The 72,089-nt window shown below is 37.5% G+C and overlaps 2 protein-coding genes across 3 annotated transcripts in view; one reads left to right on the forward strand and one right to left on the reverse strand.

Moving 5' to 3' along the window:
• The window catches only part of OPRM1 (opioid receptor mu 1), a gene marked incomplete at both ends in the record, with an annotated part of 22,216 nt that extends 15,991 nt beyond the window's left edge, over nt 1-6,225 (forward strand). The window contains one exon of one of the 2 annotated variants that reach the window (XM_079532933.1): nt 6,088-6,225. In XM_079532933.1, coding sequence (XP_079389059.1) covers nt 6,088-6,225 — 138 coding nt within the window. Of the gene's footprint in view, nt 1-5,578; nt 5,618-6,087 lie in introns of those variants that run through there. The other variant, XM_079532934.1, reaches the window with a different exon arrangement.
• Nucleotides 6,226-21,153: 14,928 nt separating this feature from the next.
• IPCEF1 (interaction protein for cytohesin exchange factors 1) lies at nt 21,154-54,819 on the reverse strand (the record flags this gene model as incomplete). Its single annotated transcript, XM_079550333.1, has 10 exons — nt 21,154-21,354; nt 24,398-24,588; nt 34,998-35,352; nt 38,069-38,091; nt 39,979-40,048; nt 40,422-40,510; nt 42,245-42,306; nt 45,129-45,200; nt 47,758-47,831; nt 54,661-54,819. The coding sequence occupies 10 exons, from the start codon at nt 54,817-54,819 to the stop codon at nt 21,154-21,156; spliced, it is 1,296 nt and encodes a 431-aa protein (XP_079406459.1).
• Nucleotides 54,820-72,089: the final 17,270 nt, after the last annotated feature.

The following is a 72,089-nucleotide window of genomic DNA, read 5'->3' on the forward strand; positions in this document are numbered from 1 at the left end:
ACTGTGTCCTTTCTAGTCTAGTTGATGCCCAGAAGCTGAGCACTTTGCTTTCAAAGGTACCTTGCGTGGTTGGGGTCCAGTGTGCATGGGTACACGCAACATCCAAAACAGAGTGTTTCATTTGCAAAATGTTTACAACAGGTGAATGTTTTGAACAGATTTCTCTATTCATACTCCTTGTTTTCTCCTATAAGATGGCTACGTCTCTCTCCTGCTGTTTTATCAGTGAATTGAAAAGAGAAAAAGCTGTGCATATACACTTTTTTATTGGATAGAAGGAAGGCCTACAAGCCCTGTTTCTGCTGGAAAGATGTAAAAAGTAGACAAAAGTCTTCTGCATGCAGTTCTTGTGCTAGATCATTATCTATGTTGACTAGTGTGGGTTTTGATATATATATATATATATATACGCATACATGTTAAGGAGTGTTGTACCATTTTGCCATTTAAGGTGTACAGAGCACTCCTTTTCTATGTAGAAAAAGCCTTTGAGGAGTAGAAATTTTGTAGCACAGCAGATACCAAGAGAAAAATATCAAAAATCTCATTTTAATTCAAACTGTATTTTCTTCATTTTTGCAAAAAAGTTCTTTTGTTACATATTTAACATCCATGGTCCTGTGATAATTCCCAAGTTGCCAAACCACATTCCTCAGTGAACATCAAGCAAAACATAAAAGCAAATTGTAGCATTCTAGCAAAGCATGTATTAAAAAGGGTTTCAATCTTCTTTGGAATTCACTGAAGAGAAGAAAGGCACAAGACTAGTTCATTCCTTGCCACATCACCTTTTTTTTTTCGGAACATCAGCAGTATACATCAGTTGCTCCTACATGAGCTTCTTGGTTGCCCTTTCAGCCACAAACTAAGCACCTTTTTGAGGTGCAGCAGTAGTAATTACACCAGAAAAGAGGAAGAAGCAGGCTGTAGGGAGAAGAATAAGGTGTATTAAGCATTTGCAGTTGTTGATGTCATTCACAAGCACGTGATTCGTACATGGTAGGCTGTGGCCTGTGAAGTCAGTTAGCACCTGCTTGGTCTTTGACAGAAAATATTAAGACTTCACCTTCATTGTCCAAAGAACTGATCCAGTTTCAGACTCTTGCTTTTTCTCACACAGAACAGGTTCTCATTTGGAAATGGGGGTGATTTCACAAGGGAAAGCTGTGATTGTGTTATCAGTCTTACTCACACTTCAGTGGTAGAGCAGTATGGCCAAATGTGTCATGGACCAATACATGTATGTATGTATGTACATAGTATTCGTTATATGAAGCAAAAGTTTATTTGATAGGTTCAGCTCTCAATAGTGCATATGTGATCCTCAGTGGAGTCAATTTTGTGCACGTCTGACAACAGAATTCAGTCTTTACCTAGTAAGTGTCCCATCATTCTACAGTGTAGCTTAGAGGCATATATCTTCAACATTTACTTATAAATCTTTTTATAAATTTTAGAAGAGCTGTAACCTTCTAAATTTCTACCCTTACCAAAAATTATTATGGTACTAGCAAAGGCTGATTAAAATAAAGCCTGTTTTGGTGTGCGCAGAGCAAACACAGAACAGAAGATGATCCTTCCCAGAAAAATATTACAATCTACATCAAGGAAGGGTGACACCTGAGGTAGGGACAGAAGTTAACTTTTTAATGGCAGTAGGAAGCAAGCTAATCACACAGTTGGAATTTTGGCTGATTGGTTTTACTTGTTAGCATCAGTGAGTAACAGTGGAATTAGTTAAGAAGAGATAAAACATACTGAAGAGAAGTGAAAAGGAAGGTGCTGAAGGGAAATGGAGCTGACCAGAAAAATGCAAAAGAGAAAGGGGAACATCAGGAATAACATCAGAGGCAGAGAGGAAGGAAACTGAAGCAAAGAGATTATGTACGTGTAACAAAAGTGTATTCGCAAGTGTAAGAAACTATGTGACTTTGTGACTTCCCAGATTTCACTGCCTCTGTAACTCTTCCTAGCAACTTACTAGCAGGTTTCCCTGAGGCCACGAAGAAGAAGACTTACTTGGAAACTCCTGTCCTCATAGATTTATTTGCATAGTCTGGTATTTGAGAGAATTTGAAGTGGCCACAAATGGGTCCAATCATTTCTCTCACTACCACCCAGCAGTCCTTGCTTTGGCAGATGCTGCCACTGATTTCTTTCTGCCACACACACTCTCTGGATCGGACCTGAATCTTCTTACTGCGGCACTTCCTGGGCGCAGCACACCAGCTAGCAGCAGCAATATTTCTCATCCTCCACAGAGGCGATGGAATACATGCACAGCAAGCCATGTTCACAGCTGAATATAAATCTTCATTTTTATATTTTCTTCCACGATGAACTTTTCCATAAGAGACAAAATTTTTGGTGTCTCTTATCATCAAAATGACAGAAAGGTTGTAGAACTTCTATTATGAGGAGCTTCTCTGAGTAGTGCTGACAAATGTAATCTGTATTTATTTATTTTAGACAGAAAAAGCCCTAGGGTGAATGCAGCTTTTTCTCTCAGAAAATGTAAAAAAGCACTTTGCTCAAACAGTTGGTGAGCTTCTGTAAATTCTATTGACAGGACATTCTTTTCACAGGTAAGTGCTTTCTGTATGGGCAAGCCTAGCCAGCATATCTGTATTGATCTAAGTATACTGACAAGCTCTCTCTTGTATATATAAGGCCTTGGAGAGCATTTGCTATGAATTCTATTTGCACAACTGTATAGTTGTGGACACAGTTCAAGTTATTTTCAAAGAAACAGATGTTCTGCAAGCTGCTTTTTTTGCCAAGTGAGAATTCTTACTCCTGCTAAAGGTAATGAGAATTGCAGACACTCAATTGCAGAACAGCTTGGGGCCTCACACTCTTAAAGCACTTAAAATAACCATTCACTTGTGGAAATAATAGTTGTGTTTTCTATCAGTGCAAAAGCAGGAACAGCAAACACAAATGTTCATATTACTCTGAGTTTAGATATTTTCCTTTGGCTTATTTCATGGGTCTTTGAGATTGCTGAAAGATTTTTCTGGATTCACAATTTCATGACTGTTTTATCAGCATTTAGGGAAAGTACAAAACAAGTTCTGACATCCCCCAGAAACAGCACTGATGGTATGAGCATTTATGAAAATTGTACATGCTCAGTGGAGCAACTTGTTCGTGAGAGAGAAAAGACTGGTGGCTAGTCAAGCATTTAGATATAGAAATACAAAGGATATTGGAGTAAAGAAAAACTATTCCTAGGTTGAAACAAGAAAAAAAATTAAAACTGGTTTAACTAACTGAAAAAAAAAAGGACTCTCTTACAGGTTAGTTTTCCTAACGTTCTGTGACAGCTTACAAACAAATATGGGGAGTACTGGTGAGTCATGTGCAGAAACCTGATACAAGCTGTACAGATTCTATAACTTCAATTTTTTTCAGGTTTTGCATCTACTTGTTTTAATGAAGAAGAACCTTTCTATGTGTTATTAGAAAGTTGGCATATGTCCATTGCATGTAATATGGTGCTCAATGATAAAACATTGATTTCTTATAAAAACTATTTCTGTCAAGAATTCTACAAGCTTGTATTAATTTAGCAGATTCATCCTTTTGTGTCTGAGTTGCACTGGCATGGGACCCTTATAAATCTTCTACGTAGCAGAGAAAACAGAATGTTTTCCACATAATTTAATTAAAGGAGTTTACAAGTATAAACAATACTATGAGGACTGAAACCAATTAAATCAATCCTAAAGCTGCATATTTTTGTGATGCATTCCTTAAAGTGAAAGTCAGAATAAATGGACAGCAGAACATTTCATTTTTTTCCATAAGAGCTGAATATTCTATTACAGTATCACAGAATTGTAGTGGTTGGAAGGCATCACTGGACATCACCTAGTTCTCCAGCCCCCTGCTAAAGCAGAGTCACAAAGGAAAGCATCCAAGAACGTTTTGAATGTCTCCAAGGAGACTCCACAACATCTCTGGACAACCTGTTCCAGTACTCTATCACCATCACAGTAAATAACTTCTTCCTCATGTTCATATGAATCTTCCTTTGTTCCGGTTTTTGCCCTTTGCCCCTTGTCCTGTCACTGGGCAATTAAAAGAGTCCAGCCCCATCCACTTGGCTCCTGCCCACTAGATATTTATAAGCATTTATCAGAGCTCATCTCAGAGCCTTTCCAGACTGAACAGTCCCAGCTTCTTAGCCTTTCCTCATAAGGGAAGCTTTCCAGGCCCCTCATCATCATCCATCTCTGTTGGACTCTCTTTAGATAATCCCTATTTTTCTTGAACTGAAGAGCCCAGAAGTGGACACAGTACTCCAGGTATGGCCTCACCAGGGAAGAGAAGAGGGGTAGGATCATTTCCCTCAACCTGCTGGCTACACTTTTGCACCCCATTGGCCCAGGGTATCTCTGGGCTTCTTGGTCATAAGGTCACACTGCTGGCTTATGGCCAACCTGTTGTCCATCAAAACACACAGGACTTTCTCTGCAGAGTTCCTCTCCAGCAGGTAATTCCCTTCCAGCAGGTGATTCAACTGAGAAGTGAAATTAAATTTAAAATTCAGTTCTGGATCTGGACTTCTCCAAAAGACAGATATTCGGATTCAAAATCAAGTCATTTTCTAATAAAAAGTTGATGAAAAGGAACTTTCTCAATGTAGAATAAAGAATGCCACTAAATATATTATGCTGAATTAAACAAGCATTTAAGTTATGTTTTGGCTTTGGATAAATATATCTCCAATTAGTATTTCTAACAGATGTCACTTCTGAAAGTGCCTGGAAAACAGAGCAGTTAGAAAATAAACTTTCTCCTCACTCCAAAATCCCTAAACAGATGCAACACGTTGCCCTCTCTTCACAGTTCATCTGTGACTCTGCTTTCCATAAATAAACACCTTACAATATCTCCCTATTTTTGACAATTTCTGATTGCTGAGCAGTAAAAAGGGCTGCAGGTTTTCAGGATGTGATGTATAGTAAGCAGATTTTCTTGGTGAAAATTTCTGTATTGATATCATGCCCGTACATGAATAGGCATGGATACTATGGGCATCCAGGGCAGAGGGACAGTTGTGATTAATTCCTGATGTAACTCCATCTCACACAGAATGTAAACTGGATTTTTAAATTCAAATCCAGGAGTTAGCCAATATACTGATGTGAACAGAGAAAGCATGCTAACGTAGCATCTAAAATACCAGCATCTGCAATTGCTACAAAAGAATACAGGGAGTGAGTTAAATCCTTTTTTATAAGTGAAACTCACAGAGGGTTCCCATCTAGAAGGAAAACAGCTATGAAACAGACTCTCGTGCAAACGTGACAGCAAAGATTCATTTCTGTGTCGTTAAAGGTCAGACACAAATTTTTTCTTTTACCCTTCTCTCTTCCTTGTTGTATTATGACAAAAATTCATCCTCACCCTGCTGCCTGGGCTACCAGCTCAGCTTTATAGGGCAGGGTAAAGCTGCAAATGAGATGTAAATACCTCTTTAAAAAACACACACTGTAAACACAAACTGGTGGGGGGTTGGAGGTATAAATCAAGTAATTGCTCATTGTATTTGCAATTTCTTTCCTTTCAGTTGGAACTCCAAGAAGCTGAAACCACCCCACTGCCGTGACAGGGTCTGCTGCAGTATAGCTCTCAAAGCAATTACAAACCAGTGTTCCTGTGCAGTCCACTATGGGAAGGCATAGGATACGCTTTCCCTCAAAAAAGAAATAAAAACAATGATAAAAGAATAAACATAGAGGAAAGTGCCTGCTTTTCCAATCTGTCAAAAATGGCTTCTGCAGCACTTCTACATTGCTCGTAACAGAAGCATGAAACTCAGTGGCAAGCAGAGCCAAGAGGTATGGGGGCTTTCCAAGCTCCACTGTTCAAAGCAGTCATTAACCAGGAATACATCTGTTAGTCTAAAAGCAAAGCTATCTGATATGCTCTGGCAAGTTACGATGGCGTTAAACAGGTTGGAAACAAAAGTTCAAGAGACAGACAACTTTTGAAAAAAAAAGTTGTCAAGCTTTTAAGGACAGGAAATAATGGGAAATGAAGTTGGGTACTTGATTTACATATAAGTTTTTTTTGTAGAGGTGTTTTCTGTGTGGGTTGTTTGTGTGCCAAAGTCTCACAGGATCATCTAGAACAACACGTTGGAAATTCAAGAGTTCTTCACTTATAAAGATTGCATGTTCAATAACTTCAAAGGGAAAATATTTCCTTCAGTGATCATTTACAGAAAAAAAACCTCCAAGCAACACCATTCTCTTCTACTTCTCACATAAGAACTAGACTTTTACAATCAAAACAATGAGGTATCAGTTCATCTAATAGAGTAAATGTAAGTATCCCATGCTGTTATTGGTAGAATTATCCCCAAAAAAGCATTGACTCTGTTATTGTAAACTCCAGTGCAAATAGATGTACAACTATAAGCTTGTCAGAGCTGGCACAGGCAACCAATGAATTCTCTTTAGATTCCCAAATTTCTACTGCCCTGTCAGCAATATGTCAAACTTGGAAGTCAACAACAGTCCCTGTGTGAAGTGTTTGGAAGAGTTAGCACATCAGAGCTGCTTTAAAAAAAAAAAAAAAAAAAAAGTTACATTTTGATAGAAATAATTTTTTTCTTAACCAAACACATATGTTTGTTTTTCTAACTAACTTAATACAGTCTGCATTTCCATTTTGTGTTAGTAAAACACATGAAGATTTATGAAAGAAACATCATAATGGAGTAAATATCATCCTAGTAAATGTCATCCTGTCTAGGTTTTAGTATGAAAAATAGAGATATCAGTGTAGATAACTTGTGGTGCAATAGTATTTTCTAGCCATTGTTTGTTACTTGCTTATAAATAAACCATCAGTAGTTAAGTGGGGGGGGAGGGGGAGGCAGTATACTTAAGTGTACTCTAAAATACAATTCTATGGAACAGGGTTTTCTTCATTTTATTTCTTATTTATTTCTTACTTTCACTGTTAAAATCTGTGTAACTGAATATACTTTTAGTGGAAAATCATTTGTCTCTGCCTTGGACTATGTAATAAAGACTGAAAGCCAAATCCTTGTGTGTTGTAAATTGAAGTAATACTATTCTTGTTTCACGAGTGTGATGTGGCTAAATATGTATATCAGCATAATATGAAACTACTCATAGCAGAAGTGCCTTTTTTCCATTTTCTGTTGAAAATTTTGCCATGCTGTCATAGAGATTCCATATTTAATTTTGTGTTAGTCTAGCAAGATTTCCTCATGGTCATCATTAAAGTTTAAACCAGATCTGTCATCATCTAACTTATAAAAAAGCATGGGATAGGAACTTGAAAAAAGATTGGATGTGTTATTTTGCACTACACAGCACTATTATTGAACTAACAAGAAGAACATAAACTAAAGAAGATATGCAAGTTAAGTAGAGTTGTACAACAGCACTGATTCTAGCAAGATCTGAACATCTATCATGCTAACATACAACAAGCTGAAATACAGTGAACAAGTATTGCAAAAGCCTTCAGCAGTAAATCAAGAAGAAAACTAAGGTCATAGTTTAATGTCTAGTTTGAAGTACCTTAGCTGTTACAGAATTTGCATAATGAGCTGAAAACATCATTTCTGTACTAGGAACATAACAAAGCTCATGGGTAAAATCCCTTGATTTGCTAACAGCCTAAAATTTGAAAAGATATTTTAGGCTTCTACAGTCCAATAATTAATTGAGCAACCTGACTGCAAATATCTTTAGTAGGACTAATGTTGTATTGTAGGCATAATGGTCTGAGGATATGAGGAAGCAAATTTTATTAGTAGAACATTAGCAAAAATAAGTTAAATGCTCTGTTTGTTTATCAAAAGACATGGATGTTCGCTGCGGAGAAAGTATCAAGTTGTTACACAATCTGTATATTTTCATTGTATTCCTTTAATAAAAATGTTTGTGTTTCTTGTGTACTTGCACATACTATATTCACATCACAGTATACATTGATCATCATGCCGTTTTTTAATAGCTCAGCTCTAGAAAATGCTGTGCTATCTATCAACCAATACCAACAAATCACCTTGGAGGTTTTTGATTATCTGACTGCATTAAAGAACACCTACCTAAAAAAGGAGAACATGCAGATAGTTCATTTCTTTTTAATAACAGGCATACATATCCATTCCTATGATTCTGTAATACATACACATAGAATGCATAGTACAGCACAGAGGACCTCAGTGAAGTTTTATATATAGAAGAAAGCAAATAAATCTTCAAAATTAACGGCCCTTCTGTATGCCCTTTATGCATACAAATTTCTTGATGAGTACAAGTGAGCTAAAGCAAGCCAGCAGCTGCTCTCAGCCTGTTCCCAGCCTATGCAAGTCCCTCAAAAACCCTGTTGTCCTCAAGGAATGTATCTGCTGCCACCAGTAGTCCTACTAGCCCAATTACACAAGGCAACAGAATCCCAAAGCAATTCCAAAGTAAAACTGCATCAAACCTCATGTTCCACTTGTCTCATAGACACCATCAAGCCACAAAACAATTGAGATTAGCAGAACACATGCTGATGTCAGGAAAAGACTGGGAGGTAATGTGAACATACCACAGTATGTTCACTTCCCAGTGACATATTTGGATGTAGAAGACATTCATAATAAGTAAGTTCACTGTGTCTGAACTGTAGAGGCTGACCTGAACTGTGATGGACAGTACTGGCAACTCAGCCAGCCTTCAATCTTACTGCAATTTTGTCTGCAAGGAAGAAAAATGAAAACTCACAATGCCAACTTAGAGCTTCCCTGATCACTGTTCACATCTCAGACAGACAGCAGGGCTAATTCTATTTATGATCCTAGGTACAGTGTAAGAACACTGCGCAGATCCCCAATAAGATATAGCTGACCTCTGGGATGTAGAGCCACATACAGTCCCCAAAGGCCACAGCAAAATAACTCATCAAATTAAGAGCAGGACCTGATACTTTTCTAAGCACAGGAATCTTTACAGCCATCCCCTATTCCTACTCTCTCTGTTATACTTCACAGTAAGGATCAGCACAACTATGCACGTAGACCTGCATTCAGCTTCTGCATTCAACATCAAATTAATTTCTCAGAAACAAATGCAGTTTTGGAGTGATGTGAAATGGCAAGTTAAATCCCTAAATGCTGCCTTTGTGAGAACTATAAATGTAGCATGAAGATAAAAAACATTTATTGTGCATTACTCCAATTAATCACTCTAATTCAACATCCTTTTCTGGAGTGCACACAAATTTGCATATACCCATAGATGCTTAAATAAAAGTATATTATTGAATGTTCACAGTACCTTTTGCTGTATGATACTTCTTAGATAATGTTTTACTTCACTGTTATTTTCATCATCGTTACGAAGGGAAAAACAATACTTCTCTTTTCACTTATCAAAATCCCAAAAATAAACATCAGTTACATTAGTAGAAACTATGCATTTAAGAAGAATAATCTAGAAAGGAGCACAAATGGAAAAAAAAAAATTATGCAATAAGCAGAAGATTGTTGTTATTTTGGGCAGTAAAGAGCGGTAGGGTAACTGAGTTTTCACCAGACAGGAGATAATACAGCAACTACAAAGCAAAGGCAGAAATTTTAAAGAAAAAAGCAGGGAGAACATAGGGAGTATTGGAGGAGAGGGAGAAGCTTATTACAGCAGCCTGTGGAGGTAACCCCCTACATGACTTCTGAAAATTTCCATGATGGGTTTTATTCAATTGTAGATATTTCTGATCTCACTGAATTTCCATATACTGCACTGGTTCTTCTGTGGGTTTCTGTGGTTTTGTTTTGTTACTTTTCATTTTGTTTTGTTTTTTATTTCTTTGTTTGTTTGTTTTGTCTTTTTTCCCCAACGCACTTCTAAGTTATTTCATACTCCTGATGTATGTTTGTTCAGGACCTGTAAGAGATTTGCTGAAGTTTTACAGTGATTATATAAATATTACTGCTATTAGTGGTATTTCTTTAAAACAAAAACATTCTGAAGATATTTCAAACAGGGTTTTGCTCATCCCTTACAGGTAGATTCATCAATCCATAGATTTGAAGGCAAAAAACAAATGCTATGATCTTCTGTTACAACGTTTTATGTAACCACTCTGCTAGATGATTTAATCTAGACCACTGTGTAATGTAATGAAAACAAGTGCATGATGTAGTCTTGATAATTTCTTTCTTTTAATTTTATATTTTATTTTAGGGATGGGAGGGGTGGTGTTCCTGATTTAATGAGTTTAAAGTTCAAAAACCCCATGATACTTTGGTTCGAAACATATATCTGCTACATATGTTTTAAAAGTGAAGCTACTTGAACTGGGCAGTGCTTAACTTCCTATCTGTTCTGACAATTTCAGTGGGAGTTCAAGGACTGCCTGCTGTTAGAAACCACTTCCATGCTTATGGGTATTTTTTTTAAGTTTGCGCTTGTAAGATACAGTTCTTACAGGGATTAATTTGATCTTTTCCCTTGAGTAAAATCAAGGCAGAGAGGCAGGCTCCTTCAGGCAATCCAGAGCATTTACCAGCTGGGTACTTCATCTGAATCAGGATGACATTCAACATCATTAGGAAAAAAACAGATCATATCAAAACCTTCCTAATTCTCTGAAGAAATTAAACGAGACATTTTGAATTTCTCAGTATTCTCCATATAAGGCACAGTTTTCACATTTTCTGCTCATGATGTATTACTTACTGCCAACTAGCCATCCTTTCAGTGTTGGTGTAGAGAACCAAAGTTCCAAACACATGCCATGTCATTTCACTAATGTGTTCATATACTGACCTCTGTCCTTCCTGAAAAAATACATGTATGGGGGCAATGTTCTTCCAAGAGTCGTATTCTCCAAGGGCTTTATTTACTTTTCCAGCATAATCCCAGTAGCTCCTACTCATTTAATTATTTGCTGTTATCTATGAAGGTGTCACAGTTACTTTCCTTAAGCATATATTTTTGTTCCCACATCCATGCCTTCGTATCTATGTGCATTAAGACATACACAGATAAATTCAAGGAGCATTCAAACATGAGTTTAAACATGAAGTTGAAACAAACTCTCCAATCTCTTTAAAACTATCCTACTGTTAAATAGTAAGAAGATATATATTTCAATAAAAAACACCTAAGTTAGCTATTCACATTAAAACGTAAAACTTCCACTGCAGCACATCTAGTAGACAGAAACACAGACAGTGTGTCTGTGAATGTGTAGTTATGCTGCTACTTCTCCTAAAGATACATTATACAGTGAACACAGAGCGTCTATGCTACCTCTACAGCATAGTTTGTTTAGGAGCAAAAAAAAGCTTTCCCACATCTGAATTTCCAATGACAGAAATAATGATGGCAATATTAAAAGACAATGTAAATTCTATATCAAATAGTTAAAAAAAAAAAAATTAGTCTTGCATTGCTCTGTAATGAACTGTATTATTACAGAGGCCATAAACAGAGAGGGAGATTATAGTGATTAGTGTCAGCAATAGAAGGCCTCCTGTTCAGAATTCATTTATGGACAATGCTTGTCCTCTCTATTAACAAGAAATTCATGTTAATACATAAAGCAAATATTCAGTAAAAAGGTTTAGTATGTATGTTCACAGACCCATTGAACAGTTATATAGAATTGGAAGAAAACTCAAGGAGGGGAGTTGAAAGTTATGGTTCTGCACTAGGTTAAAATTCAGTGAAAATATATGAAAGTACAAGCAGTTTCACCTTTATTCTATTTGCAAGAAACAGATTGAAAAAGAGAATATTTTGATGTTCAGGAGAAATAACTGAGTCAAATTAGAAGCTGCATACCAAAGGAGGGTACATTGTCCATCTTGTTTTCTTGATTGGAGACTTCAGTGTTGACAATGTCATGCATAATACAGTATAGTATATAATGTATTTTCTCCAATCAGTTGTCAGTCCTGCCACAAGAGCAATCAGTTTGATCCTAGATAATGTAGGTAAAAGGTTTTTTTTTTTGATAAAAAACAAATATTGAAAGGAAGCTTGTTAGCTTGTAGGAGAAGACTCTCAAGAGAACTCAGCAGAACATTAATATCATAATTCTGAGAAAATCAAATAACTTGGATGTGAGTCACCAGTAAAATTATTGAATTGCCTCTGGATAACTGTAGCTAATATTTTTGTATTATTTTTTTCAAAACACAGGCCCTATACCTAAATTTTGTTGTTGTTGTTGTTCAAAAAACAGTAAATGCCAAGTAGCAAGAGGAATAGAAACACCCCTAAGGGGACTGCGGCTGCAGGCAACCTACATTTGGGCAGAGAAACAACCAGGGTTACCAAGGTCCAAGAGTACTTGGACCACTGTGGTTGTAGATTATTTCCAGAAAACCTGAATCCCAAAGTGTAAATTTGCAATGAAGTAAGCAAAGTATTCCTGAGACTGGAGTTTACACTCATATGATTGCATGGTTTGTGCAAATGCATTTCCAATTGCACACAGCTATATTTTGGCTTGAGAAGAGACAAAGTCACTCAAGCAGTATCTGGTTTATGGAATCTAACTCTTCAGATAGTAAACGGTGGTTATCGTCATGTCTAGGATGAAATTCCTCTTCACAGAAGGGATGCTTGAAGAGGAAATCTCTATCTTTCCTCTTGCAGTAGACACCTTTCCCCCAGCAAATTATCATCAGTCCTCAAGATATGAAAAATACAATGTTATCATTGACTGTCACAGTCTACATTGGCAACCCCATGTCATCACCTGTTTGATTAGTAGAGTGGAATGCTGGAATTAATTCACAAAGCAGCTCTCAGCGGTAAGCACTTATCATCGTGTTACAAATGGGGTTGAATCACTGGATGGGAGTGATTTAATCAAAATCATATTATCATCTGTGAATGGAAAACAAGTTAGGTACCTCAAATGTACATTCAAACTACCCTCTAAGCTTTGTCATAGGATAATAATATAGATCAAGGATAAGAAGGGTATTAAGAGGATAATAATACAGATAAAGATACAGACAATAATCTGCACCTTTAGCTCTCATTATGCCAAACCAAAACCAACCGCAGGGACAAATTTCAGTCTACTCTGGACCTCCTACCTGGAATTGAACTCATTTGGTCATGGAGGACCTATAATAGAGATCCTAAATTATTTTTCTCCTGAATCCTGATATTTTGTAAGCCTGCATTCAAATACCTTCTTAGTAGACACCAGGTTTTGCTAGAAGCAAAGCAAAGATAGGTGCATGATGCAGTGATCTCTGACGTCTGTAACGTCTTATACATCCAGTATTCACTCAAACATTCTCATCTTAACTTTAAAACTGTCACCAAAACCAACCAACATGAGGTACCTGATATATTTCTATATCTGGACTTTGTTCCCAGGAGTTATTTCATGCTCAAATTTTTGTATGGCTAGTGCTGCCACACAAATTCTATCTTCATCACTCCTCTGAATCCCCAAGAATAAAGAAAGGGTTCTTTGTTTAATAAGTGGGATATCTGCCCCCATTTTCAAGACATTTTTGCCTCCAAAGTGCAGATGTTTTCTTGCTGCCTCAGCCCTGAGTACTCTCACCTGCTTCTTCCAGCCAGTGTCAGCATCATAATTCATCTTTTTTCTTGTATTAGAAACCTATTTTGGAACCAGCACATAAGGTGTAGCTACCTGCAATTCTTCAATTTGTCATCAGCGAGTTTACTAGAATAAATAATTTCACAGCAAATAAATAACACTCTTGATGAAATATCACATCAATCTGGAAAGGTGATATTTGTGTTTTACAGCAGTACGAAATTTTACTTTTACATTCTGTATGCTATTCATCCTTCTGGCATTTGTAGAGTGAAATTCTCAAATCACACAGAAAAGAAAACCACCACCTGGGCCATTTTCACCACTGCTATAATTTATGAACTTAAGTGCTAGCCAAGAATTTACTGCCTGTAATATAAATAGGAGTTAAGAAAATGCACACCTTAGAAATGTACCCTATATTTTAGCAGCAGATGTGTAAGAACACAAATAATCCAGTAGATGATTGGAAGATGGTTTCCTTTGCAAGGACAATGACAAGTGGAGATTCCTCTAAATTTTAATCTGTCTTTGTGTGCCATATCATCACGGCTGTGGTTTTGGATTTTATGAGACTGCACAGATATTACATGCCATTGTCCTTAACATCACCATATGAACATTTTTGACAAAACAACCTGTGACTTTTTGACTCTGATTTTTTAGGGTGGTCTACAGAACTAGCTGAAATTCATTGATGTTAAATAACTAGATAATAAAAATCATCCACACTAAGATATGAATTTGATGACAGGTTTTGTCTCCCATTCTAAATGCAATCATTTCATAGAATCATAGAATCATAGAATCACAAGGCTGGAAACGACCTACAAGATCATCTAGTCCAACTGTCTCCTCATCACCATTGCCACCACTAGCACTAAACCTTATCACGCTGCACGTTATCCAGATGCCTCTTGAACACTGCTTTCCTTTCCCCTCCCAGAAATATTTTCCCTCTCTTTCTGACATCCACTTCTGCATCGAACATTTTCCCCTTTGGACTGCACTTTGCTTGAATTTACTGCTATTAGCTCAGATCTACAGTGGGCTGGTGTGTCAGACAGCATCTCCACTTTCCCACCTGCAGTAATGACTTTCATCTCATCTAGAACTTGCTCTACAGGAAAGTGAGACCATCACACCTACAGCAGTAATACGATCACTTCCCCTCTCACATATAATTGTGCACATTTATATTTTGCTTGCTATCTCACTGACAGCCAGCAGGCTGTGCTAAGGGATCAGTTTTCTCTATCAGAAAAAATGCTGAGAACTATTTTCCCAAAGGCACTGCAGAGAGAACCTGCACGTCTGCCAGAGAAAAGCACCTGTCTGCCCAGGATTGAGAAGAGGAAAGGTGTACATTTCCACATCAAAGTAAAAGAGCAGCTTGTTACCATGGACATTATTCCATGTGCTATCAGAGTTTGCATCACACAATTTTATATACCTTTAGTAGCAACAGTGTTACTATATACTATATATATAGTATATACCTCTAGTAGCAATTTTGTGTTCTTGAACACAAAATGATAATATAGGTATTTTCCCCTTGATAGCCAGCAGTAAGTACTTACTTACTTCCAGCCTATGATAACGTCAGAAGAATTACAACCCCTTTACAAAAAATGAAATAATCAAACACGACAATTGAGAAGCCAGGGATGGAATGAGATGGCCACGTCCTCTCTTTGTCACTGGTAAACATCTCATCTTCAATCCCACTGAGAAAGTCTGAATGCCAAGGAAAACCCAGTATTTTTATTTTTATTTTTAAGCTGATATAAAACAAGTACCTGAATCATAATGAGAAATTTTATTTCTCTTTTTATAGAACTTCAGAAACTACTACAGATTTTGTGCTACAACAGGAGGTTTCTCTCACTTGCCTGCATATCAGAATTCCTCTCATATCAGAATTCCTGCAGCAAGTATGCAAGGAAAGATCCTAAGGAAACAGTGCTAGTTTTTGTAGGATTTTGGCTTACATATCCAGGAATAAAAGAGGTAGCAGAAACACTTGGTTCTGTGTGAAGCAGGGAAAGTAAAAGCACAGGCTGAGATCAGATTAAATCTCACTTGGAATTTGGTGCCTCATGTTGTTTTCACAAACACATGTTGCAAAGTAAAAGAAAAACAAAATCATCACTTGGTGAAAGTTTTGTGGGAAGCAGCATCAAGACAATGCTCTCCTTCTAAGAGGAAGAGATCCCCTTCTTTTCTCCCACTTATTCAGCTCCCTCTTCCTTCTTTGCCTGCCCACACAATACATCTTCCTCCCTTGTAACAGCTCTGGCAGCTGCTGAACTTCTCTATAAGCCAATGTTACTCAGTATTGCCATACAAAATTATCCATCTTGTTGGGTCTGTTCCTTGCTGCCTGACACTGCTGAGCTAACAGAGGTGCTAAGAAATGAGCAGAGCAACATGAGGCAACAAGTGGGAGCATGTAGGATGCTGGGCAAAGAGAGGGTGCACTTCTTTCTGTGCAGCTGTAGAGATGAGTTCACTTCATAGGAAACAACCCTCTGTGGTGCTCTGTCTGCTTGGCCTGGACAGCTAAACTGAAACTTTTTACAAAGATCCCAGTTCCTTCTTAATTGAAACTGGCTGCACTGAGTTGAAAAAATCCAACCATGCCTCACACCTTTCAGAAGAAAGCATAAAGCATGAGGTATCCTTCCTTAGTGGTAGCTACAGCAAGCAATGAAAGAGAATTAGCTAATTTAAAAACAGAACTCCCAAAACTGCATTGCCAGACAGTGGAAAGCGTTTCTCACTCAAACCACTCCTTGATTCTTCCTGGCTCCAAATTACTCAGTTTACTATTAATAATAGTCCCAAGAAGAATTGACTTGTTTTTAGGAACCAGCAGGTCCTATCTTATTATGTAGCAGCAAATTGAAAAAATCTGCAGTGAAAAAAAATATGATAAGCAAAATACTCCTTCGTTTCAACTTTATTTGACAAGTGCAAACATAAGGCTCTCGTTCCCCAAGCTGTGAGCATCGCTACATTAAAATCAAGTCACACATGTGGGCAACAAGCAGAGAAAAGGCAGTGCTGAGTTCAAACACTGTGCCTTGAGTTTGCAACTAGTGAACCAAATAGATTTAGAAGATAGAGTATTAAATTAGTACCTGCCTACTGTTGCAGGCCCTCTCCCTGCATAGTTGATATCCTTGAGGATATTCCTTTAGGTAAGGCTATCCCTGTCTACACAGAGTTTAACAGAGTAGGCTCATCAATTCCTCTTTTTAGCTGTTCCTCAACACTGAAAGCTTTACACGACAGCACTGCCATTATTACGCACACGTGGCATTTCATCAGGAGAGTAATTACACTAAGCATTCAGGAGTAAAGTACCTAAATATTTCCTAGATTGGCATTAGTCTGCTTTCACATGATAGAGAAATGTTTTCCGATCTTCTTTTCTTTATATTAAGGTTGGATAAGTAAAACAATCATAAGCAACTTCAAGATCCAGAATAATGTGTGCAGGTCCTAAGGCATCTAGGACCCAGGGAGCACTAAAATTCATACAATTCCTAAGGTACGATCTAATCATATAAGCAGTATGCCCTTTAGAAATGCAACAAACTTACATTCTCAAAATGGACCTCATATGTACCAGATGGGATGGATAAGCCCCTGACACTGTGGTAGCTAGAACGGTTTCCCAAGGAAATGAATTTTCAGTGTTAAAGGCTGAGTAACATGAAATCAGTCATTTCATGGTAATGCATTAAGGATGATGAACTTTCAAGGAATTACATGCGTATTCTATTTTTAAGTTTCTGCCAGCTCATAAGCCACTCCCCTAGATTTTTACCACAAAGAAATAAAATAGAAAAACAATAATTTTTCCAGAGCTGACAGATTTTGCATCTTTACTCACAGCAAATTTCAAGACATTCAGTACTCTCTTTAACACCTATCAACCTTTTCTTCCATATTGGATTGCCTAGCTTTTGGCAAGGTTAGTTCCTGTCAGTCTTATGCGCAGAAACAAGAATTTCGTAGATCATAGCTGAGAGAATTTTGGTCCTGTTTGCCACCTCAATTTTTATTTCATTTAGTAGAGGAGCTAGTTCTTGAAAAAGAAAGAACATGGAAGCTTGGAGCAGATCAAAATAGGATAAGTCAAATGTTCAAGAAATGCTGAATGACATCTTAAAATGTCTGCTGCTTCAAAATGTCTCACACGAAACAGGAAATACCATTCTGGCACTTTTACTACAAGAAAACCACTTTGGTTTCCTGCTAACAGAAAGGCATTTCTTACATAAATAAGGCTAGCAAGGCTCTCATTGCAATTAGTCACTCCTGTGACACCAAAATATATAGGGAGGTAGGAAGGGGAAATTTCCACCACAGCTCAAGAATTTTCCTTACACGGATTTCCTTGATACTTTAAGAGACAGAAAATACAAGTTTTTATATTAAGTTTGTAGGAGACAACTAAGCTCACGGGCTTCCATATGAGAAACAGCATGCTTATACATTTTTTTTTTCTAGTGAAAACTGATTTAAAATTACCATATTCTACACAGTTTTAAGCCAAATATCACCTTTTTCCCCCCGCATTCCTGACTGACATAAAGCATTTTTTTTTCCCATATGAACGTTTCCTCCAAAAAGAAAATTATCTCCAGAAAAGGAGGTTACATTACATAATTTATTCCTGTTTCCACTGCAACTCAGTATTGAGTAAATCACCAGAATTATATGCAGAAACAATTCTCAAACCCAGCATGACACTTTTCCTATCTTAGGCAAAGAAATGTGATCTCAACTCACTCCGGTAGCTCATGAGATCTACAGCCTCAAAACAGAGAGATCTGATTTCCAGAAAAGCTACCAGAGACAGACGTAACACCTCCCCACAGTATGAGTCAGTAATGCAGTCCTTCCAAATTGACACCAACCAAATTTATGCTCAGGTACCAGTTATCCTAAATATGACTGAGCAGAGCAAACAGTTGTCCAAGCTTCTCCTGCTCACAATGGCTCCCTGTCACGTCCACCAGTTGCAGCCGATGTCCCATGTATTGTTCTTCTCCATCTGTGTCTCTCACATTGCTGAATGGATGAATTGATTGATGAATCCAGGTGAGAAATGTTGCATTAATTAATAATGCTAGAAATTTAATCCCATTTTATTAACATTTTCACTTCTTATTTCCCATGCTTTCCATTTGTTTGGGGTCTAAAAAGCAGCTGAAGAGAATGGAGAGAACACTGCACTTGCATAAAACCCATATATTTTTCTTGAACACACAGGAATTCTCTAAAATAATATCTGAATTAGAAGTAACCCTGATCAATAAATTTCTGCTCTTTTCTAAGAGGGTGATATAACCCATCCTGAGATTTCCAAAAACTCAGTAGCTCAACAATAATTACCTACTAACCAATGGAAAGAGAGTAATTTAAAGTTATTTTAGGCTATTTTAACAAAGTCAAAAAAAAATAGTAGAATTCAGGCAGTCTGAGGACATTTGTCTCTGCATTTAAGAAACCTGTTTTGCATATCATGGTATAAACTGCGTGAAAAACGTTGTATAGGCTCCCTACTTCTTTCTGTAGTGTGATTCAGACCTACTTCAGCAAATGGAGTTGGCTAGGAATTTATGCAGAACTGCAGGGCACTGACTAGTGCAGTCAGCAACAGAGCAGTTAAGCATGTCTTTGTTCATAAGATCTAACTATTGAAGATGCTTTTGAAAAGAAATTGCATTACATGCCTTGCTTCTGCATGGTCGGAAATTATCACTTATACGATGGTTTCCTAGTAATATCAGCTTTTGAATAACCTCAGGTTTTTACCTGCTTCCGCATTTAGTCATTGCTACCCACTTCCAGGTATCATCTAACTTCTAATCCCCACCAGCAAATTAACTAACTCCAGTTATTAAGTCCTATGCCAACATTGTTTCTGACCCTCACATTCCTAAAACCTTTTATAATTGAGGCAATGATGCAATCCCGAGAGCAGCTCTGCATTCAACCAGCTACCATCTGCTCAAGTATCCTTCTCCAGTAATGTCTATACCAAAGGAAATCTGCTGACTGTTAACATTGCAACATTAACAATTGGAATTACTGCTTAGTAGGCGGAAAATATTTCATGTTACTACTATTTGTTTTCTTGATCAAGATACAATAAAATATATCTCTGATAAGAACAGGTGAATATGCTTATTTTGCTTTAAAAGATAAACCCCATTAAAAACTAATGACAGTATCTTTACAAGATAGCAAACAGAAGAGCAGATTCCCACAGTACTTGTAGTGGCATCATTTGGGGTATGGTGGGTTAATTCTTGCTTTTCAAAACTCTGAAAAGTTCCTCCTACTTGCATTAATGCTGAATATGGAAAAGCAAAAAAACAAACCCTTGCCTTAAAATACACAGATTTTCTTCATCTGAATCACAAAGCTAGGTTGAAAACAGAATAAGCACTTACAGTAGAAGTATCAAGGTACTCTCCATTCAAGAGCCCTTTCAGTGATTTATGCTGGAACAAAGAGGCATTTCAAGTCAACGTGCAAGCACTCTCACCTAAGTGAGTCTGGTCCATGTCATCCTATCAACATTAGGAAATTCAGCATATATAAATATATAAATAAAACATATATACAGTACATAGTCACATTCATATAAGCCATAAAATGACATATATTTACAAAAACATTTGCAGCTATGCTTTATGTTTTCAGTCCCACTTGAATCAGGAATTTAAGTTTTTAGCTTCTGCCTTGGAGACTTGATCACCTTGCTTGATTTGAGAGTTTGGAATGAACTTATACCCTATCTACTCATGCTTCTTTAAAATATGGAAGAAGCAAGTAGCCTTCCAGGAAGTTCTGCCAAATCCATAAGAGAAGTTGAAATATGTTGAGATATTATTTACTTCACTGAAGAGCGATTTACATGTAACCAAACACAGAGAGACCTTCTGTTCTTGAAGAATGGCAGTAATTTGGTCTGGTCCATAAATAAATGTCAGTGTCATACAACATTAGGCATTACAAAACTGGGTGTCTGAGAGTGGCGTGTAGTAAAAATTTATGCATAATTTCTACTCATTTTTTCTTGGTTTAGACTGGTAGAGTGGTTTAAAGTGAATGAACGCAGAGATGAAAAAAATATATGAATTTTGAGTTACCATACAGGGTCAAAAAGTAGATAGAAGATTACATACTGTTGGCATTGTTGTAGCTTCTTTTATCAGTAAGTTCAATGATTAATACAACCCCAATGATCTGACATTTATATAGTCCATATTATACAGCACTGTGACTTCCAGGAATTGCACATATACCACTTCTCCTAGTATGGAAAAATATTTGTTCACTGCTTCATAAAACATTCTTCTTAACCCAGATTCAAGCATCCTTTTTTTGATTTAGAGGAATTTACAAAAGGAAATAAAGTTTTGGAGGAGGGGCTGCTTAACTTATGAAGAACACTTGACAAAAAAATCAACCTCACAATGCAGCAGTTTAAAGTGTCTGTGTGTGAAGACTCTTGGGGAAAAAAATCTTGCAGTCAACTGTCAATCCATGGCTTCATATAGCACTTTCAGTGACAGGCAGTGGAGTTGTCTCTTGCTCCTCACTGTTCTCTGTAGACACATCCTGGACCTCCTGCTGCTGATAGATGTCTTGAACTAGCATGATGTTTGTGTTCCTCCACTCTCTGTATTTCATCGCCGTCAACTTTGGGTCCTCTAACAACTGGTTAATTGTAGCCAAGTCATGTTCCTTACACTAGGAAGAGATCAAGAGGTTATTTCTCATAAACGCTGTCAAGATCACCATCCATAACAAATCACCCTTGGAACATTACAGAACCATGTCACAGGGAGATGGCCAATGATCCATTCTCCTGGCAACTTGTTCTAATTTTTATAATCAAGGTTATTGAAGTCAAGTCCACAGCAAAAATTCCTCCTGGTTGAAGGAGAGATTATGATTTTATGCAGTTGTTTTGTTTTGTTTTGTTTTGCTTTTATAGGATTCTTAGCAAAACTTTATGAATGAAAAGTTGAGAAAATTAGACACTGGTTAATTAATTCATATGCTGGCAGTGTAGCCTTTAAGTAGTGAGTGTACATGTGGGTGCTAATACATTAGTCACCGGATCTTAACAAATCTGGCCTCTACTTCCAGACAGGAGCAGCCTAGACTGTATAATGTGAATACCCTGGTTCAGTTGAAAAACAGGGGCAGTCATGTCATGATACAGGGAGGCTAAGAGACTTGATGTCACAGAATCACAGAATGGTTGAGGTTGGCAGAGATCATTTGGTTCAACTCCTACTCAAGCAGGGTTGCCCAGAGCAGGGTGCCTAGAACCACGTTCAGGCAGCTTTTGAATAACTTCAGGGATGGAAAGTCTACCAACAATACAGGTAACCTGTGCCAGTGCTGTTACCCAAAATACACTTACATTCACATGGAACTTCCTGTGATTCCTTTTATGTCCACTGTCCCTTGTCCTCTCACTGTGTACAACTGAAAATAGTCTAGTTCTATCCTCTTTTCACATTTCTTTCTTCTCTATTGCCAAGTGTTTCATCATACCTGAGAAAGCTATACCTGCAATTGGCTTCAAAACTCCTTGTCAACACATACATATTCAGAATACTTCCTGACTGTAGCAATAGGCTGCCATCACATCCATATCCCACTGTTATTCTAATCAACAATTTTAACACCTCTGAACTTTCCAAGTAGAAAAAATTATTAAACTGTTGGTTTACATTGGTCCTATCTTCAAAACCAATCCTTGTATGAGAGCTTCTGGCATCAGTGTGTAGATACACTGGTAGCCTAAGAGCTAAAGAAGAAATAAGGAAAAAGAAGGGAGGAGTGTTTACGATGCACAGACATGATGGCAAAAAGCCATACTGCAGATTTTTTCTGCAGCACTAAATCTATTTTCCCACATTCATTAAGATTGTGACGCATTTGCACACAGCTTCTTTCTCTTCTTAACAACCCAAAGTATGTCTTGTTAATGATATATCATGGCAGGAACATTTATCTGTTGTTAAAAAAAATTGTGTCAAAAGACAAAAATTAAGATTACACTGAATGTTGCATTAATCTTTTGCCTTAAAACTAAAAGGTTTCTGTCTAAAGCACTGTAAATATGGATCAGATGCAAAGCTTCTCTGATCTTGAAATTTCCAGTAGATCATTTCAAATTATCTCATGCCTCACGTTTTATGTTAATATGATTGTCTTTAAAAGCACATCATCCTACTGATGCAAAGAATATAGCACATCCCCACTACAAGCATTTTCTTTTCAGACAGGCAAAGACTGCTGTGCATAGAACTCTGTTTGTGTCTGTCAGACACTGCACTATATTTGTCTTGTCAATACTCCAATCCCTTAACTTGAAGAAAGAAAAGAAATCAACACATTTTATGCATTGTGAACAGTCCAAAAATGATTTTTCCATACTAAATACAAATGTTAGACAAGTCTAAGTTTGTAGGCAATGCTAATGACAGTTTATAAGATACTCCTGGGTTAAATTGTTGTAAAGCTATTCTCCTTGCTCATGTCTGACAGAAAGGCTTCTAGGTTTGCATTCAGATCCAAACTAATAAAATAGATTGCTGCACAGCATACAACTCCATTGTGTACTAACTGGTTCTTATGTTTATTAGGGAGGTTCATATTAGGGAAAGACTTAGATACATGCTTCCATATTTGTTTTCCTGTGTCATAAAATAGGTGTGTTTTTTAAACTTTCTGTTTTATAATAAGCTGAACTGCATTCCTGATGCAGAAGGATAATATGGTTATACCATGTCATAAGAGACCCATTTATCCTGAGGAGAAACTTCACTAGGTCTCATACGGAGCCTGGAAGTCCTGAAAAAGGCAGGACATCTGCACTCCAATTTGACTTTTAGACTGTGTTTTCAGAAAGTTTAAGACAAGCCTGGTTGCCAAAGCCAAGCCTCTTGTTGCAAGTAATCACTGATTGTGATGATCAGAGAAGTTTTTACATGAACTTCTTCGGGGTGCTATGTCTGAAGCCAAATACTCTTACCGAAAATATGATAATCGAATCCTATTTCTAGCAAAGCCCTTATTTGGCATTTATTCTTTCTCTTTAGAACTTAAATGTTATGGCTATGCTTTCTGTTTGATTGAATACCATTCATAAGCAGGTTTTGAATTCCCATGGCATTCAAAATGATACTGGGTAAGCAGTCTCATAAATCTTCATATTCCAGACAAATTTACTGGCCTTTTCATGGAATGTTCCCCTAATCCCTCCACCCTTTCAGTCCACAGTACGTTTGCAACATAAAAGCAGGATGCTTTTGTTATTAAATATATTTGTTATAGGAGGTCTTTACAAAGGCTTTGGCACATCCTGTACATTCCCCAGTAATCACAAAGAAATCTTTTCTGGCTCATGGTCATTTTTGTGTCCATCATCAAGGTACTTTTTCTGGTCTTCCTTTTTTAAGGCTCCCTTGTTTATGGCATTCAGCTGAGCTTGCAGGTTTCCCAGCTAACTAAGAGAGATGTTCTTTATTAAATTCTCCAAATGGGCTGGAATTTATACAAAAAGGTCCCTTCTGAACTATTGCCTCCGCTCCCAGATGAAGTTTAACAACAAAACACAGACCACAATTCTGACTAAAAGAGAAAACAATTTCAGAAACTTAACAAACTCTCTGGAGCTTAAAGTTAGTCTGTAATTAGAGTTTGGCTTTATTCTTTTCTCAGCCAAACTATTTCTTTCTCTCAGGCTTTTCCTTGGCTCAATCTGTAATCTCACCTTTAGTGTGCTGTTCAGCATTCGAATTTTGTGGAGTTTCTCATTAATGGAGGGGTTTTTGCTGCGTTTGATAAATGACTTCCTAAGCTCCTTCTTGGTTGACAGCCGGCGATCACCAATGGGAGACAGACTTGCTTGTTCTAATGACTTGTAAAGTCTCTCCATCTCATCATCATCACACTTTTCATGATCTGCAAAGTAAAAAATAAAGTGTGTATGAGAATATGAATATGGCAGCAGATAACAGAAACATTATGTTCAGCAATTAGAAAGACTCAGCCAAGTCAAAAAGTAGTGGTACTATAATCAAAACCAAGGGCAGTTTAGGGTAATCATGCAGATGAGAATGACATACGGCCAAACTCAAATGTTTTTAACGATCAGGTTATGATTCATACAGATATGAGCATATGTTTTCACTGTTCAAGTGTTTCTTTAATGCTCTATACACACCAGACTGAATAACTGTCAGTAGTGCTACACTCAAATAGCAAGCTAATTTGATAGCATCTACACTGATTTACCTTTCCCTTTCATGCTGCACACAGTTAAGCACACTTCTAGCTAATATACATGCCAGATTCTGTTTGGTGCACCAACTTCTTGTCAGGTATTGATAATTCTTGAAAACACAGCAAAGAAATGAGACATAGAAATATGTCAGAGGCTACAAGGGAAGATACCTAGGAAACAGATTAAAACAGGACACCTTGGGTCACCTAATGCCTAAATCTCAAGCTTCACAGTGCACAGCACAAAATTTGCTTGTGGTGCCTCAGAGTAAAGCCTTAATTACCCCTTGCTCAATTGCTTTGACAGTTCTGAAGCTGCAGCATCATCTTCCATGTCAGACAGGACACAAAAGGAAAAGTTAGCAAGAAGCTGAGAACAGAAGAGGATAAAATAAGATTTAACAAAATGAAGCTAAGACCTTTTTTCAGAATAAAACAACTTAAGAATGAACAAGCAGGAGCTCAAAATGTGCCAAGCACTGACTGAGGCTTTTGACAGAAGGCCATTTTCAGCAAAAAGCTGTACAACTTCTTCCTCAGAGCACACTGAAATTTTTTCTATTCCAATATTTGCTAAAGGAAAATCTTAATGTTACTGGTGTTCTCAGGATGCCAGTGAGTCCCTCAAGAGCCACTGGGATGATTTTCATGTTTATTACACTGGAGACAGTGGTTTCAGCTCTTCTTAAATGCAGCCCTCCATGTGCCAGCTGAACTGGCAGCATGTTTTTTCTTTTAATTGAAAGTTAAACATTGACTTTTCTAAATCATCCTTAGTCAGCAAACATAAGGAAAATGTGCTCTTGCTTCCTCCTATTGCAGCAAAAAGACTTCTCCAGCTTCCAGTGCACTCAGAAAGGAGTCTGCTCCTTATCTTTTCCATATTTTAAAAAGTACAGCATCCTCCTACATTCCTCTCTTTTCTAAATATTTAGGTTACAAGAAAGGTTTATGACATGCTACAAATATTTGCCTTCACTCTGTTGCTGGCCTTTTTTTCACCACTTTGTGATTCTAAAAAGGCTGCTGTAATTTGACAAGGACTAAATATAGCTTCCATCACTGGTACAGTGCAGAGAGAGGAAAAAGAGAACTGTTGTATATTTAACAAGCTGTGGGAAATAGGAAAAAAAAAAAAAAAAAAAAAAAAAAAAGTGTAAGGCATAATACACTGCAGTAGTATTTCCTGAAAACTGTTGGCTCATGCCATGAGGCTTGTAATTATAACTAGCTTCCTGCTTTCTTACTTGGGATGAAGCAGCTGTTTGTTCCATTAGCCAGTTCCTGCACAGCACTGGCTCAGTCAGGTTGCAGTCCTCACCCATCAAGACTGCACACCGTATCATTTGCAAATGTAAGCTGTTCTTTATCAGATATCCAAGAGCATACCAACAGAAAATAATTTATTGACCAGACAAATACAAAGTCAGTGTTTCATTTATTTTTTTAGTCTAACTCACAGTGCTAACCTTAAAAATGTTACAAAGCAGCAACCAATGAGAAAACACCTCTCTGAATATGTTTCTTCTGTCAGGTACTGACAGTAGAGGTTAAGTACTCTTATATCTTCTGTGCATTTGTGGGTGAAGGTAGGGAGGACAGGACACTCAGCACAGAAAAAGAAGCAGGAACTAGTGTAAGAAGAACCTAGCAGAAGGCTCCCTGATCATGCATATGATCAGTACACTTAGCTCCTGTATTTTACAAGTTTGCAGCCTCAAACTCCTCTCCTATTACTTATTCTTCCACTACTCCCATTCCCAGAAGGAATCAGGTAATTTTGGAGGGAGAGGAAACTCTGAATTCTTCAGATAAAGTGTGGATAAAAGGAATGACAGTGAAGCCAAACAGAATTTCAGGAAACAGCTGGAAAAAAAGGGTGAGCGAAATCTACAGGCAGAGTGGAACCGGGCATGAGCCCTACAAAGCTTTGGTCTCCACCTTCATTTATACTGGTGGGTAGAAAGCTTCTTCTGTAACAAGTGAAGAATAACAAAACAGTATCTTAAAACTGCTTTTGTAAAGAAGATACTGTTGCATTGACAAAGAGTACATCTGCCAATAAACTGAGGCCAGACTGACACAAATTTAACTCCGCTGCCCTGAGTTCCCCGGAGCTAAATTCAGAAAACAAACACCCATGTTTCACAGGCTTGAAGCCATTAGTGGGTGTACTAGTTTTGTGGTGTGAATTTTAGGGGCGAGGGCTAATGGAGAAAGAAGAGAGGCATTATGTCTAGCAATCAATTAACAAAATCAATAGAATGACCAGTGATTAAAAACAACAAAAAAATCATATTTCTTCTTACTCCTAGAACTGTGCAGTGCAGTACTTTACAAGCCTCTTAATGGAAGGGAAGTTAGCAACACGCTACCCATAGATTGTCCCACAAAACACCTGAAATAAAATTAATGCTTGATAACAGAAAGAAGGTAATGTGACTCAAGGTTTAACATGGACTGGGATTTTTTTCTCTGGATTCAGACATTCACAACACACTTGCTCAGAATTCTGTGCTGCTTATTTCCCTCTGCATCTCAGAACAGACCCCTAACCTGTCCATCAGCAAGTCTAAGAGAAAGCTCAGGTATTCCTGTACCTGGTCTGTATTTCTAGTCATAAGTGATTCAGATTCCTATGAAATCTGGCCTGTGAAATCTAGACCTACTATTGAATTGTTACAAAATATTTGCTTTCCGTCACAAAGTGAAAATTCATGCAAAAAGCACATAGCACTCAAGCTTGGGCATCAGTGTAAAAACAGATTTGTGTGTCAGGCTCACAAAAAAAAATGAGCTGCCCCTTCGCTGAGTTTTATTAAGCTCATAAGATTTATGATGATGGATATATATAGTCTGCTAAACAAAAACTTATGTTGCTGTGAAAGTAATTCTTCCTGTTTATTTCCATGGAAACAACAACAGATACAAAGAGCACAATTACACTATCTGATTAATTCTCAGCTACAAAACACTGTTTCTTGACACTGCCACCACCACTAACATTTTTACCAGGAATGTACAAGAGCTGGTATGCCATGCTTACAAAAATCTTAATGGCTGTCTGGAAAGTGGCTAGTCTTTCACCTTACTGTCACCATTGGTGAAACACAACACTCATCGCCCCACATCCCCCACAGTGCTCACATCCACTGTTCTATCTCCAGAAATGTTCAGTAATGTCAGTGGATGTCAATAGCTGTCAATTTTTTTTCCTCATGGAGGAGTTCAGTTACACATCTTTGCTTCATATGCACTTCCATGGCAGATACCACTCTGTCATAGTGTCCCTCCGCTGCCATCTGTTCCACGGCAACAAAATTTAATGGAATATTGGCTAGAAGGTTCAACCACTACTGCCATACCATCTGCCTCTGATGTGATGGGCCAACATAATAAGATTGGAGGCATTACTTTCAGAGCAGTCTTAATTAAATGGGCAAGTTGGTCCTCACTAGTACTGCTCTGAAATGAGGTGCTGGAGCAGGTCCAAAGAAGGGCAGTAAAGCTTGTGAAGGACTTGGAGAATATGCCCTACGAGGACAGACTGAAGGAACTGGGACTGTTTAGTCTGGGGGAAAGGAGGCTGAGAGGAGACCTTATTGCTCTCTCCAAGTATCTGAAAGGTGCTCACAGCGAGAGTGGGATTGGTCTCTTCTCACTGGTGACAGGACAAGGGGAAATGGCCTCAAATTGTGCCAGGGTAAGTTTAGGTTAGATATCAGGAAAAACTTTCTTACAGAAAGGGTTGTGAAGCACTGGAATAGGCTTCCCAAGGAGGTGATTGAGTCACCATCCGTGGATGTGTTTAAAAACCGTTTGGATATGGTGCTCAGGGACATGATTTAGTGGAAGACTGTTAGTGTTAGGGTAGTATGGTTAGGTTGTGGTTGGACTCAATGATCTTTAAGGTCTTTTCCAACCTGAGCGATTCTATGATGCAGCTCTCTTAACTTTGTTGAACTCCACAGTGGGGAAAGTGGAAAGGAACCAGGAGTGACCCCAAAAAAGTAAAGTCCTGCCCTGAGGTATTTTAACGTTGCAGGGAAACAGTCTGTTTATGCTGAGACAATGAAAATGAAGTGAGATTTCAGGCTGGCCAGAACTTCTTACGAACTCCATTTCAAGAGGAGTAAAACACATCTTGTGGCTCAATGCCACAAAGGAATTTTCACCAATTTGGAATTTTCCTCTACCTAACAGGAGATACCACAGACAAGAGCATGTTGCCAGAGGCACAGCACATCCGTTTTGCACGCCTCAACTTTCAGCTTCTGCATCCATGTCAGTCAACTTGCCACAGGTGGGTGATATTACAGTATAGAGACTCCCCACTCTGCAGCAGTAACGCAGGAGCCTGTCTGAAAACTTTCAGATATAAGACTATTTAAGCCCAAAAAAGTGATATTATCCAGAAGTTTTCAGGCAGCAGCTGTGAAAAATCAAGCTGATTGCTTCCCAGTGGTGAAGAAATAGAAATTGGCAATGATTTGCATGAAGAATATTTTGTATTGAAAATCATCCCCAACAGAATATATATTACTAACTCTAATCTGAACCCCAGAAATTTAAGTATTTATTCTTCCATTCTCTAACTGGGATGTCATAGCTCTCCAGCTGTGCATTAATCCCAGGAAAAAAAAAATCATCTTCTTTCTCCTGTCTTTGCTATACTTACAAGCTTCTTGTGGCTGTGCCAACTCTCCTGTTCCTGAACCTGCCAGAACTTTTGATACCAAGAGAGCACTGTATAAACCCAGGCTGGAGAGAGGAGATGAAAGCATTACAACCTACTTATGCCCTTACCAATCCCCAGTATACTCCCTATCCATTCTCCATATTAGTAGTCTTTCCAAAGGGAAATGACATGTTAGGGAAATCACATTTCTGAAAGAGCTACAGACCAGGAAATACACAAATTAAAAGGATCTGTCTTTGACCAACTCCTCATTGGCTAATGCAGAACTATAAAACCAAGAGACATGAGAGAGTGGGAGCAGTAATGGGAAAATTACATTAACACTGAGAGTCAAAGGCTTTTGATTACAACAATACAGCGAGTTCAGCAGAGAGGGGTGACATTTTTAACAGACTCCAAACTCTTCTAAACTGGAAACAGCACAAAAAAGTATCTCTATTTTCAAGGTCAGAAAATGTAACAGCATAATTTTCACTGTGATTCCTAAAGTGTTTTTAATCTGAAGCAAAATGATCATTCAAATACAGCTGTTCTTCCACGCAGCGCAATATAGGCATGCCTGTTGGATAGTCTCAGCCACAATACAGCATTTACTATAACTTATGCAGAAGGAACAAAGAGGCCAGAGTACACCAGAAGATCTGTTCTGGCTATTACTGGCACAGGCAGACTCAAGAGGGGAAAAGGATGTAAGTTCTGAGAAAAGAAGGAATTGACCACATCTAGTTTCTATGTAACCAACTCCTTCTCGCAAAAACAATCCACATAAAATTCAAATTGTTTTCAAGAAGGTTTCCAGGTTTCCCAAAATATCAGTGCACATCAGCTCTTTCACCAGCTATTATGAATGAGCCAGAGTGAAATAAATAAACCAGAGGTGGTACCATAAAATTTTCTTGCCAAGATGCATTAAGATCATGTGATGGTGATTATAAAACCCTCAGGAACCACAAGGAAGAAGGATGTTATTGCTACAGTGGAAGATACCCAAATAAATAAAAACACACATTCCTGTTGACCTCTCAATTTCTACAGCTTCCTTTTGTTATTTGTTGTTTTTGATGATAGTGGTGGTGCTGTCATGGTCTGATACTTTCTGTTCCAATGGTTGCCAGAAGAAACACAAAAGATGGAGTTTGGCTGCAGAGTGTGTCTAGCCATCCCGGATGGGGCAAGAACAGCCTCTGTACACAGAGCACGTAGTCACATATTTGTTTGTATTCTTTACTGTTTCTTGTTTACCCGTCAACTTCTTTGTGTCAGCACTGAATCCTCTATCACTGTTCATGTAAAAGGCTGTAACACTGAAGTATTAAATTATTCCCATTAAGTAAATGGAAATACAATCCTTTTTTTCTATACTTTTGTGCCACTCTCTGGTATGTAACCTCTGCCCAGTAATCAGAGCTGAGCAATAAGTCTGAGACTGCTCATAACACTGAGAGCTAATGGAAAGTTTCTTCAAATATTATTTGGTACATCTCCTCATTCAAGATGTGTACAATTGCTCAGCAGATTTCCCTAAATGATTTTCACTGAGAGAAAGAAAAAAAAAGCCTATAATCACTTAGCTGAACCTGTTGCTTCCTTTACAGGGTTTCACCCATTTTCCTCTTTGAGAAATCTGTCTATTTTACCACTACAGGTTCCTTTCTCACAGAACCACAGAATGGCCTGGGTTGGAAGGGACTTCAAGGATCATGAATCTCCAACCCACAGAATGGCCTGGGTTGGAAGGGACTGCAAGGATCATGAATCTCCAACCCACAGAATGGCGTGGGTTGGAAGGGATCTCAAGGATCATGAATCTCCAACCCCCCTGCCACATGCAGGGCCACCAACCTCCCCATTTAATACTAACCCAGGCTGCCCAGGGCCCCATCCAATCTGCCTTAAACACCTCCAGGGACGAGGCATCCACAACCTCTCTGGGCAGCCTGTTCCAGCACATCACCACTCTCTCTGTAAAGAATTTCCCCCTGACATCCAACCTAAATCTTCCCTCCCTCAACTTAAAAACATTTCCCCTTGTCTGCAGCTATCAACCCTTTCAAAGAGTTGATTCCCCTCCTGTTTGTAGGCTCCCTTTAAGTACTGAAAGGCTGCAATGAGGTCACCCCGCAGCCTTCTTTTCTCCAGGCTGAACAAGCCCAGCTCCCTCAGCCTGTCTTCATAGGGGAGGTGCTCCAGTCCCCTGATCATCTTTGTGGCTCTCCTCTGGACCCTCTCCAACAGCTCCCTGTCTTTCTTGTAGTGGGGGCTCCAGACCTGGACACAGTACTCCAGATGGGGCCTTACAAGAGCAGAATAGTTAGAGACAGCCATCTCCCTCCTTACTTTACTTGTATTTACATGAAAAGTTCTTCCCACTGAGGCACAGCTATTCTTTCTTCTTTCAAGGTAACAACTTTTCTCCTATCAACTTCCATGCCTGACTTTTGCCAGGAAAAACACTCTTTGGTTCTTGGAAAACTTCTTCCCTAGGTCTTGGCTGCTAACAGCTACAGCTAACAGCTCCTCATGGGATTTTTCTAAGCAGAGCATGGCTGCTGCAAAGCAGAGTGCATGACAGGAGATTTTCTATTCTCACAAGGAAAAGGAAAGTGTATATATATGCAAAGGCTCTGCGGGCAGAGAGTTCAGAGACCGTAGGATTGTTCTGATACGTCCAGGGGACATGCACTTCAAGAACAAGCACCAATGCAAGGTGTACCCTGCTCCTTCTGGGTGTAATCACATTACACTGAAACACGAAGAGCTGCAAACAACATACTGTTCAGAAGTACTGAAAAGTAAATAAGATGTACTACACTGGCAAATCACCAAAGTATGCCCTCTTGTTCCACATCAGATAACAGTGGTGTTCTTGGTAGATACTGTAAATCATGAGGTTTTGCAGATAGATATCCCCCAACTTGAAATTATCTCACAGTATTTGTGCATGCCCTTATCAACTAGCTGCAGAGGGAAATTCTTGAGGTATAAGCCACAGATAGAGAATTATGGGTTCTTTTTGATAATTTCCATTTGGAATTGAATTGCTACTTTAATTAATCCTTTTTTCACCTCAATCTCAAATTGAAATAGCTTAAGTAATCTCCTTATAAATTACTTCATTTAGTATTTCAGCATCCATTACAAGAAAAAACATTACCAATATTCTCCATCTTCTCATACTATGCAGAGTGATAAAGAATAACAAATGTATGGTATACATCTTACTTGCTCAACAACAGTTATCATGCAGATAGTAACTTATAAGGTTATACAGTTTCTATAGTGACTGTCTCTCTAAAATGATCTATTTCTGTAATTCCATCACAGATAAGCAGCATGGTTAAAACTGATGTGTTCTGCAGTCAGGGCTGGCTTAGCAGTGAATAAATTTGTTTCCCCAAGAATATTTTTGGAACAATTAAACTATCTTGCAAATGGCAGAAACATACCAAAATATGCCTTGATTTACATTTACTACATCATCATACAAACCTATAAAATTCTTCTTTAAATGATTACGATTGCATCTCACTAAATCTGTCAGCATCCATAAAACTATCTGTCACCCTTACAGTTACGGTAGAAAGCTTTAGCCTGAGCATTACTGCAGAAACATTGACAATATCAGAGTATCATATTCTGAGCAAAGGCTGAAGTTTATACTACTAAAAAGCAACCACTGAATCTTTCTCAGTGAGATGGAGAAGCCACCATACTCTCTACGGCTTACAATCCAACAGTCCACCTGAACGCAATCAAATATGAACTCCTGTGTACACGTATAACCTGAGACACGCACATAAGCAGTGTGTCTCTTGGTCCATTCTAAGAATACTTTCCAAAGAGATTAATTGGTCAGATTTAACCCTAATATTCAAATTACAGAACATGTGCTATATACTTGTCACAAATCTTTTTAGGGTCCAATGTACAGCCTTTTCACTACTTTCAATGCCAAGACAGAAAAATTTGTAATCAGATTTCTCAAGAACTCTTCTAACACTTTTATTTTCTTCAACATCATTGAAATAAGACATTTACTCACTCTCAGTTTTAATTCTTACTGATTTTCATTGCTTCAGAAAACTCTAGCAGGGCAGCTTCATAATTAAGCTGAGTGCAAAACACTCAGACGTTAATTTTCACTTTGTCTGAAGCTTCTACTTAGATCAATTTTCAATATCTTGGTGGGTTGTTTTCTTGTTTGGTTTTTTTTGCTTTGTTTTGTTTTATTTTGTAAAATCATATAACAAAAACAAAGGTGTGCTAACTGTTGATAATTGTAAAACAATTGGAAGTGACAATGTAACTGATGTACCTTGCACTACTTTAAGTGATTCAGCTTTCTGAATATCTGAATATCTGAATATCTCCTTGCTTTCTGTTCACCTACAAAGAAAAACCCTAAATTCCCCTGAGCCCAATGCCATTAGTTTTCACCTTTACATTTTCTTCTGTCTAGGTTTTTGGAAACATCGTTGTTTTGAACTGGACTGAGACAATATTGCACTTTCTGCAATAGAATCCTTTCTTCAATTCTTCACAAAGATTTTGATTCACAAGTAGAGCAAGTGCACAAGAACATCACTCTTTCCTTATATGTTACCTCTTCTAGGTAATGGACTGAGAATCTTCTCATTTTCAGTATGTTGTATGCAAAAAATACCTTTTATACTTCAACAGTTCTTAAAGCATGGAGAGAAGCTTTGTTCAAAAAGCAAGATATACAGCCTTGCTATGGCTGTGTTATTACTAACAACAAACAAATTTTGTTACTGTACTGCATTTTTTTGTTTGCTTAACAGTATATTTCAATAGAAGATACCTATGGAGATACTCACACTCATAAACAAAATCCAGCCTTTAAGGACTTTCTGATTCAGGACTGCACTTGTTTTCTGTTGTTTACAATGAAGTTCAATGAAATGAATAATGCATACATAGCGGAAGTGAACACAACTGTTGACATTTTTATAGGTAAGATGATCTAACTTCACATTTACCACTTCTTACAGACAGTGTTTTGCTCAGAGTTCAGTTTTGTGGCACCGCATATATTGTGATTCCACCTTTTTGTCATAAAACTTTCTTAACACTTGGATTCAATTCTAATTAATAAGGGACAGCTACACTGAAACAGATGAAGTTAGTAAAAACAAATCTACATTAGGATTTTATACAGAGGCTATGATCTTAACCTATATATAAAATTTGAGAAAAATTCTAAATGTACTTACCAATTAAATAGTGAGTTGTATATTTAAGGCACAATAAACCAAATATTTGTCGTAAAAAAAAAAATGCCATTTTAAAACTCTTCAACAGAAATATGATGAAAGAGAGGGGAAAGGAAGTTGTGGGAAAATCCCAGACAAAACTCTCATTATCTCACCTTTGGCGAGTGTTATCTGTCCTGCTGCATCTGGCACAGTTAGGCAATGTGTATCCAGACCTAAGAAAGTGTTTTCAGGTCCACCACCAGGACAGATCTGACTTTCTGCTTTTTCTCCACAGTCTACTTCTGTCTGCTCATCAGATTGAATCTGTACACAGAAAGTTAAAGGCTGATCACTCTCTTCCATGGCAGAGTTGTTAACGAAGTCAAGCAGAGACTGCCTCTCAGAATAAAGCACTTTGGACGTTAAGGAAGATGATGATTCTTGGGAATTGAAAGTGCTTTCAGGAGAGGAAAGAGAACAAGATGCTTCACTTGACAGTGTTGATGTCAAAGAGGATTTCTGTTGATCCTGCTTTCCAAAAACAAACAAGAAAAAAAAAAAGAAAAAATTTTTTTCCAAGTTATTATTTTTTCCAGGCCCTACACCTCATAGATATACAACTGAAGTGACAACTAACCAAAAACTAACATAATATGGTTGATTATCCATCCAAACAAACTTGAAGCAAGGCAACCAATCTCTCACAACTTCAGAACCTAAGTCACAAGGAAACTAGAAATAAAAAATAAAAAGTTTTGAAGGCCTAGAAACAACAGAGCAAGAAAATAATACCACGTTGAACACACCCTTTTTTGTCTCATAGTCATTTTCATTGTTTTTCCATTCACTTTATTTCTCTCATCAAAAGAAACCCAAATGAGACACTGAACCATAGAACATAAAGCTGCTTTGAAGTATTCAATAAATCCATCAATGCCATAACCACATATAGACAGCACAAGAAATGTTAAAACAGAATTGAAATGACCTCAGCATCCAAAACCATTTTATCCTATCCATTCTAGGAACTAAATATTTGCCAAGAAGGCTGAATAAGTACTGGCGGAAAGAAAAAACAGGCAGTCATGGAGCAGATGGCATAGAAATTGGAATGGTACAAGATCTGTGCTGCTCATTCACTTGCCAAGATTTATATTTGAGGAAATGAATCTGAAAACGGATCCATATTTCACTAGAGATGCATCAGAATTAAGCACATCTTAGGGTTCTTCATACTGTACTCATCACTCTGCCTCACAAATAAGGAGGGCTCAGAGACAGCTAACCTATGGAGCAGCAAGTGAGAGAGGTTATAACAGATGCAGGATTCCATATAAGGAAAAGTTAGAGAAGAAAAAGTTTTGAGAAATACGTAGTTTCCCAAACAAGCAAATATATCTTTGCTCACAAAGCTCACAGGCTAACAACTCTCTCTACAGCATGCATTTGCATTGACTGATTTGTACTATTATCTGTTAATGAAAATCAACAAGAACTAACACTACTCTGCTTTCTACCTACAAAAAACCACTAGCATATAAGCCAAGATAGTCAATTGCATAAGTAACACACGGACAAGCACATAAATATATGCACAAATTAATTAGAAGATGATCTATTAACAAATAAAATAATTGAAGGCATAAGGAAATAAAGATTCAGATTGCAACCCTTAGTGGAAACCATGAGGAGGTATAAGACAAAAGCCAAATATTTTTTGTCTGCTACTTCAGAAATTTCCTGAAGTAAATTTCCTGCAGATGATCCACTACTAGCCAGACTCAGAATCAGAATACAAAACTTGATGGAGAGTTTTATGTTTGCCACACATATGCAGAATAAATCTCCTTAAGTATTAAAATAGATGATAACTAAACTGGAAGTACTGATAATTAGCAAAATGGTGTTGCTAGGGAAACCCAAACAAGCTGCAAACACAATAAAGGAGCAAGGCTGGAATATCTATCAATAATTCACTGGTAAATTAGAAATAAAATGTATTCATATAAAATAAACCAAGAGGGATTTTTTTTGATTATGCTATAAAAGCTTCTGTAATTCATTTGTTGCTGTTTGTATACTAATTCCTTTCTACATTAAGAAATGCGAGTGCATTTCCCTGAGTTTCTAGTCTAGTAGTCTCAAGTAGCTATTAATCACTTCATAAGATGAAATGACTGTGGCTCACCATTTGTCTGTAGCACTTTCTTTATTTCTCTAAATATTCAAAGTTATTCTTCCAGACTGTTGTAAACTCTGCAGGACTACATCTTATTTATATCCCTATTACAATAAGTATGACGCTGTGTTTTAGTTGCATGTTTGATTTTAAAAAGGAATTCTTCACATACTCTAAAGCAGTGGGCAAGAAGGCATCTTCTTGATCTACGCATGATGTAGTTCAAGATGCCCATGTGAGCACAAGTGACCTGTTCATCTATCCAGGAGTTCGTATTGAAAAAACAAATTGTTGAATCATAAAATTGTTCAGTTGGAAAAGACCTTAAAGATCATCAAATCCAGCCACAACCTAACCATACTACCCTAACAACCCACTGCTTAATCATGTCTCTGAGCACCACATAGCGTTCATACAGTCAAATAAACCAAAAATTAAAAGCCGTTGTTCATACGGTGTTGATAGTCTGTCTAATTTCACTTATTTAAAGTCTTAAGAGCAAGATGTTAGATCTCACCTCTAATTTTACTGGCATTCTTACATTAGAAGAAAAAGAAAGTGATGCTGAAATGAAAACTGCCTCAATGAATGGAATTTCTTGTTTCTATTACATATTTTTGTTTTCGTTTTCATTTTTTGTTAAATAAAAAAAAAAAAAACTGTGAAAGAATAAAGCAGACTACCACAACATATTTCCCTTTTTCAACACATTGTGTATACATGTTTTTCTTGGCATGACAAATGTTTACGTGAGTGACAGAGTCATTCCTTTGGAAGTTTTGTAATCATACATGTAATAATAAAAACTCTACATGGAGACACTTTCAAAAGCAGATGTCTAAGCTGGCAGATCATAAGGATTCCACTGCAGATCAGTGTGTCTCTAGGCATTTATTTAGAGAAAAAAATTATCACCATGAAACACCTCAGCAGCTATTTTGGAATTGCTGCAATCTATTTACTCAATTGAGCTGCTGATTTTTGAGCCATTCTCATGCAGAGAAATTAACACAGATGATCAGTTAAGCTTTTGTCCTACAGATGTTTAAGTGTATTTGTTCTTACCTTGCTTTTTTCTTTCCCAATACCTACAAAAACACATAAAACTAGAAAGCTTATAATCACTACTTTTGCTTTTAAAGTTTCAAAACAGTTTTATCACAGAGAACTAACAGCAGCTGAAGTTTTTTTCAGGAAGTGCAAAGTGTTTACTGCTCTAAAACGTAACGTAACAGAATCTGCACCTGGATGGCTGTTCAAGATTAACAGTTTCCAAGCCAGAGTGGATCTCAAGAAGCTTGGATGCCCTTCTACTTCAGACATCATAGATTTGATTTTCCAAAATGTCCATAGCTCCTAGTTCCTATTTTGCAAAATGCCTTTGGCATTTGGAAGACAGAATTATCACTTAAAAAAAAAAAAATATATATATATATATATATTTCCAGTTTGAGTTTCCAGCATAGATGTGTCTGCCAGTTGCAAATTGCTGCCAGAGCATAGAGCAGAGCAGTGGCAGCTGGAGCTCTTTCCAGTTTCCATTCCTTGGGGTGAAAATTTGACTGATTGGAGATACCAACATTCATCCATAGGGGTGAGGAAAAGGGAAATCAGCAGCTAGACATAGTTACTGTACCTTCTAGACCTTGACTAGAAGATGACCTTCAAGAGGAAGGGTGGAGGAAACAACACCCCTCAAGCACCTGCACTGTTGCCTGCCTCCCACATGTTCCATGCTAAAACGTTGAAGGCAGCTCTTCAGAGTAGCATACAGAAAGAAGGCAACCAGAGATCACCTCTGCAGCTACAGGCTGAGAAGTAGCAGGAAGCCAGAAAAACAGCAAACTGAAAAATAGCACCTGCTTAAAACTCATCATCTGGAAAGATGCCTGTGTTCACTCCGAGGTGAGCAGATGGGAAAGTCATTTACTGTCTCCTGAAGCCGTTCCATTGAGGTATAAATTTCAAGATGCTTCATTATCGGCCTTCAGCCCAGAATAACTCTTGGAGATATATTGTCAAGTTTCCTGTATTCTCCAATATTTATAGCCACTTGGCCACATTTAACTTTCAGTTAATACGGGCAATAAAGAATCCTATTATATAGAGCATCCTCTGAGTGCCAGGTGAACTGTTTTACAGTGATTCATGAAGCACAACTGTTTAAGGAGAGGAAGTGAAGACTGACTTATCTGACAGAAACAGACAGGGCAAATAGATGACAATAGGACACAGACACCAAGCTTAATGTTAGCTATCTAAAAATTGTCAGATAGTCAGATTTGTGCATTTATTATTGAAACTGTGTTCATGCAAGCTTCTCCAGCTCATCTATGTTTTTCAGATTTGCTCTTTCTTCACTGCCTACGTGATCACCAAACCAATGGATGTCATTTTAAAGTACCATTGCAAGAACTTCTACTACACCAACAGGGTAGCTACTACATTTTTTATTCATCCATGAGATGCAATAATCACAGAATCACAGATTCTGATCAAGAAGATTATTTGGTAACAAGTATATTACTGAACATGCCTAGATTTAACTTTCAGCTGGGAGAGTGAAAGGCTTGAAGTCAGGATTCTTCATTTCAGCTGTATTACCCTCCCAAACTGAATTACTCGTGTCCTAATACAGAATTAGTTAAACCTTGTACCTTGAACAAGTACCTTCATATGAGAAGAAATGAGATCACTGTGAAGAACATCAATAGTAAGGCTAGACTAACAGATCAAGAACTGGCTCATAAATAGGAGAAGCACTTGATTACACACACGAGGGTTCATGCTACTTATTTTAATTTATGTAAAAAAGTGAGGTGGTAGTGAATATTCTGGACATGCTCCACAATGAGGTAGAAGGACAACATAGATTTTGGGAGTATAATTATTTTCTTTTCTCTAATGTCTTTTTCAGAGTCATAAAAGGAAAGAACTGACATAATCCCTGTTAGGAAACACCTCTTGCCTTTTACCTCTCCTCTTTGCCACAAAAGCATTTTCAAATTCACAGCTCAGTCGAATACATAAATCTGTTGTATAATGCTACCAACATCACCAAACAAAAGATTTCGGATTGAATGAAGAAATATAAATATTGTGAAGACTAGGTTACAGTTGCATGTTAAAAACCTCATAACGACACAACACACTTATGAAGCACAGTAACACCTTCCATTCTCAAACAGAGCGAATATGCTTTCCCTTGAAGGAGGTATTCTTGCCAGCGTGAGGCTCTCAGCAGCATGGGCTACAGTGCTTGCATGAAAAATCACTGGGCAGAGGTGAGAGGAAACAGTGCATCCATATCTCACAGGCACACAGCGAGAAAGTCTCCAGTCTAACTGGTAGCTCACCGCCTGGAGAATGATTTGTTTCAACCACTGAGCAAGTAAAACGTAATTATGGTAATACTTACTAACTGAGGAGGTGGTGGCTGGGCCACATATGAGGGAGGCAGTGTGTCTGTTATTTCTGGGTCATCATGTTCACTTTCACTATAGCATTCTGAGGCAGACATGGAAAATAAGCAAATATAAAGTGTTAAACCAAAACTCATTTATTCCTCACAGTGATGTGCTCATCAAAGTTCCCCAAGCAGAATGTTGTGGACTATAAGATGCTAGTGCCTCCTATGCTGAAAATTAACCCACTCTTGATAATGCTCTGCTGCTTCATAGCAACATTTTCTTCTATTATTTTTTAAATAAACTTGCTATAGATGACAACACTAGGTGTCGCTGCTCCAGATAGCTTTACCACTAAGAAGTGGTTCTTTTTTCGTCCCTTCACAGCCTTTAAACGAAATGCTACACAGTCTGTGACAGAACTCGCAGAGACCTGTTGCATGTAGCAGATGCTGTCTCTTATTCTCTGTAACTAGTAAATTCGCCTGGAGCTGGCAACCAGCAGTGGAGTTTTGGCTACAATTCTGGAAAAAATAGATTGCTCACATGAAGCTTCGGAAACCATAAGACACCTTCAGGAGACCTTTGTCACCAGAGGGTAACTTGACATACCACGTGGCACAGTGGTACAGTTTCAGAGCTAGCAATGGAAGTAGACACAGTACTCTCAGACCATGCATACCATTAAAACAAAAACAAAAAAAAAGAAAGAAAGAAAGAAAGAAAGAAAGAAAACCACCAAGCTGACAGACCCAAAATCTCTTGAGAGGCAAAGGGGCAGTCATATTTTTCAATTACATGTGTAGCAGAGGGAGGTGTCTTCCAGCACTTCTTAGCTACTTTTTAACAGTGGATTACATGAAGTGCTAATTTGATAAAATGACACACACACAAGAAGGAGAGGTCACAAGTTAGGCATTCTATTCCCAGGGCCTGGCTGTAACCACTGAAAAAGATTACTTCCCTCTGTGAAATCTCCCAGCACACACTAGCCATTCAGACCCATAATATTATCCAATCAGATGTAATTACTGTATCTTCTAATTTAATTACTGGTGGCATGCATGTAATTTCAGGGTTATAATAACCATAATGTGAGGGGAAGAAAGTTGTGAGAGAAAAAGATTTTATACACTGGAGAAAAGTTTCTAAGATGTTAACAAAATGAAACTTTCTCTCAGTACTGCTTGGAGAATCATAGGACTTTTAACAGCAAGGCTGTAGTTTTGTTTAGTGAAAGTACGTGCTGGAACATCTTAGCATCAAGGACTGAGAATGGCTACAGTCAGCCCATATCAAATTCTAAGGCTCTGTGAATGATGTGTTCTTCAGGAGCCCTTGGTAACAGCTGTTTCTGATACACTAAAAAGCATCTCAAAGAGTTACAGTGTGTGACACAGAGGGGAAAATCAAGTTGCTGGGAGCAAAAAAGTGGCTTTGTGTAACAGCAGTACCTCTGCAAGGGTGCATCCACACAAATATGTCTGTGGGTTTCTTTTCTGAAACTCTCTTGTGATAGATCCTGGAGCATCTGTGACAAAACATCTGTCATATTTTGCTTCTATTAATATTTTTTGGCTCTCCTATTTCAAGTCAGGTTTAATGACTCTCAACTCAGTCAATACAGCTCAAAAGATCAGTGGCCTCCTTTCAGCGATACCTTATCTCACCAGTGTTTCTAAAGCTCCTCTGCACTGTGTCAGTGTGTCAATGGGCTCTGTGGCCAGACAGACTCAAGGTGACAGTTAAAGAAAAGATCTGACAAAAATTTGGCCCATCAAAAACTGTAAAGGATATCATCTGCTTAGACACAAAAACTGTTTTAGAAACATACCTTCTTCGCTCTTTCCATTGGGTGCCTGAGGATCTACAGCAATCCCCAGCTTGCTTAGCCACCTGTGTTTGAATCAGGGAGGATATATTATTAGCGATATTTACATGCTATTTTGACTATTTCTCCCCTTTCAACATGTATATTCATTAACCCAAAGTCTGAATGTTTCCTTCTGTATCTCAGTGTTTCCTAAAACACCTATGACCTGATTACTAACATTCCCATTCCTTTTAACAACTGTGTAGGATTAAATTGCCAACAGAAGAAATGCACTGAGCATCTCATAGGCCTACCTTGTAATATGTAATAGACTACCAAGAGGTTTCTTTTTCTATATATGGATTTTTGTCAATCAAATACTATAGCAAGCTGTGTAGTTCTGTTTTACAGCCCTCATGCTCTTCTCAGACTGGACCTGATGAGCAGGACTAGTTGTCTGGGACATTTTTTCCTCCTCATGTTGAGGAAAAACACTACCGATGACCAAAGAACTGCATTTCTAGAAGCTAAAGGATAATGATTAGTGTTATAACAGAATATCAGTGACATTATCTTTCATCCAAGGTAATGAAAAAGGTAAAGGAGCCATAGAAGATGATGTCAGCTGCCCTTGATAATACCCTTTGTGTACTGTGTTTGCTTTTAAGTCATTTGGAACTATCCGTGTTTTAAAAAGCTAATTATTAAAATACCTCAAGTCTTTCAGACTAAACTCAAGGCCTAAAGAGGGAATGCAAGAAGGGCAGAAATTAAAATTCATAACTTGGAGAAAATATGGTGCTAGATCTTGATTATACTGAAGTACTTGAATATTGAAAAATTGTCTAGTTAGAACAATGGTAATGTAACTGGGTTTTTAGACTATCATATATACAATTGAGCAGCATAAAAATTTCAGAAAAAAAAAGTGCAATCTCTGTAAAAATTGATTAATTACTTTCTTTTAACAGAAAAATTTTAACAGAATGTTTTTGTTTTTAATCTAAACAAAACAAAAATGCTGCTAATACAAGATTTCAATAAGAGCAAGGTAAGACAGACCTCTAGTAATTGTGTGCATTTAAGAAAACAAATTTGCTTTTCATATTTGCATTACTATGACAAATAAATGCTGAATTAATGAAATAAACTACTAAATTAATAAACTCACTGTGTCTTAATCAATATATATGCATGAGAGTTGCAAAAGGTCGTGATCTACCAAGTATTTAAGTACACAAGTAACTCAACATACAGGAATGCCCCAGCAACTTCAGTGGAACCACTCACATACATATGTATGCATGGGAATGGAGCCAAGCAAACAGATGTCTTTTAGTCTGTTTTGACATATGCGTGAGCATGCATGTACTTTATGTATTAAATCCATGTATTCTATACTTTGCCAAGGAAAACATCATCAGTTACAACAGTAAGGAATTAGGAGTAGTACAGTATAGTACAAGCTGCTCCAGTGTTAGGCTACTTAGCTTACAGCCAATATGAAATTTACTCTAGAAGTGGAGTTTGAAGAAAATCATTCTGGGGCATAAGAGAGGAGACACCTGTGTAGATTTCAATCACTCACTTACATGAGACTAAACATTTCCAAAATGTCATTAAGACACTGACAATTTCCAGCTGGGCTCCAAACTAGTTGTTAATGTTCACATGTCCTCCATTAGCTCTCTTTTTTTTTTCCTCCCTACATCCATCCTTCTCTCAGTCAGTCAGTTTCTTTACAGAAGTATTTCTGGCCATTTTCAGTCTTCCTCAGGCCTTCTTCCCTTCAACTGTATTGAGGAACTCTGGTAAGAAATGCAGCCATACAGAAATAGACAGTCATTTCCCCAGCTGCAAACTCTAGGCTTCTCCAAGTTGCGAAGGGCAACAGGTTCTCACATCTATATTTACATGTATCTATACAGTCCAGATTTATAAATAGATGTGTACAGTTCTTTTCTGCCTCTGAAGTTACTTCAGAAGGTCTCACATATTCTCTCAACATTTTTCCTTTCCATTGTGCTGAAGAGCTACAGGGTCTCTAGGATGAAAAGTCAACTCTTTATGAGGAATCTCACAAAGGTCACCAGTACAGCCAAGATTAAAATTTGGCCCTATCTATCTGTCTTCCTATTTCAACTAAACTGATTTGGACCTGTTTTTTGGCCATTTAATGAAAAAGCATTGTGAACAGAATATGTTCTGAAGTAATAAATACAAAGAAGATATGAATGTATATAAATCAGTCCAATCTGGATCAATTGCAAGTAATATCTGATTCTAATAACTCAGTAGTTCCTAAAAAGGCACTATTAGGTACCCATTTTTACTGCTCTCATTAAAAAAACAGCATGAGTGAATTGTTGTTCCTATAGACAATTGTGGAAAGAAAATGTCTACTCTGGCATAAAGATTGCTTAACTGCAACATAGTTTGGCAGTGAAATAAATGTTTAGTTAAAATAAAAAACAGTTGTTTATATCTTTCTAACTATCCTTGTTAGCTGGCATGCTATTTTGAAAGCAAACAATATTACATTCAAGCACTAGATCATTTCTGGAGCAAAGCTAAGTACATTTTTTCCTCTCTTTCCTCTCTTCCCTTGCTTCTTCCAAGATTAACTTGCTAGAAATCTTTGCACCTCTTCAGCGGAAAGGAATTCCTTCAAATATTTGCAGTCTAGTAACAAAATTATACCAACTACCAGATACTGATTTCAACTCTATTAGTGAGCAAATTGGTAGTATATTCCTTCTATTTAGTGATGTGGAAAAATACATATGTATACTTAGTAATACCCTGAAGAACTTCATCAACAACTGCTCAACAGTGAGAGAATGAACTTTCAAAGTGTTTTCAGATGCAAGACAGGATGAAACAGGGCCAGTCACTCTCTACTCACGTGTTCATTTCCAGAACATTTTCTGCTGCAAAATAAAATGTCTTGATCTGTGGGTGGCTGATCTTAATAGCACTTGAAGGAAAAAAAAAAAAAAAAAAAAAAAAAAAAAAGTGAGATGAGGAAAACTTCTTTACATAAGAAAAAGTAGCTGAATGATTTAAATATTTTAAATATTTATTCATTCCACTATATTAATCCAGATCAGCTTATCCATCCATACAGTTATTTCCTTAAAATTCAGGATTATTTTTAGCTCATTTCCTAGTCCATGTAGTATTCAGTATGAAATCTATGAATAAAAAATGAAGAAATAAGGAATAAAACAAAGGCTTTCATTATGCCACCCCATAGTTCCATAATGTGCCAATATCTTGAATATATGTATTCCAACTCGAAAATAAAACAAACTTGAAAAAGGTTCATAAAAAGTGCCAAGGATGACCCAAGATACAGAATATATTCTGTGTATGACTAATCAAGCTAAGAACCACAACACATAGAACTAATGGTAAAAAGAAGAGAGGTATGATACAGTAATGTCACTCATAGCATACGCAGTCAAACAGGAACTGACGCTTTGCTGTTTTTTTCCATTATAAGTTGTAGGACTCACCAAAGAGGCAATTGGGTGGAAGATTTGAAAAAATTAAAATGGAGGTAGTGACTTGGATCTTTCTCCTATGAATGCTGTTACATCAACCTTAATGAATTCCACCTGGTGGAAATTACCGAAGGTTAATAAATACACTAACCCTCTTCTGACTCAGGAAGATTCCAATTGGTAAATTGTTTGGAGGATGGAGGAGCATTTTAAGTAAATAGCACTGTAAGTTTTCTCTTTTCATTTAATCTTTGCTAGGCACCTGCCTTAGGCCTATTCAGAAGGCAAGATATCAAGTTGGATTGCTTTTGTCTGATCCAGTGTGCTCATTCTTAAAGCTGCCTTGAGAGGAAAGCACCAATTCAGAAAAAAACATTTTTACCTCAAATGTTGACCAACATGCACCTCTTATATACTGTTCTAACATACTGTATTTTGATGCTCCTTCAAGAAAAGGAGAAAGAAAAAGGAAATTTACTCCTGATATCAACTGCTCTGTAGGTCACCAGCTACAGAACATACTTAGAAGAATACTTGGCAGTCATAATAGACATGTTAGGGGAAATAAATTAAATAAATAAACTTTAAAAAGCAGGATTGATTTCCTTTAGGAATCAAAATTCCTAAATCCCAGGAACCCAGCCTTTAGTCCCTGTATCTTTTTGCCACAACACTCAAGCTCCTGGAGTGCAAGAGTGTCTCTCTTGAGTGAAAGACAACAGGATCCAGGGTGACATATATTGCAGCACACAAAATTAGTGATCTCTGACTCCCTTTTGCATCCACATTAAAAAAAAAAAAAAGAAAAAAGAAAAAAAAAAGTAATCAACAATGTAACAGAGAATGATGAAGGATGGTGGAAAAGGAGCTAGCCAACTGAAACATTTTAGCAGTGTAAAATGAAAGAAAAGTCTTCAACTTTTTTTTTCCCACTGGCTCATTTCCAGCAGGGCATGATCTGTTCTGACTATATGTAATGTCCCTTAAACCAACACTGTTTGCGAATTACATGTGCCACACCCATTTGTAACACTCATTTGTTTCAGCATCAGACCATGCTTTAGTTGAATATCCATCAGTACGACCTTCCAGAGTAATTTTCCTTGTAAAACATTGTCTGGCTCTGAGACTGTATAGTTTTCTTACGTTCCCTGTGACATGACACTCTCCTGTGGAAGTACAGACTGTTTGGCAGAGCCTCAGCTGACCAAGCAACTCGGTCCTCACAGTCCTCCCCTAACTTACTCCATACCCAGAAAACAACAAACGTATTTTCATCTCAGTCACAGAGAGCCATCGCTACAGAACTGAAGGAAAACAATTTCTTTTGGTCCTGTGTTTCATGATTCAACCATCTTCCTTCTGACAAAATAAAATAGAGCTCCTAGTATTCAAAATTGTTGAACCCTTTAATCTCAGGAACACATACAGCTCAGCAGAGCATGTGACCAAAACAAAAAAGGCTTTGGACAGCAGCAACACTCCTCCAAATTCGTGAGGTGTACTCATAAACAGCTGAAAGTCAATGTTGCACATGGGGTTTGGAGGGAGTATTTTTAGTTGCGTTCACTGCTAAACAAAGTTTTCATTCTCTGCACAAACTGAGATTTTAAGTACATCCAAAAGTTGTACCACTGCAGTCTCACAAATAGTCTCCACTGAAATGTAAGCATCATTATTTGAATCACTGTTGAACTCTCCACTCAAGAGAAGGCATCTAAGACAGATTGTCATTTATTCATGAGCAGTGAACAAAGAAGAAGAAAACAATAATAATAGTAATAATAAATTGGCATACTGTTTTACTTTTTAATTGCAGTTTTAGTAGAACACATCTGCCAGAGAATTTTAAAAAATGTATTTGGTATATGTGTTGGGTTTTTTTCAGAAACACATTCAACATCTCATTATTTATACAACACAGAAGAGCTCCCCACAGTTTCAGTGTCAGGACGAAATACTGAAATACAGTACTTTGCATCAATGTAAAAAAAACCATGCAAAACTAGTGCTAAGTGGTAAACTTACTGCTTTTTTTTGCACTCCGTTGCTCTGTCCACACTGAAGTCTGGAAGTCTGATAAATCCTTCTGCTTTTTCAGCCTGCAGTAAATAAACAAATAAAGACAGATCAACCAATTGGCAAACTAACAGACTTCAATGTTTAACGTTATTTAACATGCAAGTGCTTGTTTTTAGCTTTTTTATACTATAAAAATACATTCTCATCACCATGGGGATACATTAACGCCCTATGTTTTAGCTATCTTTGAGGAAAAGAGCTGTTCCTACACCAGCTACCCTTTGTCCAAGTCCTGTGTACAGGAAAACCACCACTCTTGTCTGTGTAAGAATGTGAGAATAGGATTTGTTGTACACCTCCAAATATCAAATAATCTGAAGAAGGAAGAATCTTCAGCTCATATAACAATTCTAGGGTAGATTGGCCCACTTCGTGACTACAGGGTATTTTTTGTTTGTTTGTTATAGAGCACCCTTACCTAAGATGTATAATTATGCTGTAAGTCTAACCCAGAGTCTGAAACTGCGATGGGCAAAATCTAGGTTTTGATCAAACCAGGACCAAAAGCAACAGTTAGAGGAACCCAAACCCTATGCAGCAATTCATAATCACATGATATGCTTCAACAAAGAGACCAGCCAAGTGTTGTGAACATATGGAAAATGAATCAGTAACACCTCTGTTACTACCTATCAGCCAGACTCTGTCAGAGCAGTATCAGCAATCCTGAAGCTATTTGTAGGCCTCAAATCCATGTTCTTGCTGCCTACGGCTGAAACATCCTCTTTTACTACATCTATCTACATTCACCTAATCAGCCACAAGAGACAGACTGCTCCTAAGAGTGGCAATTATACAGACAAAATTCTGCAGCATATAGTGATATTAAACAAACAAATAAACAAAAAACAACAACAAAAAAGTACATTTTAAAATACAGAAAACACTAACTCCTAAATCAATTCATTACTGCTCCCAGCCTTTATCTTTGGCCACATTACAATTCTGAAAATGTACACTGAGTTAACAGAGGTAAAATATACACAACAATTACAAAGACAGAGAACAAATGAAGATGACTGACGGCAACTGAAGTCAGACTATGCATGAATATGAAAAGACTATAAAAAGATGTTCAAGACAAGCCTTTGATTTTTAACTCTTGAAAGTATAAATCTCTAAAAAGATTTACCATAAGGTAAATCAAAATATAAGAATCATTCATCTAGTTTACATGCATTAAACATTCATAACAGATTTATATTTTACATCTTCACCAGTAATAGCATAGCCTGCACCAGGCTAAACAGACATTCATGAGGAGAATAAGTTCACACACTATGTAAGTATTTATACAAGGATTTCAAGTGTTCAGGTTATGTACTGGGCCATTAAATCAGCTGCACTGAGTAACTCAGTGTGGGGAGACATCTGGGGTGCTCCCATTCATGCAGAGATGGGACTTTAACTTCAATCACTGGCACATTCAATGAGCATCTAATTTAGAAGAATACTCTCTTAAATTTTTCATGGGAATAGACATGTAAGCCTTGATTTCATTTACTAGTATTACTACAGAGAACTCTCCATTCTTATGTAGCATCTAGCATGTTCCAGTGGCAAAAAAAATTAGATGATGTTCAATGCATCACATTTCAGCTCTGTGTTAATGCTACCCATGATTTCACATTTATTTATAAGAAAATTTTCATGTTTCATTTTATATATGAGAGAAAGAAAGATAACAGCATGAATTGTAGGAACTACTTTTTTTTCCACTACTGGTTGCACCTCAGGTGTGCCTAGGTGTTTGACGTAGCTCCATTATTGTCAGACAAAAGGAAGGAGAGGAAAAAAAAATGGATATTAGTGTTATGGGTTTTTTTCCTTGTGTGTCATTACAGTCAGAAAGTAAAAATTTCTAATAAACATAAGGAAATCTTCTTGGGATAACCATAATATTTTAAAACACTGAAAGTGCAGAGAATATTTATTTTATCCAATATGTTATCTTTAACATGATTTTAAGTATGCTGTATTTAGCTCACATTTCAGTCAAGCTTCCTTAGGATTTTATTTCCAGGATGTAAAAAAAACCTAAAAGTTCAGATTAAAATAAAATTGACCTTCTTGCTATTCTGTCAGGATTTTAAAAAGAATAAGCTGTTACATGTTGTGTTGTTGTTGTTTGTTTTTACATATTTGCTTCACATACAAAGCTAGACTTTTTGCTGTTCTCCACAGTAGAAAGCAAAATGTCTGCAAAAAAACTGCCTTTGTAAATTCTTGGGACAAAAAGAGGAAAAACTCACACTTTTTCAGTATTTAAAATAAATAAATAAATTATATTAATTAAACATAATGAAGGAACCCAATGAAAGAGGTAAATAACATTTTTAGATTGCTTCTAAATATATTGTATGCATTTTTGTTTATTTAGGAGGTTTGGTAAATCATTTATTAGATCTTATTCAATATTTGAAGTGAATATAAAGATGCAAAACATTTTAAAAAATAAATAGTGCTGAAAAGTGAAAATCCCTAATTATGGCAGAACAGCTCTGATCTGCATTTCAAGGTACTCCTGATGGTTTCAGCCAGAGTTTTAGCACTGACCACAGAAGACCTCATGGTTGTTGGAGGAATAGTTCAGTCCTCAACATATTTAGACATATTTAGTCTTTTTTTTCTCTGCCACGTGAGACAACCTACAGAGCTGTGAATAATTTGTGTAATATATTGATCAGAGGTCCACTAAGCTCTCAGCACTATCTGCTGACATCAATGGCTTTGTATCATGCATGCAAGCATTTTCTGTGACTCAAAGGTGAAAGGTTCCTACTTTTAAATATCGCAATTATGCAGTTCCTGGCAAAGCTCTGTGAGCGGGGACCAATTTAATCTCAGTGAATGCAGAGAGAAAAACAAAGAGGAGTAGTGACAGCAGATCACAGCCTGCAACCCTTTGATTTCATATTCATATTTCTTTTCAGTTGTATCCCCATGACAACCATCATTAACACATCTTGCAAAACTGTGTTCAACCTCAATTCGAAAACCAGTCAAGTTGTCCTAAAGGCACGTGGAGCAGAGGAGTTTGGTCCTCTGTGCCTTTCCAGCCAGCATTATTCGGGTATCTGCAACAAGCACAAGATCAGCCAGGAACACAGGATTATACTGGCTAAACTTCACCCTTTGTCCTTTTCCATACGCAGAAGTACCAATTCCTTCAAGGTTTTCAATATGAGTCAACAGGAAAGAACTAAAACCACTGGGTGGACAGGATCACACATCATTCTTTTTAAACCCATTTCCAAGACACATGTGCCTATGGAGAGCAGTAGTGAAAAAAGGGAAGCAAACACTAAGAAAGCAGCTCTCCAAGGAGTCCGGTTTTCCTGAACACATCCACAAAATCTGACTGCTCAAATTCATTTTCTGATGTTCTTCTGTATCTCCCTTGCAAATTGAGCCCTTCCTTGTTTTCTCCTACACCATACAACTTTCCTTGCCTAGACTGTGGGAATATCCACACTGCAAATAGATTACAGTATGGGCTTATCTATCTCATATGATATCTGTGCATCATAAAAAGATCAAGTTTGTGTGGGAACATGTTTCAGAGAAGTCTACCCAGCTCTGCTGAGCCTACAGATGCCCTAACTTCAAGAATCTCAACACTTTAGATGGAGACTGAAAAGGTTGTTTGGATTTATCTATGTGCTCTACTTTCCTTTCAGTAGATTAGAAGGATGACCCCAGTGTCTGATTTCTGGCCCTTCTCAGCATTTTATTATTTGAGCTCTGGTCTTTTTTTTTTTTTTTTTTTTTTTGTTACGCTATTCTGAAAGAGCTACTGTCAGCAAATGTCACCCAAAGTGTCCTATACTGACTCCACCACTCTGCCTAATATGGAAGATCCAGAATTATTGTGAACCTAAGGCAGATTAAACCCAGGCAACAGAAACTTCAAGAGTTTCAGAGATTGCCTCAAGACAGACTTCACCAAGAACATGATGTCAGCTGAGGTTATCCACCCAAATCTGCAATAGCACGCATTCAGTTAAAAATTCCACCCACTCTTTATTTTCTCCAACTCCATCAGAAAAAAAAAAAAGGTTAGGTCCAGCACCCTGTTGCTATGCTACAGTTGCTAGTGTCTGGTTGACTGCAGTTTCTGCACAGGCACTAACAAAATATTCCTGTTTCTCACAGGAACGAAACTGGTCAGGCAGAGCTACGAGCAGTCAGCGTAACCCAGTTCACTTGACCTCAGCCCCGTCCTCCATCACTGCCTTTCACTCCAGACTGAGAGGCCCACCATGGGAAGTCTGAAGTGTGTGAGAAGCAGGGATCCTCCTTCAGCACACCCAGGTGTGCTGTGTTGGTTGCCCTGCTGTGACCGAGGATTAGCTCTACTGAAGATGAAGGTACGAAATGCAGGCCAGGTACAGAAGTAAAAAGAAATAACAAGCAAGCCAGTGAGAATGTAACATTATTTTTCCTTCATAATTCTGGAGGGAAAAATATTTCTGAAAATACAGTGTGTCAAATTCGCCTGTCAAATTCATTTCTGTGTTTCTGTGATCTCAGATATAACTCCTGCAGTGGTACTAAGCATGGTTCTGGTCTCATCAATTTAAGCAAGTGTATTTTAGCAAAGGACACCTCCCTTACTTTCAGCACCCTACAGTTACTGTGATTCTGCAAATGCCTGAATCTAAATTTGTGCAGAGGCTGTACTTTAAGTTGTCCTTTAGATTTTTAACATAAAATGGTGCGCGAGAGTCAGCAGAAGTTGAAAACAAACAGGTACTACCAGCAAGCACGCTTCCAAGAAGTACTGTGATAGGTGTAGCTGTGTGAGCTTTTCAGAGTGAATGTAACTTCCTGGAATGAGGCTGTCACCTGCTCTTCAACCTTGTTTTTTTGGGGACAGTCAGTGACAGCAGTGAAGGAGGTGTGGACTAAAAAGATGAATTCACTTAAGTATCAAATGCAGCCTTGGAGCACTGGTGTCTGCACAATCTTGGCGTCTCTGTATCCTGAGAGAAATTTACTAAAAGAAAAGGACGAAGAGAACTTTGCACTCTCCTCTTACCACCTTTCTCCTCCAAAATGGAATATATGCCGTATATTGTCTTATCATTGTATTTATTCTATCTTGATTACTCCTCAGAATCATTTCTGCCCCAACACTTCTCACATCTAACAGGCGTGTCAGTCAGCCAGCTCACCTTTCTGTTACAATTGCACTTGGGCTTGAAAGCAAGCTCATTCAGACTACCAAACACTACAAAAAAATAAAAACAACTCACAACCAGTAGAGTTGCTTTCACTTTACTCCAAAAAAAGAATACTACATATCAATTTTAAATACTATTTATTTTTTTTAAATGTCTATTAAAATTTTTATCATGATACAGTTGCAGCTAAAGGGAAAATAAGAAATACTCTTCATCAGAGAAAGGATTTTTTTTCTATTTTATTTGTACCTTGAATGAGATATGTTGCTAGATGTGGATATTGCTATAGGAATAAACTTGCTATAGGAATAAACCCATACAGCATTTAACTTTTTAAAATGCTCTAGAATTAATGTAGGTGTCTTTAATCTTTCATCTTTTGTAAAATGAGGGACATCCTCATTTTCAGCGTAGCATTTTTACATTTAAGAAATCTGAAGACCGTTCATAATCCTGCACTAAATCTTCTCATTTTCAACCAGTGATGTTAGCATCCCCCTAACATTCTGCACACTTCAATTCTGGGCTGTGCCAGTCTATCCTTAGAATATGATGGGAGATTTTTCAGAAGTAACAGTGCAAGAAAGTGAAATGAACAACAATATCTGAATCTTCCAAGGCACACAAAACATCAAATTTGTTCACGCAAGCTGAGCTATAGCAAACAGCCTGGAATAAAATCGGCTAATCCCTAGGACCCCCTGAGTCTTACACTCAGCTATAAGTTTCCATTGAAAATCCATCTGAAACCCACGTGAAACACATCTGCAGAGTGCCCTGAGTGCTGCAGCCAGGCACAGAATACAGCCATCTACAGAGGGGACTCCAGAGTTTCTCTGAGTTTCTCACTGTGACTCTAGTTTCTTTAATTGATTACATAAATTCAGGGCCTATTGTTCTTTGTCTCAGACTATTCTCCACTCACACTGTAAGTGGAGTAGGCTGTTCAGGCTGTATTAACAGAAAGAGAAATGCTATCTATGCAAGCTGTCCTGAGAAAAGCTCATCCCTTGAACCAAAAGATGGACCTTTTGTTCAAAATACTGTTTCTTTTTGACTTTTAGCATTGACTCGTTAGAGCAGGACATTAAAAAGCAGCAGAACATGTGAGCCTTTAATTACAGAGTTCCGGATGAGACATCAGTCAAATGAGATGTAAAGTCACTACAAAGAGCCATTGCAAATACCTGCAACCCTACCAGCTCAAACAGAGAAAAGCAATAAACAAACAAAAAAAAAAAGCAAGCAAAAAATAAAACAACAAATAGACAAATTAATCTCACATGGAAGCAAGTGCAGAAAGAAGCAGGAGATAGACCTCTCAAAATCAAGCTAGCTAGAAGTTAGGAAACATTCCTGCTCTGAGTCTTGGTAGCAACTATCTACAAACTGCACGACCCAAGAAAACCTTTCCAGATTCAAATGCAAGCAGTTCCTGCAAAGATCAGTTCTTCAAAGAGCAGAGCAAGCTGCAAATTAACAGCTCTCAAGTACTCACTGTACTAGAAAATGCAGTTTTCTGAATGTTTCATATTTATATAGACACTTCCTAGATGTCAGGCCTGAGAAACAAAGAATCTAAACTGTGACCCCAGCACCCCTAGTCTTGGTCCCTGCAGATGCCTTGTGTCCATTCCCAGAGCTGGGTAGACACAGTACTCACCAGCTGACTGCTGTACCAATATAACGATGACTCCTTCAGAACACACCAGAACTTTTTCCATTTGTTACCAATGAAAGCTCCTTTTTCCTTCTTTTTGTAGAGCCATCCTTGGCAATCAGCTTGCCCCAGTTCTTTACACGATATCCTCCGTCGACTCATTATAAAGAACCCTGTGCCAGTAAAAATACAGTATTATGTTTGTTTAAAAGTAAATTACCAGGAAAAATGCTGCTGACAATTAAAGATATCAGCCTTATTTAGTGATCTCAACAAGTCATCCAAGCATATCTTAAAATATACTTAGAAGTCTTTCTGTTTTGTAACAGCTGTGACAGTGATACACATGCATTTGAAAAGGCATTCTGATATGCATTAAAAAAACAGTAAACCATATATAATGCAGATACTAATTAATGTTAAGGTAACCGTACACAAGTTTTTGTAAATCATATATATACCTCTTAATCCTTTTAAAAGAAACATGCATGCATTTCTCTTCATGCAGCTGTGCTGAAAAGCAATACATCTATTTAAGTCGGGAGAGAAAACTATTATGCCAAGTACATGAAAACCGCTGGTGTGTGTGCATGCATCTGCCTGGTTCTACCTTGTCAATTTCCAGCTTTGAACGAATTAACATACCACAAGGATTTCGTCCAAAAAAACAGCATGCTGTCATCTTTATTTTTTTTTCCAGAATTAGTTCAAGAAACAGTAGTTAAAAAGCAGCCTTCTACCAGCCGAGCAGCAGTATAAAATCCTCACCCTCCCAAGATCAAGACATACTACGAAAATAACAGAAGAGGAAGAGAATAGAAAAAAAAATCTCTAATTACCTTGACTTTTCTTTTTTGCCTTCTGACGCAAGGGAACCTGTAAGAAATGCAGGAAGGAAAGAAAAGAGGAAATATCAGATTGTGTTGCAACATTTGTCTAGAAAGGGGAGGGGGATGCTAGAGAAGGATGTGGTGGTGATGCTGGTGGTGCGTGCAGGATGGAAATACATAAGTCGCTTGCTGCTGAGGGGATGTTAGTAGCTGAAGCAGAAAATGTGCTAATTAGAATTGATGTATGTGTAGTTGAACAAGAGCAAATGTAACTCTATTATACATGTGTCTGTCTGCTAGTGCTTCCTGCTTCACACCCACAGGCAGTATCTTTGCTATGTTCTTGTCTGAATTGCATTCTATGCAAAGTTAAAAATAAAAGTTAGGACTCCAGCATTTTAATGCTTCTAGGAGGGGAATTTACAAATATGCAGTGATAAAAAATACATGGCCAAGTTTGATTGTCCTTTAGCACGTTCTAAGCAGTCCTGAAAAAGAAAATCATTTTTCACTCCTCTTTACTTTGTCATATATATTTTTAATACAAAGACTGTATTTCTCCATACACAAGTAAGAGTTTAATAAATTTCAAAAAGAAAAGTAAATAAATCACACTAGTTTGGCAGATTATCCAAAACACAATGCATAAATACACCAGGGTCTTGCCATATAGTACATGAAAATATTACTCACTGCAAAAATAACACAATTGAATTACATTTACTCATTTGTAGTGTACAGAAAATGAAATTAAAACAGGAGACCAGAGACTGAGAAAGAGGTCATCAGAAATCTAGGATCTGGGTCTGAGAGCAATTCCTCTATCAGCAGACTGGCCGACTATAGTTAAAGCACTTCACTTCTCTTGATTTCAACCTTTCCATCTCCAGCATGGAAACAAAAAAATTCGCACCGTTTATTTTCTCAGAAAGGTTTTGAAACCTCCAGATGATGAACGCTAGATAAGGTGATGCATGGTTTAATATGCTTGGCCACAGTGTTGCTATGCAAAGCTGGTAACTACCTGATCCGCTGCAGAGCTACGCTAGGAACATTCCTAATGCAGTCTCCCAGAGCTAACAAGCAGCCTTAGAGCAAACAAAAGCCTTTTTCTTACTATTGTTGAAGGATTTGATAGCTCTTCTCACAGGTGAATTAAAAATGAGTAAAGCTACAGCATCCGGAAACAATATCACAAGAAACCACTGGTATCAGTACTTACAAGAGCTGGAGTGTTCTCTAACCAGTTATCCTTGCAGCATATATTAGAGAGCAGAACTGCATATTGCAAAGTCCTGTGCTTATCTGGCGCTTATTTGAGACGATCTGAGGCTTAACCAGGAATGAATAATCTCAGATTCCTGTTTAATCATCATATATTCTTCTCTCAGCTTGCCTATTTTTTTCTTAATTCTACCATGATCTCTCAGTCTCTCCAACTTCTCCATGACAACAGATGAAGAAAAGCAGCGAGAAAACACATCAGTTGTATTGGAACCTCCATTATTTTCCCATCCTACGTGGGCCAACTCTCATATCTTCAATTCAAAAAAAGTAATGCTTTATTTTAGGGCCCATGGAAATAACACATATTCTCAGTGAATCAATAGATCACGCAGTCACACTAATCACCTATTCCTTTAGTGTGACCAAAGTGGCATTAAGGAAAGCAAATAAGAATTAATTATCTTTAAGCAAAAGCTACGAAGTAGAATGATATTATATCTTTGTCAATACACTATGGAGGGATCAGTTCATCTTTAACCAACATAAAATTGTACAACGATAAAAGAAAACCTGACACAGGATGTGGCTCTCTATAAGCAACTGAGGAAGAAGTAGGTCTTTCCACTAGCCTTATTGATGATCTAACATAACATAGCCTGGCCTATGGATCATTCATAAAGAAAAGGTTAATATCTGTATTACCTAAATCTCTGCTAGACTCTGCTTTATGTATAGGCTGAAGAGGAAAATGATTACCCAGTAAGAGATTGGAATAGCAAAAAAAAAAAAAAAAAAAAAAAAAAAAAAAAAAAAAAAAAGCATTCACACAACTATTGCATTTATTATTCAATTATTCAATGACAATGATTGTTTCCTCCCAGCAGTTGACAGGGGGTGATGGATTTCCATCTCTTTATATTTCACTGGAGGAACTGGGAGACTAATCAGAGGAGGAAGGGCTGTTTCTCAAGACAGCATTACATTTAGTTTGCCTGCATAAAATCAGTGACAAATCCATAACAAAATCATTGCTCAGTGAAATTTCATGAATTAAGTTCAATTTATCCTTTTCTTCATAGGATTCCTGAAAGAAAACATAAATTTTTAACAAATTAATCCAAATATAAGAATGCAACAACTTTATGACATTTCTAGTTCTGCCCAGAAGGTCAAGGTCGTCTTGAAAAAATATGTGTCATTCTTCACAAGATGGAATTTCTAGTTGCAGAGCACAGCAAAGGAATAGGCAATGAAATCCAGTATTGTTCATCCAAACTTCCCTCTTAAATTTTGTAGATCTTTAAAAAAAATAAACAAAACTCTTTCTCTACTGCACCAGTGCTTTTAGTTAAATAGATACTTTATGAAATTAAAAAAAAAAAAAAATTAGAACAAAAATTAAAAATGAGAATGTTTTTATCTTAAACAATCAGAAAAAAATTCTATATTTGCATTAATCTACCATAAGGTTCATGTAATGCTTCTCCACTTGGATTCAGTTTTCCACAAGAACATCAACACATTTGCAGCTGAAAATCTTTCCTCAAAATGTAAATTAAATGCTCCTCCTCTGAAAATTGGCATACGAGATTTGAAAAACTTTTTCAGTGAACCCTGGTGAACAGAGGTTAAGAGGCACATTTAAGTTTCAGTCCTAGCAAGGGTAGCAAGGGATAGCACCAATTCAGAACAAAGAAAAAAGTTTGAATGTGGAATACAGAGTTACCAGTAAAACCAATACTACCAATAAGTCGCATAGCAGCAGTTTCAGAAGCAAACACACTTTAACTTACAGACACACATACTGGAACAACTGCAACTTTACTAAATGTCATGATTTCACTACTGTTCTGACAAAAATTGATGTTTCCCTCTAAAGCTCAATTTCCTGATGGCAAAAAATATTCACTATCACAGGTTGAGCAGGGCAAAATAGAAATAAGAAAAAAATCTATTTCTATCTGCAGAACATGTCTGAAAACAATAATCCTCATACAGGTGTGAAATAAATGCAAAATATTAGAGTTAGTGTAACTTCCGTTGTAATTTTTATGCAGGGCTGTCAGTACTGGGTATCTTTATCTATTTATTTATTTTTCTCCTTTATACGTTTGGGATTGTTCATCTGTTTAGTGATATCCAAAGGCTGGAACAAAATGGGATACTGATGCTGCATGAAAATACAGGCTTTAAGCTCACCGCCCATTGCTTCTCCACTTGGCAAATACACGCATGGGCCAGCTGCAAAAAACTGAGTTTTGTTCTCAACCAGTTCTGTGCCAGGTTGGCTCCATCAGTAAGCAAAAAATGTACAAGAGAAGTTGTATCTTAAATGAGAATTTTGCCCATTTAGAGATCCTATATTTGATTTGAAACATCAAAATATTTGAAGTATGTAGCACCTTTGCCATATATTCCTAGCCCAAATAGGAGGTCTTGAGCAATTACCCCTGCTAATGAAGGGCAGCATCCCTCTGGAAAACTGCCAAGAAGCAGTCAATTCTTGCCCAGGTGATGCCTCTTCTTGGAGACTGTGTGGGCTCCAGCTTGCAAATGCTCCAGAAAAAAGTAGTGGAGTGAAATTGGTGCATGAAGCTGTTTGTGGGGGAAAGAAAATTTGTTCAGTGAGCAAAAGCAGGAGCAGTGCTCTAATACCGAAGACCAGGCTTCATGTCACCTGAAGTTCTAGTCATGAATCATGAGCCTGAGAAGACAAAAAGGCTGCAATTAACAGCTGATCTTCTACAGAGCTATACTTTCCTAAAACCTCAAGGGTCCTACAGATGTGCGTCTAAGAAAAATCATTTTCTAAGCTCATGTGCGCTAAGTTATTGTTTCCTCATCCTTTAAAAGGTAGGATTGGAAGATAAGGCTTCAGGCCTATGCAACAGACTCCGTTTCACCTGAAGAGTAGAACTGGAACAGCCAGTGACAGTCTCAACACTTGACTTGGCCCATTAGCAAGATACCATTCAAATATTGATGTTCTATGACCTCTTCAACTGATCAAAAACTGGCATCATTTCAGATATACTTACAGGGGCATTCCCATCAGCTTCCATGAATGGTTTCAAAGTTTAGAGAGAAAGCTGTAAAAAGAGAAGGTTTGTTTACTTTAGTTCCTCATTATATTTTCATCTAATATTAGTCTTGGCAACAGAGTGAAAAAAGGTTTAATGTGATTTGTCTTGCCAAATCTTCATCCTTCCTTATTCTCTCGCTCTCTCAAAAATAGATCTTTCCTCAAGGTAACACTATGTTGTGTGAAATAATTGTACTGATACAGAAGTCAACTATCAGTAAGAACCACTAAATATTATCCAAGTTTTTCTCTTAAATAAACATACTAAAACTCATCAATATGGTTTGATGGGAGCTGGTTTTAGTTAGTTTATTTGTTTTCAGAGCCTTTTGATTGGTTGGTTAGGGTGTTTTTGTAGGAAATGAATAGAAAGTAAATAAATCTTGGAATGTTTTTCACCCCCTTCCCAGTGCGATAGATATCAATAGAATTTTTATTTCCACTTCAGCTGAGTGATTAAAATTCTCAGAAAACACACAATAAATTAGTCTACTCTCTTTACTGAATGCAGAGGATTTAATAGTTCACTACCTTATAACAACTTGTAGCTTTCCAACCTGGACAGCAAAATCTGTGTAGTCCAGTAGCATATGCTAGGGTTTTTATTCCACGGATAAAAAGGTAACATGCTTTGTGTATACGATTTCCTTTAGTACACTGATTGCAGTCAATAGTCTGTTCCTTACATTATTTTCCTTATGTTGGTAAAATGAACATATAACAAAAGAATCTGTGTAGCAGAGACAATAAAGGAAAACATGCCAACTTCTTTGTTGCAAGCAAAATTCCTATAGAGCTCATCTCTTTGTATGAAAGAATCTCTCAATGAAAAAGGAGAGAGTAGAAGACTTTGCTGAGGTGAGCAAGAAAGGATTTCTAGAGACACTTCAGAAGATTTTGTAACAAGAACATTTTCCTGTTATTAAAACAAAAAATTTAAGATATGTGCTATTCCTCCTACGTAATGCTTTATTTTGAAAATAAAATATTGGGAAATAAAAACCCACCTACTGGCTTCCAGCAGTGTCAAACCAAAAATAGAAATACAAACAAATTCACATTCTTCTGACTCTCAGCTTCTTCTATTCAAAAATAGAAGGACACACTTTCTAAAAGTGGCTCAAACTAAAGTATTATGAAGATGAGGAAAGATTTTATAGCAAATAATTTCAAGGATGTTTAGAAATAATAGCCGTTATAAACAAGCAGAGGAAACACCTTTACTTGTACAAGCAAATTAAATAAACTTCAAATGTTGTGCCAAAAAATAATGGAATAACAGACAAAATTATACTAATTATTGTGACATGTGGCTTTTTTTCCTGGCAATTCTTCATTTCATGTATGCTTTGAGGTTTTAGGGGTGAGGAGAGTGTGTATAATTACACAAACTGCCAAATTTGAATCTGCCACTATACAAGAAATGAGAGGAGAAGCATTAGTTAATTGGCAAGGAAATGTTTCCGCCTGTGTGACTTGTGCCAAAAGAGTTGAAATGGCTTCCAGCAGGTCTTTCTCAATGACTTTAACTCAAACTTTTGTTTGGTTTCCAGAAACCAGCTTAAGCAGTCTTTGAGCCAGCATCCAGATTTCAAAAGCAGTATTGACTTCTGTCTCATTCTAAGCAAGCATAAAATTTATTATTCCCTGTGTATGGAAAGGTGTAAATATATGTTCACTAAAGACTGGCTCTCATATAGATAACCTAAATTTGTTTCCCTTAAATAAACCTATTTTGAGTGAGATAAGTTACACTGTGAAATAACATTAAGATTTTTATGCTTACTCATGTTACTCAACAGCTGCCAAACCAACACTTAGGAAGGGCATGCCTTGTTTATCTCTGCACTATAGTAAAGTGCTTCATTTCAATTATTCACAGCTGTTCCATGGGAGAAGCACCTATCCTTTCTGAATAGATGAATGGATTAAGTGATGGAGTTGGATAAATATAGCCACTAAAGAAGAGCTATGCTATATCCACCCTACTGGATGGACCACCATGAGTCTACCAGGGCTGTCTCTAGAAACTGTAGTCCACCATCAAAATTCTCTCCCACACACTACAGTTAGATCTCCTGCTGAGCCATGTCCATTCCATGCCTATGATCTGAGGTGGCCACACCATTTCTCAGGCTTCACAGTAGTCCGGGAGCATGCCAGTATTTGGTGGTTTTGCTATTAAAAGGGCTTTCCATAGCACAGAATTACATCTGATCCCAGGAGATTAACAAGCCAGCAGGAGACAAGGACTGATTTTACATCACAGGGAGTCTGTCCTGATTCCTAACTGGAAAAGATGCAGCAGGAGAACAAGTGGCCTGGACCACCTCATTTCATAGCACTCGTTAAAGACTACAGACATGTGCATATCTTTGCCCCAACTCAGGCAGACATTAAATAAGTAGGGTATCACCTGCAAAAGGGTACCCTAACCACCAAGGTGAGGTTGTGGTGTTCCAGTCCTCCCCTTAAGATTTCAGGATTGCAGTCATCTGTGGTGGATGCTGATGGAAAATGGAGCAAGTCAGAGAGAGAGAGAAAATAAAACTGAACACAGCAGAAGTTCTTCCACCTCAAGGGATTTATAATGCAGAGAACAAACCTTAATCTCCCACATCCCACAGGATAAAATGTAATTAATCTACTGGATTAAATCTAAATAGGATGGTTTTACATTATCAGTTTGTAAACCTACATTTATTTAGCTTTATTTAGAGATGTCATTTAATTTCTGTCTGAATTGAATAAATTATGCCAAAAGCAGTTTCAGGTAGAAGATTTCCAATTCAATTTTCTGAGGGTTTTTTGTTTTGATTCAACAGCTGAACTACAAATATCAGATTGCATATCTTTATTTATTAGTACACCTTCAATCCTGCTCTTTCAAAAGTAGTAAACAAGTAGGTACATCAGAAATAGATGTTGCAATGAATGTGGAAATACAGTAAGTGACTTAACAGAAATATCTTGCAATCATTTCCATTTGCCTGCATCATCTGTTCTGAAATAAATAGAAATATCTCTGTTAAAGATCAAAGCAAAGTCAAGTGGGGAAAAAGAATGAGAAAAAATAGTTTGAAAAATAACCCACTGAATTTCCAATGTTTGTCATTTGGGGAAAAGAAAAAAAAAAGCAACCTATCTTAATCCATTAGTAATACTCCTCTCGTGGAAGTTAAAATCTACGTGGCCTGACACTGTCTTATTATGATGACATTGGAGTAAATCTGCCAGACATGCCTTCCAAGCATCCCTCAGATGACATCCAGTGCAGGCATATGCTTTTCTGTTTTTGAGCAAAATATTTGAGATATGCAATATGAGTCAAACTATTTGTATTGTAGAAGCACCCAATATGTGCATAGCTCAGTGTCTATTCAGATGGCATTTAGAAAAATCCTGTTTTTTCCAAGCACCAAGTCAAGGTCATAAGAAAACCTGGAAAATAAATGTTTTGCCTTCCATTTCTCACATTGGTCACTGTCTTTAGCACATCTGCTAACTTTCTGTTTGGCTGCCTACCACAATCTGCACTCCAATGGGCAAGGAATTGACAGGCAATATGAAATAAGCAATGGCACTACAAAAATGTGCCTAGAAAATCAATGATTACTTAATCACTGATCTCACTTAGAAGCATTACGAATAACATTGCCTCAAATTAATTATAGAGTGCTCGAAGCACTGTCCTGTGTCAAGGAGACAGCCTTATATAATAGTCCTAAATTATCACATTACTTCTAACTAAGGTTGTTGTAACAATGCAGGGGAAAAGTTATCACAACGATTAGTAATTGCCCTGAGGGTTACTAGAGATCAATTTAATCTGTCAGAACCTTATCATTAGCTACTAATTAATCAGATCTAGTCAGTTATTTAACTAGTTAATTAAATGTCTAAATCAACAGTTCTACTTGCACAATCGATTTGTGATCTGCAGATTTGTTCCATTTCCCAGCTCACGAGGAAAGTCAGGTATTGAGCTGGTGACGTGCAATATGGCAAACAGGAAATGAAGCACTTTACACAAAAGCTCATGGACAATGCCGCCTCAGATGAGTCTCCATTACTCCATATTTCCAAATGTAGATGAAACTACACCTTTGGTATTGAAAAGAACAAGTCTATTAAGGTATAATTATTAAAAAGTAAGTCATAATTGTCAAAGAATACTTTCAATATTGACCACAATGGATAAAGTTAAGCATATTAAGTAAAAATTAATCATTGAATAGCTGCATAATTTCTTATAGCAGGCCTAGCAGCAAGGAAATCCATCTGCCACATTATAACAATATCAGTTATAACATTATTTTTAAAGGTATTTGGAAATGATTCACTCCCCCCACCTGCAAGCAATTCAAAAAGGCAACTTCTGGCTCTGTTTGGGTGAGAGCCAGGACAAACTGGAACAAAGTTCACTGCTCCTGCCTCTGAGACAAAGAGGGTTTCCCAAGGGCCTGATGGGATGGTGGCCAGCCATGATCAGTTTGGCCAGGGAGCCAAGAGTGAGTGGCAGGGGACAAGCACTGACAGTTACAAGAAAGCAGCTGCCTTCTAAAGGAAAGTGGCTGGGAAGAAAGACAAGTTTCAATAGAAGGGAGGAGCTCCAGATGCCTCGGGGCCTCACAGGTGAAAAAAAAGAGAACACAGAAATTAGCATTTCTGCCCCAAACAGGAATTTGCATGCAGGCTCCTTACAACATTGAGCTGATTCCTAGTGCTGTTCTGCTGTTAGAAAGTCATGCAAATCCCAAACAAAAACAAATGACAGAAGAGAGTGCATCATTCTGCTCTCTGTTTTTGAGATCAGCCATTCAGCAAACACAGCTTTGATAGAAAATGGCAAGGTCCAAGACCTAAAGAGCAAACAAGAGGGATGTCTCCTCAATATAAAGGACCAGAACTATATTAATGCTAAATGCGAATGGTGGCAGTGGCAGGAACCTAAGCAATCCTCACTGGAAGTCCACTCTGAAAAACATTTGCTATGAAGGCATTGCAGAAGGTTTTATGCACTTGTCAGTTATGAAAAGTAAAAAAAATTTTTTTAAAAAGGAATGACAGCAATACTTTATTGCAAAACATTTTGTAAATGAGGAGGTCAACATTCAGAGGAAAAAGTGGAAAAAAAAGTAAAAGTTTTCATCAAAATGAACCCAACTTAAACCAGGGATAATTGTATGCAGTGAAATACATCAGGATAACAGAAGCACATTTCTGACTCCCATGGTTGAGGAAAAAGAAGGCTAAAAAATTGCTGCTTTTTGCATACTCTGAAGTTTGGGTGTGAATATTCTTCCTTTCACCCAGGCAACGCTGGCTGTATCTATACAAAATGCCAACTATTCACACCTTCAGAGAAACATCAAGAGATCAGCTTTTTAAAAAGCAAAGCAGAATCATTATACTGATCCTTATGAGAATTAAGCAATAAATAGCTTCTTCTTCCATCAAAGACTTCCACTCCATGTATACAGTTCACCAACAAACAAACACATATCATGAAAACTGCCTGATTTTTCATTAGGAACACTGAAGAATTTATATTCCTTCCACCCTTCATAGTATGCAAAACACAAAAGTGATACTCAAGTCACACAAGTGCAGCAGAGCAATCCTAGTGGGAGGTACAGCAAAGTGTTCTAGCGGACTGCAATGTAGGAGTATGAAATTGCTTCTGGACAACAAAGAAGACTGGCCAGCTATAGAAATGTGCATGCTCTCTTCTTTCTCCAGGAATAAGAGATTGAGGAAAATTTGGACTGCTCACATCTGTGCTTTACCAGATAAATTTATCTATTATTTATTCCTAAATTCAACACCCAGGTCTACATGCTAGCTAGTAACATGGAGTTTCTAAGACAGGACAGGAAGGCCACAAGTTGGGTGTGAGGCTGGTAGCCAGTATAGTACTTCTAAGTTAGACCAAATTTAGACTGCTGAGAGGTGAAAAAATCACCTCTGGGATAGAAGTTCACAGATACGACAAGAGTAATGCTCTTATAAACCCTTTGTCCTTGAAATCCAACTTAATCAGCAATGGCTTCCCTGTTTCTAGATGAATTCAGCAATAGATTTCATTTTCTGTTAATCACGTGAACTCCCACTATATGCTCAGAATACTATCAGCTCTTTTTTACTTCAATTATGTTTGCAATGAGCAATGGGAGAAATCCACATAAGAAGAGCATAGTAATAAATATCTCCTAGAAATGTCCTCCCACCAGCATAAAAAAGGGTCCTGTCCAACATGAGCAGTACAACCCTAGGAAATGAAATAAAATTTAGAAAAATACAATACTGGTTGCAAATATTTGCTACAATTTTCTGCAGACATCAGCACCTCGAGGCATCCAGGATTTGCTATCACTCTTGCTTCTTCAACACTATAGCCCTCGCCAGAACATCTGCACACAGAAGTAAATCATTAAAAATGACAGTTTGATACTCCCTTAAATGTAAGCTCAACTATATTAGACACTTGCATCAGTTTCTTGAAACTTACACGAGCGAACACTCCCTCACGCCTTTTCTAAGAGGCCGCCTTCATTGCAGTAAAGTCTGAAAGTAAAGGAAGGAACATTTCTATAGAGGAAAGTTTAATGCAACAGAACTGTTTGCAGCAAACCAAAAATTGAATTTTCCACAAGAACAATTTCTAGGTTTTCTCACAAGATTTTGACTTTTAGATGTCACAAACCATACTTCACCAAATTTTTTCCCTTCCAATTCCGCAACATTGCGGTTCTCCCAATACTTTAGACAATTTTAAGTCCCAGCCTCTCTCTCCTGTTTTTCTGATGAACTAGTACCATGCACTTTGTCTCCTTTTCTGTTTGGAAGAGTGTAGGCTGACGTAAAGTACCTCCATTTTTGAACTTAACTCCTGTACAGATATATTTCAAGTTTTGCAGAAGAAAAGTAAACAGCCAAAAAAACTATTAGACTTTCCACTGATAACAAATGTTAATAAATTCAAAATAAAAGCAGCATCATCAAATATTTAGTGACAGTTTATGGCTCACAGTGATTGTAGCCTCTATAGTTAATCTGACTTTTATGATCCTCTTTCAATAAATAATTTTTTATTTTTACTTGAGTTTTCCTTCCCATGCCATGTGCCTTTTTGGCAACAAATCCATCCAGGTTAGAATACTAATTAATGAGCAGTAAATGCCTGGAGAAAAGCTACCCCATGCTTAGTATTTCCCTTTACAGAGCTATAATTTATACCAGTTGAAGAGTTAGAGTCTGATACAAGGATTTGAAAAGTCCATAATTTGTCTCATTTGAAATCAGCTCACTTGATGACAGAACTTTCAACACACACTTTTTCTGATCTCTCATGCTTTCCTCAAGCGCCACGACACGTCCTGTTTGTGCTCGCAGATTCTTGTGCCTTCTGACCAGATGTTACAACTTAGGACATCAATTTTGCAATCATTATCAAGACCAACATGGTTATAATTCTCCTGCCCTGTTAAAGTCTTCGAAAAGATTTGAAAAAAAAAATGAGAAGTCTCTGAAAGATTTGGATACAACTCCTCTATGCATATCACTGGCAGAGTACAACTAAGTTACTACTTCAATATGAGTGATGGTGCTTTTCAAATACATGAGCACATTCAGAAACACCTCAGCAAGGATACACAGCTCTGAGTGGAGTATCTGAATGTAAAATCTTACATAATACCAGTAAACACCCAATTTCTTGAGAAATCTATTACTCCCCATTCCTTAAAATCTGAACTTATATCCATTACATTACATTCAGTAATGAGAATTAACTTGAAAGAAGTCTAAATATGAGCAAGATAAGCACCAAATTCAAGCAAACTTAACATGCCAAAATGACAACTTTAAATCCTATCGACTAGTGAGGAAGTTTTTTTAAACTAAGAGGTTGACACTGTAACAATGACAACAGAAGATTTTTCATCTTCAAGATATCATTAGTCCTGTTCTGTACTTCTCTTTCACAGTTTCAGAGAACACAATGTTTTCACTGAATAAACCTGAAATCTTGAAAGATTTAATAAACTTTCTTAAGAGAGTACACAGAAAAAAACAAGGGCAGGTGGTTTTATCCAGAAACATAGATTAGATTAAATGGTCTAATGACTAAATGACTAATTAAACAAAAATAAACATTTCCAGCTTGTGCATTTCCTTTTCTTCCTGACTTTTTTTCCCCATTTGTCTTCCCTTCTGTCAAAATCTGTACCCCAACATAGGGTGACAAAAAACATTAAGTGGAATAAAACTTTAATAATAGAATCTTAGAATGGTTTGGGTTGGAAGGGACCTTAGAGATCATCTAGTTCCAACCCCCCTACTATAGACAGTGACACCTCCACCTAGACCAGGTTGCTCAAAGCCCCATCCAGCCTGGCCTTGAATGCTTCCAGACAGGGGGAATTCATAACCTTGCTGGGCAACCTGTTCCAGTGTCTCACCACTCTCACAGTAAAGAATTTCTTCCTAACATCTAGTCTAAATCTATCCTCTTTCAGTTTAAAGCCATTTCCCCTTGTTCTCTCACTGCATGTCCCTATTAAAAGACCCTCCTCAACTTTCCAGTAGGGCCTCTTTGGGCACTGAAAGGCCACTGTAAGGTCCTCCCCACCACGGAGCCTTCTCTTTTCCAGGCTGAATAATGATGCCGTAATTAAATTTCATTACGTCCTTGTTTAAAAATATTTGTATTTCAAAATCTACTGAAACTTTTAAGTATTAATTTTGTAACTTGAAAACAACTCAGCTCAAACTCATGTTTGTAAAACAAACATTTGCAAGGTTAGAATAGGGAACCTACCTCTCGTGAAGTAGATAGGACTTTTATCCTCAGTACATGATTTGTTGAGATTTATGAGGAAGAAAAAATCCAAACTATTTCAGCAAGAAAATCAAAGTACTTCAAAGAAAAGGACTTTTAATTTTACCTTAAATGTCTGCTACTTCAGAGTTTAAACTCCATTTCTTAGTAAAAGAAAATGAGCTGACCACATGTATTAGGACAAAGGAATGCTGAAATGTTGAACTCAAGGTAGCCAAGGCTGAAACTCCACAGAGTTTTGTAAGTCAGGTAAGTGGTTGTAATAGCTCTATAAACTGGATGTCAGTCAAGGTTTTGGCACATTTCCTAAAGTGTTGCTCATGCAGCCAGTATGTTCATACTGTATGAATTCATTGAAAGTAAAAGAATGCATGAGAAACAATGGAGGAAAGGTAGAGATTTTAACTGAGCAACTAATATTCTCACATATCTGCAAGGCAGCCATAAAGGGCCCAAACATAATGCAATGGAATATTTTATAAAGTGATGTAATGGACCAAAACAGGATGAAAATAATTTGGTGTGCTGAGTAGCTATCTCTAAAGCACTGCAAATGTTTCCATCAGGAGGTGAGCAGGCTATCATGCAACCATCATCTCAAAGTTGATCTTGTCAGAAATCTTCGATGTAGGGGAACTGGAGAAAACCCTATGGACTCAGGAATTAGCTGACAGAAGAACAAGGCCTCTCTTCTGTTGTTGCAGAAACCTAAAACCAGGGTTCAATTGCTGTCATCCACTCTTCTAGAACTGTATCTCCACAGTGCATCTTTGCTGGCAACTTGGTTTATTCCACATACAGACAATGTATTCAGAATACAGACAACTGAGAGCCTTGCATCCCGCTGCAATTGAGTATGCTATGTGGCACTTAAGAGAACAGCTTCAATCTTAGTCTCAGCAGGAGGGAAAGTGCTTTAAGTGTGCTGATTGTATGCCTGGGTGCAATCCGTAAGACTCCACATAGAGACACAAGACAAAAATCACACCTGAAAAGAACCCCTCCAGTGCACTAAATTGCCAGTACATAATAATAATACCTTCTGCTTCTCCACTCCACCCCCTTTACCTCCTTTCCCAATTTCCTATTTGCTCTTAACTAAAACGATATTCAACAACAAATTCTGGAAATGCAGCTTCCTCCTTACCACAAACATTTTCACAATGTTGCTTTCTGAGAAAATTTGACTATTTGACATCATCTTTGCTCTCCTTTATGAGTTTTATGAGATTCGCACAAATAATTTGACTGTACTAGGGAGATACAGAAAGCTCAGACGCACAAGCAAATTAGTATCTGTCTGCTAAGACATATTAACTATGGTAGAGATTTAAGCTAAACTAAATTACCTAGCAGCAGCATTTGCTTTAGATTAGGAGAAAATGAGCACAATTAATATGACTCAGCTCATGCAATACTTTGATAGCAATTTTACCAAAAAGCTATTCCTAGAGGAAAGCATAGACTTCGATGCACTGAAGAATAAGAGCATGAGTTCTCTTGAGACCTTGCAAGAAGAAATGAGGATAACAAAGCAGCTACACAATGTACCAGAGAAGAGAACTATGTAAAATTATTTACAGTTTTACCACCCAAAATATTGTTAAAGTATTTTTTTTGATGAAGAGTTAGTAATGAGAATTGCAACTTATTTATTTCCATTATAATAGACTGTGTGTGAGGTATTGTAAGAGCACCGTAGAAAAGAGAAGGGACTACTCCCAGTAGTTTCCAGTTTAAGACAGGTTACAAGAAAAGGTTATAGAGAAAAGCCAGAATTCCGAGATAGCAATGAGACTGTAGTCACCAGAATCATGTGTTCAGGTTTCAGATAGTGTCAAGTTTCATGTTAGTGCCTTAGCAAGGAGCTTAGAAAAATAATAATGGAATAGTTTTAGGAGCATATGAAAGCACCGTAAGAGGGAAAAGGGGGAATTCAAAATGAGAGTTAAAATCAGTTTATGTAAGATACTGTCCAGAAGTGTAAATAGGCTGGGAGACTTCAACAAAGGAGCAGAGAAGAAAATTATACCACTGCAGTGAGTTTCTAAGTTTATATGAGGAGGTGAAACTGTTTTTGTCAAGATCAGAGAATTGGAGATTTCAGTAAACAGAACATGAAATAATGACAACTTAGATGACAGTTTATTCGTGTGCATGGAGAGTGAAAATAGTTGAAATAATGTGCAAAATTAACCATACTTGGAAACAAAGATAGAGAACTGAAGAAGGTGCTTGGAATATAATTTCACCATCAGAAGTGAGTGGGATGATTTAGCAGTTGGTCATGCTCAGTCCAGCTAAAGGCTGAGCCACAGCATATCGGAGAGACAGGCTAAACTCTGCCAGAAAAAAAAGATAGCTATTATGTTACAGGAGTAGACCTTCTGTTTATGAATGGAGAATCCAAGTTGATGTTTGTGAACAAAATCACTCAAAGGGCAGAGAAGAAATGGATCAGAGGACAGGATCCTTTAGCAGACTAAACACAATATTTTGGGATATACCAGCATCTCCTGAAAGATTATTAATTTGTCCCAAAAAACAGATGGAGAACCACTGGCAGTCAGAGTCACAGAAAGAAAGATTTTAAGTAGAGATTCTCAGAAAAAAAGTCAAATATAAGCGTCAGGATTAAATGATGGCAGAAAGCAGAGGTTTTTGTTGATTGATTGCATTTAATTAAAGAAATAATAATATACTAGTTGAGAAAATGGAGAAAGATTAAAGGAGGTTCTAGGGAAAAGGAATCCTCATCCTCCAAATGAGGAAGCCATATCTGCAGATGAAGTAGAGGTGCTAGTAGGTGGGACAAGGCTATTGCACTTTGTTGATTTTTTCTTCTTGGAAGCAATCAGCAAAACCTGTTTAGAGATGAAAAAGACAAGAACATGGGGACAATTGAAGTATGACTTGGCTATGCCACAGGCAGGGGACAAGGAGGACAGACATGCTTCTATCAGAGGAATTCAGTCTATTCATGGGACATTTCCAGAGATGCCCCACAGCAAAAGCAAAAGAAGCAGATGCTGGAGGGCATTCAGACTGAAACTTGATGAGAGGAAAGAGAAGGGAACAATTAGAGAGTAGAGGAGGCTGCAGAAGAGAAATATTTTTAGAAATGAATGTCACTAAGGCATAAACACATATAGATGCTTTAAGAATGACAGCTAAATGAGCTATGTCTTTAACTGCATGCATTGCTTTTCAGAAAAATCCTTAAAATACAGAAACATGGCTCTTCTTCAACTGAGAGAGAAACAGAGATGCAGAAAGGGGTAATATAAGTGTATTACCTCAGTGCCCATCTCCTAGCTCAGTGACTGTATAACCACACGCATCATAATTTCATTAGCAGTAAGTGATGCAGCAAGCAGGACCCTTTGTCCAGGCCCATAAATAGTACTAGCTTCATTAGCCATAAATAGTAGGTACCTTAGCAGATGGCAGA

Source organism: Tetrao urogallus, assembly GCF_951394365.1.
Source record: "Tetrao urogallus genome assembly, chromosome: 2".
Lineage (NCBI taxonomy): Eukaryota > Metazoa > Chordata > Aves > Galliformes > Phasianidae > Tetrao > Tetrao urogallus.